At 42.3% G+C, this 53935-nt stretch overlaps 1 protein-coding gene across 6 annotated transcripts; it reads right to left on the reverse strand.

Annotated features, from left to right (window-relative positions):
- Positions 1-5827: 5827 nt before the first annotated feature.
- Positions 5828-46948, reverse strand: Snx19 (sorting nexin 19). Of its 6 annotated transcripts, XM_008852289.3 has the most exons (12): positions 46765-46902; positions 44813-45415; positions 42198-42336; positions 41158-41258; positions 40921-41040; positions 37996-38126; positions 36365-36461; positions 35726-35891; positions 31264-31393; positions 8652-8836; positions 7725-7812; positions 5828-6252 (listed from the first exon to the last, which is right to left on the reverse strand). In XM_008852289.3, exons 2-12 carry the CDS (start codon positions 45332-45334, stop codon positions 6117-6119), a joined length of 1815 nt encoding a protein of 604 aa, XP_008850511.1. In that variant the 5' UTR covers positions 45335-45415; positions 46765-46902; the 3' UTR covers positions 5828-6116. The 6 variants fall into 6 exon arrangements, with proteins under 6 accessions (XP_008850511.1, XP_008850509.1, XP_008850510.1 ...); XM_008852287.3 differs by having other exon boundaries at positions 44813-46944; XM_008852288.3 differs by lacking the exon at positions 8652-8836 and having other exon boundaries at positions 44813-46946.
- Between the last annotated feature and the right edge of the window lie 6987 nt (positions 46949-53935).

Genomic DNA, 53935 nt, shown 5'->3' on the forward strand with positions numbered 1-53935 from the left:
TCCTCTCCAAGAGCAATATGTACTCACAACCACTGAGCCATCTCTCCAGTCTATTGGGTTTCCATCTTTTATTTTCATTTTAAAAGGTAGCCAGCATTGTCTCTGTATGTTGAGAACCACCAGGTGTGGCTCAGGGTGTGGAAATAATGTTTGGGATAGACAAGGGAGTTGACGGCCTGGTACAGGTGACCAAGCCCAATTCTGTAGGCATGTTAGTCTCTATCTGCAGTCAGCCCTTAGGGCTCTCTCCTGAGAAATCCCATTTGTGTACAGCAGCCTCTCTCCTCACAAAGCAGGGATGCAGGCTTGCTAGCTGGACTTCACCCTTCAGTGGTTTCATTCTGTTTTCCACAAGGGCAGTAAGAATGACTGTCCTGTGATTTCTGGCCTTTCCAGTGGAAATGAAACAGAATTGGCCAAGTTATGGAAGAGCTTGGCCAGCTGGGCCTTTGACTACAAAAGCATCACGGTTTCCCTCCTCTGCTATGACCGGCCACTCCCTATTACCCATCCCCTTTCCTATCCAGAACTGATGAAGCCTCCGTTCTTCATGCCGGGGAAAACATCTTGCTGTGGTGCAGAGGACAAATGACTGGTGCTGATGGGACCCGAAGAAACCCTCGCCACCTGCCTCCTCAGAGTCATGGGGTAAAATCAGCATGCTGTCGACATTACATAGCACAGCATTCACACTTTTACTAGTTATCATCCCAAACCACCAAATATAAACTTGCATTTTTACAAGATTTCAGGTGAATGGTGGACACAACAGTTTGGCAAGCACTATTCTAACTCACTGCACTGGCTCTGCAAACTACAACTCATTGATCAAATCTGGCCAGCTGCCTGCATTTTTAACACAAACTTTACTGGAACACAGCCTCGCTTATTTATGGATTGTTGGTGGCTGTTTTCATGCTACCATGGAAGAGCTGGGTGGTCACAGCCAAGAACTTACAGCCGCAATGCCTGCCTGGAACATTTGTTCTCTGATCCTTTACAGAAGTTTGCTGGCTGCTGTATTAGACTGGAGAGTTCTCAAAATCTGGTCTTGCTCTGCTTTGCAAGACAAAAAAGGCAGCTCAGCATAGTGATTATGGATTGTGCTTACAGAAAGATTACAATTTGTATCTAGACTCTGTCACTTCCTCAAAAGTAACTGAGTCAACTTGTATGTCATACTCCCTCATCTACAGAGTAAGACCAGGACAGAACCTACCTCACACTGTTGATGTGCCGGTTAAGTGCTTCAAGTGATACCATCAGAACACATCAGCTCTTAGACTTCCACGGGGGATCTATTGGCAGAATGAATCCCTATAGACACAATGTCTAGCAATATGTATTGTCTGCTGCTTCTTTGATAACCTGTTCTTTCAGCCATCTGACCTTCACTTAGTATTCCTTATCCCCGGGAGTAAGTACAATTGCAGGACAGTGTGATGCCATTTTCAATATTTCGTTATTTTTATTTTGTGTGTATGAGTACATGGCCTGCATATATGTAAGTGCACCTGTGTAAAAAAAGCACTGGCTTCCCCTGGAGTTGGAGTTATGGATGGTTGTTAGCTGCCATGTGGGTGCTGGGAACTGAGCCTAGGTCCTCTGCAAGAAAAGCCAGTGCTCTTAACTGCTAAGCCACCTCTTCAGCCCCCCTCCTTCAAAAATATTTTTATTTATCGTGATGCCATTTTTTAATGAGTTTGAACTGATCGGGGGAGGGAGGCAATGAGTCGTGAGATTCCTGGAGGGCTTCTGGGAAAACGATCCCTCATTCTTTGGAAGAAATCATAAAGGAGGTGCCCCATCCTTTCCCAGACATTAGGCCTGAATGAGATGCCAGGAATTGCAGCAAACATGGAACAGTGGTCTCACGATAGGGTGTCAGAGCAGAGAGACAGAAAATAAGCTGGGCTCTTATGAGGTCCCAGAGTTCTGAATAAGTCAACCTCTGGGACTCGCCTACACATTCACTGATTTCAAATTTTCTTAGTAGCATCATTCCTGTTCAGATCATTCTCATACAACCCCATCCAGGATCTGACAGCTGCCATTGGATGCTGTGAGCAAGGGATGAGTGGCAGCTGGAAATGAATGGGCTGTGAGGGGAAAGGGAGGACTCAAGATTTGGGTCATACAAGTCAAAACCACAATGAAGCAGCACCTCACATGGGTTAGGATGGCATTATTAATGTGGGTGTGCATGTGTATCTATGTATGTGTGCCAGAGAAACTGAATGTCTGTGCACTGCTGGTGGGGGATGGGGAAGGGACGGCAGTCCCTGTGCAAAAGTGTGGAGGTGTTTCAAAGATTGAAAAAAGAATGACTATGTAATCTAGCAGTCTTACTTCTGGGCAATTATTTACTTAAAATCATTGAAAATAGGGTGCTATACAATATTTACACTCCCATTTTCATTCAATTACTCAAAATAACCAGGAAATGAAAGCGACCTAAATGCCCATCAGTGGATGAACAGATGAAGGAAATGCGGCATAGCTATAAAATGGCTATTATTGCGTCTTCAAAAAGAAATTGTCACAAACATGGATGAACCTGGAAGACATAATACGCTAAGTGAAATGAACCGGTCATAGGGTACATGTTGCATGATTCCACTTACTGTGCAATTTAGTTTGCTCTTTGATGCTGTAATGAAAACACTGATCAAACCCAGCGTGGGGGAGGAAAGGGTTTATTTCAGCTTACAGGTTATGTCCATCATCAAGGGAAGCCAGAGCAGGAGCTCAAGCAGGAACCTGGAGGCAGGACCTGAAGTACAGACTATGGAGCAACACTGCTTACTGGCTAGTTAAGCTTTTCTTTTTTTTTCTTTCATTTTTATTTTATGTGTATGAGTGTTATGCCTATGTGTATAAGTGCACCCGTGTCGTGCAGTGCCCACAGGGACAGAAGAGGGTGTTGGATCCCCTGGAACTGGAGTTACACACGGTTGTTAGCCACCCTGTTGTGGCTGGGATTCTAACCTGGATCTTTTGTAAGAACAGCCAGTGCTCTTTTAACTGCTGAGCCATCTCTCCAGCCTCCTCAGCTAGTTTTCTTATACAGCCTAGACCCACCTGCCTAGGGAAGGCACACTCATAGTGGGTTGGGCCCTCCTATATCAATTAACAATTGAGAAAATGCCTCACAGTATAGTCACAGGCCAATCTGATCTGGGAAATTCTTCAGTTGAAGTTCCCTCTTCCTAGGAGACGCTAGTTTGTATTAAGCTGACAGAAACTAACCAACACACATATAAATTCATATAAACAGAAAGTGGAATGGTGATTTCTCCACCACCACCACCCACCAGGGGGAAATGAGAGGCTGTTGTGTACTGGGTACAAAGTTTTAGTTACAGGAGATGAAGCTTTTAGAGCTCTGCGGTACAAGCATTTATAGGCAAAAATGCACTGCACCATTTAAATTTTTAAGAGGGCAGACCTTGTACTTTGTTCCTTTACAACAATAAAAAAAATCATCCTGTATACTGGAAATTAGGGTAACTTCCAGTAATTTTAAAATTTGTACATGTTCCTATGATCAGATTCAGGAATATATGTTCCCCTAGGTTTTATGAAATCTGAGCCACAAGTATGAAAATAAATGTGGGCTATCTTTGATGATTAAACACAGCTTTCTTGAATTCAAGTAATGGCAAGGATCACATTTAGAATTTGACAGAAAGAACTCAGTATCCATCTCTCATCTTTTAAATAAATGTGCTACTAAGAAGAGAAACAGGGTGTTGATCTTAATTCAAATACTAAAATTCTGAGTTGAATGTGTAAACTTAGTCACAAATAAATACCCACCCAAAAATAGAAAGAAAAAATAAAGAAGAAAAGTGGGTCAGCATGGGCCCAAAGCCTCCATTTTTATCCCACTTCCAATTGGAGTGTCATTCCCTGATACCTGTGGCTCTCCCAAATGCTGATCATCTCTTGTTGTCTGAACCTGCTACCCAAATATGGAGGGTCTTTCTCAAAGCCAGATGGGTTTTGATTATTGCCTTGGTGATATTTATTTCCTTCCTGGGTTAAAAGGAGAGTCTGAGGACAGCCTACCTTTTGGGAGCAGATGGAGTAGAGGTGGGGTCTCATATAACATGAAATACAAGGAAGTTCTGTGGGCTGGAAAAGTCAAAAGGTTTCTTAGAATTTATTGCCTCAGGGATTTCATGGTGTGTCAGGTTATCAACTTACCTTCTGTGGCACATGTGAGCCCAAACTGGTTGCAGAGCCAAAGCAATGTAGATGGCTAGGTACACGAGAGTGGCAGGTATGGGAAGCAAAGAGTAGCAGAAATCAGGGCTTCCCACTCAACTTACCTTCTGTGGCACATGTGAGCCCAAACTGGTTGCAGAGCCAAAGCAATGTAGATGGCTAGGTACATGAGAGTGGCAGGTATGGGGAGCAAAGAGTAGCAGAAATCAGGGCTTCCCACCTCCACCTATACAGAATAAAATGGTCCATACCGCAGGAGCCAAAGGATCAGCTCTAAGGTGTCCCTTGAACCCACAACCCCGCAGGCACTCAGAAGACAGTATATTGAGCTACCTATGCCACTGAAGGCTGAAGGTAGGAGATGCTTAAGAACTTTGGAGCCAACAAGTTTTAAGGCCAGAAGAAGCCATGAAACTTTATCTCATTTACCTTCTTGCCTTAGGTGTGCAAGAATAGCACATCTAAGCATTCCAGTTACATCAGAATAGAATTTATGGTTATGAGCCTCTCAGGGCAGTGGGGGTAATATGATTTTGCAACTTTTTTCTATGAACAACTTTGCATGTGCATCCCATACTTCAGAGTCTATGAAAACTTTGATGTTGGCTTTTGAGGCCTCACCCATTCCCACCCATGTGGAAGACCCTTACCCACATGGATGCTGTAGTTCAGTGAAAGTAGGGGATAGTCACATATGATGCTAGAGAGCTCAGGGGTCAGCCATGGTCTTCGTTTGGTACCACATCATGCCAGCCAGTCACACGCATGTATTGGGCCTTGTGAATTTCTGTCTGGCTCCTTTTCTTCTAGCAGTTCCTCTGAACGGCTCCATCTTTCCAGTGGATACTAGTGTCGGTCACAGTGCAGCTGCTTACACTGCTGGCTTCTTAAGAACTAAACCAATCCTTAAGGAACAGGAAGTAAAATCTACATCCTGCAAATCTGCTACATCATGTATTTGGACCAAATGTTTCTAGTCAAAGACTTGTGAACAGAGACCCCCTCATCCCCTGGTTTCTAGTCTTTTTGCATCCTCAGCCACAGAGCAAGTACTTTCCTTCCCTTAGAAACACTGAGGGCAAATACGTAACTTGTCATGCAATTATGTTGAAGATAGAGGGAATGTTATAAATCCAAAAGCTCATTAGCTCTTGGGTAGGGACTGAGAGGAAACTTAACAAAATCTGTGCTGTAATCTCTTTCAGGAAAGGGTGTGAAGGGTGGGGTGGATTTATCAGAAACTTGATCATGTGTTTTGAAGCCTCTGGACAGGAAAAGTATAGCCACCCAAGGAAACAGCCTTTGTGATATCCTCTATAAGGATGCGGTGTTAGAAAATAGCCAATGAGCAAGAAGTCCCTTGAGAAAAACTTTCCTTCCCTCTTCTTCTGGAATTGCTGGGAAACTAGGCAGGATCAAGGAGTGATCACAAATGAACTTTTAGTTTCCAGGTAGGAAAAGGGAACTCTGAAGATTGTTTTCTCCTCCAAGGAAATCTGGCTATAGTTTTTCTCCTGTACTACCCAAAACTTGTGCACTGGTGGATCAGGCACATGTACGCATAGAACCAGGCTGTTGGCAAACCACCTTGGTAGTCAGAAGACAAAGGAGAAATCTTTACTTCATAGCTTCCATTTCCACACAAATAGGACCTACCCACCAGCAGCAGTCCACACACTACAACAGAACTATAGACATTCATGCAATTGGGACGTATTTCCCTATCACCTGTTACTAAGGGAGAATGGTGGGAGAACTGAGTCACTGATACCTAGGATTAGTCATTGATACCTGGCCTAGCTCCAGAGGGCACAGGCATCCTAACTGGTCTCTAGGTGTCTGAATATATATCTTTTCCCAGTCTTTGAAGAATGCATGAATAACTCCTAACTAGGGGGAACACCCGTCCTCTTTGGGTTGCTTGGGGAATCTGAGGCAGAGGTGGTTGTGGCAGACTCCTCAACAGAGGCACTGAGATCCAAGAACTCCAGGATGATGTCTCCAAGGCAGTAAATCAAATGTCTGAAACAAATGGATAGAAGTTAGAAGAGAAATACAAGAAATATAAGATGCTTCAATTATTATCATAAACTTCAACAGTCTATAAAGCAGCTGCTATGAAATAAATATTTATTGCACTACTAAAGGCTACAACCCAACTGTGCTGGGTAGCTTCGGCTGTGAACTTGACACTCCTAGGAAGAGGGAACATCAACTGGGAATTGCTTCCATCAGATTCCCTCTGGCCAATGTGTGGGGCATTTTCTTAATTGTTGAGTGATGTGGGATGGTCCAGCCCACTGTGGATGGTGCCACCCTTGGCAGGTGGTCCTAGGTTCTGTATGAAACAGGCTGATCACAGGCCAGAAGAGCAAGCTAGTAAGTACTGTGGTCTCTGCCTTAGCTCCTGCCTCTAGGTTCCTACCCCGAGCTCCTGCTCTGGCTTTCCTTGATGAAGGACTGTACTGTAAGCTGAAATAAACCCTTTCCTCTCCAAGTTGGCTTTGGCCAGAGTGTTTTATCATAGCAATAGAAAGCAACTAGGACACCAGCAAAGGCAAGAATAGTACTTGAGACCAGATAATAGTGCCACTTCTCTTTACACAGTTACGTCAGCACATTGGTGCTATTCTGTAGAACTTTGAGAAAACCTACTATTATGCCAGATTATAGACAACTACTGCTTCTAATAATGAATCACTATAGAATTACAAGCTACTCTACATGAATTAAGACAAGACCAGGTCCTTGAGGACTGAGACTTAAGAGACATAGTTCAATCTGGGATAGGCTTTGAAAGAGGGGTGCAAGGGTATTTGATACTTTTCCAAAGCCTTTTAGTCTTAGGGATGGAATCTATCTCTTCTGAAATTTTCTAGAAGTCTTTATTCAGCATTTTTCAGTTCCTTTATCTGATTCCAACTTTACATTCTTGTCTATATCCCAATAAGCAATGACAACTTTTAATCCCAGTACTAATCACAGCTTTGCTGTGAAGCTGGGAACCTGTGTTGACAGTCATTATGTGGCCTGAAATACACAGGCCAGGGTATGTTCTTGCAGTGTTAATATAGACTCACAGATGTTGGGAAGAACTGATAGACACGGTTCATCAGTGTAGTGCTAATGAGCTAATATAACTGTGTAAAAAAAGAAGTGAAATCTTATAAAATTTAGTCTCAAGTACCATTCTTGCCTGGAGGTTAACAGTGCATGTTTAGTAGCTGATGTGAAGGCCTACACTGAGTTCTCTCAAATACAAACAGTGGCTGGTGCTATAGCAGCTTATGGTCATGAAGGTACCTGCTCAGAAGCTGCAGCATGGCTTGCACTTAGTGTGTGTAGAACCTGGAGAATGAACTGTGCAGTCAGCGGCCCAGGCAGAGTAGGTCAGACAAATAATCCCATTCTGACTGTGGGCTCCGTATTTACCAACCCTGCCACCTGCAATCACAAATGGATCCACTGTGCTGAGTATGCATGTCCCAGCCTACCTGTTGGTGAGGGGTTGCTGGAATGACTCCAGGACTAGACTCCAGCTCAGCCGGCACCTGTTCACACCCAGGATTTCTACTAAAAAATCTGAAGAAAAAGTCAGATAGGACAGTTGTGACTACCAAAGCCTTAGAATCAAAGAACAAGTCTCTAGGATCTCTGCCATCTCACAGACTGGGTACTTCTAGCATACCTCCAAGTCACATAGCCAAAAGAAAATCCATAAAACAGAGAAAAATGTTATTCTTAAGTTAGGTATGTAACTAAGAATGGGCCTCAAGGGAAAGCTTTGCAATGTGCCACAAAAAGTACAGGTACTACGTTTGAGGTCACAGTTTATGTTGGAATACAGATTAATCAAACTGATTCTCCAGAGCTGAGTTCATTACTCTTCTCTGGTTGCCACAGCCACAGACAACAAACTGCCTTTCCTGCCCTCCAAAAACAACAAAAGAGAAGAGGGGGAAAACCCTTCCCCAGGCTGTGTTTTTACTATTGCTAAGGATTCAGTTTATCAAGTGTGAGCTCTGCAGGACACACCATGTTCTTCCCTGGTTACAAAAGCCATGAGCTGGTAGAGAACTCAACATCATCTTCTGGTGGGGATGGCTCTGAGACCTGCCCCTGCAGGAACAGCTTCCTCAGACATGCCCCAAAGTTTTTAACCAAAGAATCTGCAGGACTGTCTCCTAGTATTTAGGCCACAACAAAGTAATCCCTTTCATTCCCTTGCCATCACTTGAGTTGGGGATAAGAGAATCACAGCCATTATACTGTTTGTAAGCAGGAGAAGTGGCTCAATAGGATTTTGAATCTAGCTACTTTGAGGACCCTTTTAAAAATAGGGATGAGTATGGGGTAGTGATGGCAAAGCAGGATGGAAGAGTATACGTCATCAGTATCATCCATGTCATTGGTTCAGTCACCTGGCAGGACACCCATCAAGCTTTCCAAAGCCTGCTTCTTAGTAGCGACTTTCTGTTCTTGAGTTCTTACTGGCCGTGGAAACTTAGGTAAAACTCCACCAGGCCAGATGGATTCCCGAAGAAGTCGGAGGTACTGCACCCAGTGCCGGGGACATGTTAGATTAGCCACCTGTACCTCTAGCCACCTGTGGTAGATGAGAGAAGAAAGCTTAGAAAATCCAGGAGTTTTCAAGGCATGGGCTGAAAGTTTATGTCTCCCTCCTGACTTACATGTTGAAATCTTAACTTCCAGATGATGATATTAGGCTCTGAGATGATTAGGTCATGGGGAAGGAGCCCTTGTGAATATGATTAGAGTGCTCGCATAAAGGAGACCTAAGACAGATCCCTCACCTTTTACCAAGTAAAGACAGAGAGAGAAGATGGAAGTCTACGTCCCAGGAAGTGGATTACTGAATCTGCTAGTGCCTGGATCCTAGACTTTCCAGCCTTCAGAAGTATGAGAAGTGGATTTCTGTTGTTTATAGTCCACCTACTTTACGGTATTTCCTTACAGTAGAGAGAATGCACTAAGATGGCATGAATTGTGTGAGCAACCAGAACAGGGCAGAGTTGGCCCCAACTCTCACAATGGAAACCAAGCCAACTCAACAGCTGGGATCACAATTTCAGGATAAGCAATTGTAATAATATTCACTAGAATTTGGCAGAGAAGACTGAGGACTCTCGGGGTAAGGCTGCACCTAACTTTTCCAGTACTCCCCCAGTGGGAAGCATTGCAATCTCAGTAACCTGCACACACTGCCTCAGAGTTAAGCCTTTGGTGATTTTACACAATCTCTTCATCCTCCACCCTTCCACTCTGTATGTCCACTGGCCTTCAATCTGTCTTGAAGATTTCCTACACCCGTAATTTTCTTATAATCTTCTCATCCACAAACTCCCCTCCTCTTCTGAAAGGCCCCACTTAAACACGCCTACCTCCGTGAAACCATCCTTGACCAGCCCAGTCAGAAGTGCTCTCCTCCTAGTACCTCCTTTGGCATTCAGTGCTGTAGCACAGACTTGCTACTAACATTTTACAATGGAATACAAATTATTTTCTCATGTGTTTATAGCTCTACTTCTTCAACTAATTTATCAGTACCAGAGGATTCTGTGTCTATACTTCTTAAAAATTCCCCAAAGTACCTTACTGCTCAAGAAATGTTTGCTGACAGACAGCTGTTCTCATGATAACACAGATATTCTCCATTCCCCCCTTTGTCTTGCTTTTGAACACGAGTCAATAACTCTGAGGAGCAGATTTGCCAATTCTGGAACTCAGCTGAAAACCTGGAAGGTATGTCAACAGTCTCTGCAGTTGTCTCTGTATTTTTTCACAGTGACATAGTTCCTGCTGAGGCCTCCTTAGTATGTATGTCCTTAGAGAGCATGGCTAGACTGGTTGTGAGTGGACCATCAAACACTTCAACTCCTGCCCTGAGGGCTGTTTGAGACCACACTACATGGCAGCTCACACCATTGCTCTTATACCCCGAATTAACTGTCTTCCATCCAAGAGCAGAGGGGCTGACAAGGTAAACTTTATTTAACCTCCACTCTGCCAGACAGTCTGCATTCCTCTCAAGCTGGGCATTCCAGCCCTGGGGGCTGCAACCCCCCAAGCCCAGGGCTCACAAATGATTCTAAGAATAGGAAGTCTGAAAGGTAACAGCAGGGCAAGAATGGCAAACATCAATGGAGATCAAGAGTGGCACAAAGCTGCTCTTGCCCAGAATAGCCATCACGATCGTATCTGTTATTATTAGGGCTGCATCTCCTTTTCAGAGGGCTTTTCATTGAGCAGGCCTAAGCCGCCTGACAAGAGGGATCCAGTGGCAAGAAGAATTCCTGTTCCTGTTTATAGAAGAGGGGCACCAGAGGGAGGTGGCTGCATGGCCTGATCAGGTTCTCTGCAAGGGATTAAGTGGCCCCGGGGGTCCCTCCTTCACCTCAAGCCACACACACTTCTACACCTTTTACTAAGGAGAACAATGTATACTAGGCTCTCATCTAAGACTGGAAGGATGGAGCAAAGTCTTACTAACTAGAGTCTTCTAGAATACTGGGAAATCCTAGCATTAAGACACATGTAGCCAGGATGAAGCTCAGCTTCTCATTCACATACACAAATAATAAGCCAGCTGGCCCTTTGGTGCTAATAATGCCTGGGATGCAAACTCTTCAAAGTAATCTCAGTATCCACATGATCTTTCCTTATACAAAAGTGAATCTGATACTTCAGCCATCTTCTGGGCATGTATTATAAGACAGGAGCTGGATTCTTTGGGATTCACATTAATTCATCCAATGAGGAGAGGATCTCACATTGCATTATTGCAAGGATGTGCTCTTTGCTCTCATCCATAGTGACTTAGCATCTCATGCACCAACGTGAGATGTGAAACAACTTTTACTATGTGGCAAAATATGAATTTATACAGTCTCTATGACTACAACTTCTCAAACTCTAAGTGTGACAAAAAAATCAGGACAAAGAATCGAAGCCTGAAATGGCAAAAGTAAACTCCTGATGACAGGACTGAGCCAATGAGCCAAATGGGAGCAAATCAGCAGCACTGTCAACAAGCACTGGAACCTGAGGAAACAAAGCCATGTAAAGCAGGGCCAGGTTGAGGCACAGAGCTGGTCAACAGAAGGCCCTGGAAATCAGCCCTAGGAATGTCTGGCAAATGACAGAAATAGAACAAACTTCAGGGCTACAAATGAGGGGTAGAGAAGGTTCCAGAGTAGCTCCTATGCACAGGAAGCTGCAGTGTGAGCCTTTCTCATGCTTTCTCACACCTTACAGGCCACATGTGACATAAACGCTTCTTTCCAGAAGTCTCCTCATGCCCAGGCTTCTTCTGCAGCTCTGCTTTTTCCTATCCTGACTTCACTTCCCAGTCCTAGGCAGCAAGTGGAGAACACTAGGGAAGAAATCCTTCCTCGAGTGCACACAGCTTGAGGGGTGGTACCTTGCTATGAACAATGAACACTGCAGTCTAGCAGGGAAAACCAGAGTGCAAACCAAGAAAACTGCCACCACAGCTGCCTGCCTAAATGCTGTGTTTCTCATACACCACAGTAGCTAAAACTTGTAAGCCGTTATTTAATCCAGTTTCTATCTAAGATATACTTTAGTATTATATACGATGATTCCAAGGTGGTAAATGGAAGCAAACACCAGATAGTTCTTGGAAACAATGGACAGGAGTGAGCTTTCTCCATTCTCTCTGTTCCGTGTTCCCTTTCTCTTATTCTGTCACTTTTCTCTAAGAAATGTTCCATGCGGCCAACTACTTTTCTCACTTTACTGACTCCCTTGGTCCTACTGGGCTAACTTGGAAACTGATCCACAGCAGAGAAGGCAAAGTGTAGGAGCGTTAAAGAGCATCACCCACGATCCTTTCTCATTTTCTCCCTTCCTCTGTCTATTCCATGTTATTCTATTCTTTCTAAAGTTGTTATTTATTTTTTAAAATGTTTATTTTTATTTTATGAGTGTTTTGCCTACACGTATGTAAGTGCACCCATGTCATACAATGCCCTTGGAGGTCAGAAGTGGGGTTGGATCCTGTGGAGCTGGTGTTACAAATGGCCGTTAGTCTCCATGTGGGTTCTAGGAACTGAACCTGGATCCTCTGTAAGAGTTGCCAGTGCTCTTAACTGCTGATCTAGCCCATAAACAATTTTATTTATTTTTTAAAAAAGTTTATTTATTACTCATTTATATGTATTTCTATGTGCATGTATGTGCATGGGTGCTGTCAAAGGTCAAAAGAGGGTGTCAGATTTTCTGGAGCTATAGTAACAAGTGGTTGTGAACTACCCAATGTGGGTTTTGAGAACCAAACTCTTGTCCTCTGTAAGAGCAGCAAACTCTTAATTGCTGAGACATCTCTCTAGCCCCATGTTTTTCTATTCTTAACACAGGAATGTAAAGGTTAAAAAACAGATCTGTATTGCTACAGCTCCCTTAAAGTAAGGGGATGGAACCACAGTGGAGTTTCAAGGCTCAGTTTCTGGAATCTGTTGGTATCAATGACTGCCCCCTGCCCCACTTTGTGTGTGTGTGTGTGATGGGATCTCACTATGTAGCCCAGAATGACCTTGAAGTTGTAATCTTCCTGCCTTACCTTTTGAGTGCTGGTATCATAGGAGTGTGCCATACAATCAACTTATTTACTCTTAGGCTAACAGAGTTCTAAAATTTCAAGGTGGCTATAAACACACACGTCTCTCACTATTTATTATGTTACTTATACTGCACCATTTACTAACACAAATACTATTGTTTATGTAACACAAGACAGATGAAGTAAACAAGCTAAAATAAATATGGCAGAGAATAGCCTCAAGTAGCACTGGTTTTATTTTCCATCACTGTTCCAGGTCTGATATTTGATTTAGCGAGAGCTCTTTCTGTCACTTTACCTCTATTCCCCCACCAAAAAAGGGGGAAAACACAAATTGAGCTTTAGTCTGTCAAGCCACCTCTGAATGGAAGCCTTATTAGAAGCCCCCCAAATAACAAACAAAACCAATACCCCCTTTCTCTTCCCCCAGAAAAGGCTAAACAATACAACAAATTGCCTTAGGACATCTGGGGCATGTAAGCAGCATCTCCTCTGACAGGTATGGACATGGACGGAGGGTGTGAAGATTAGAGCTTGCCATTAAAGGCAGAGTGCATGCTGTCCCACGTTCAGGAGAACCTGGTCTGAAATAACTACAGATAGAGGAATAGAGCAGGGGCTAAAAAGGAGACAGGGCTTAAGATGGCACTTCAAGGTTAGAAGGTCATGTCCCATCAAAACAGCAGAATCAAGTCTCATGAGTAAGGGGGGAAAACTTTAGAGACCATCTCTAATCCAGTTAAGTTCCCTTCACTTCTTTTCTAAGAAAGCTGCATAGCTAAGAGAGGTAGGGTCCTGAATCACTGTGGCTTAGAGACAAAGAGAACTATGTAATATAAAGTAGAAAATATCTGCAAAAACAATAGCAACATTCAAACGAAAATTCCTGGTGCAATAACAGACCTCTTAATTATGGACTGGCTATCTACTGGGCTATACATCTCAGACAGCCCACAAGGATTATGCTCTAACTCATCCCGAGATACCAAATACAGCTCAAAGAAAAAGAGGGAAAAGATAATCAGGTTACAGCAGATTTTCAATATTCTGTTCTCATGTCTGCAGATAGTTTCTATCATTTGAAAGAGACTTAACAACAGGTTAGAAGTGTTGACTCATCTTATGACCTTTAAAGCATAAAGCAGGGATTTCAGCTTCGATAGCTCCTGATGGTTTGGTGCTAATTCTCTGATGTGAGGGACTGTTCTACACATTATAAAGTGTTGAGCAAACATCCTCAACCCTCTACCTCAACTAGATGCTACCTCTGACTACCAAACTATCTCTAGATATTGCCCCACATCCCCTTAGCATAAAATGGCTCAGTTGAGAATCACTGCCTTAGATCAGCGTCTTGTGGATCCAATGTATCCAGCTACTTTTCTAGTGAGTTTTAAGCCTGGTAGTTTAGCATAGCATATTTCTTACTTTGAACTGGACATCACTGGAGGCGGGACATCATTGGAGGACATGCTTTATTATTTGTAGCAACATTTTAAAACTCTAAGTAGAAATAGATTAGAATAGAAAATGGAGAAGTGCGTTATACTTTAGGATATCTTGTTTTTTATGTACGTATATGTGTGTGTGTGCAGAATTAATGTTTGCATGTATTTGTAGGTATGTGTGTGTCCAAAAGAAGCTGCCATGTAAGATTTATTTCTTACTGTAGACAGACGTTTTCAGAAAAATTTCAAAACAAAGTAGCATAACAGACTAAGAGTTCTGAGAAGAGGAAAAAGTCCAAGCCATGTATTCAGCTAAACCAATACCCATTTCACTGTCCCTGAAATGACAGTAATGTCTTACACCATGAACACTGTGCTGGTCTCAGCACACTGAGCACTGGCTCAGTGCTTGGCAGCACGAATGTATCTATAGGGTGGGAGAGAAACCAGGTCTTAGGGAGACATAGTGTGGACTCAAGGCCTTTTCCCATTAAGTAAGTTGCTTTTGACAATTTCATACTCGAAAAAGCAGCTTCTCTGTACAAACTCTGATTCCTTTCCCAGGCCTCTGTCTTCCTGCTATACACCCTTCTTGTGTTTACACACAGTCCCCACTGTCAGTTTGCAGTTCTAGGCTTCTCAGTCCCATAACTGGCCAGACTACTGAACTGTGTCTGAGAAAGTTCAATATTGTTGCCCTCTGACTGTATGTTCAAGCCATCATCCTTTCCTGTCCTGTATAAGAGAATAATGAGGAGGAAATGAACTTTGAGGTACGAAACGCCATCCTCTTTCTTCCAATGCCTATTGTAAAATCTAAAATGGATTACTGAGTACGTACAAACTTCCCTAGACTTCTGCTGTAATGTTTTAGGTTATGAATCCACATCTTTAAAATAACTCCATCAAGAGAAGACCTACCTACCCCTGCTTATGCTACAACTCAAGAATCTGAGCTCCTTGCTTTTATATCTAGGCACATACAGTTATTTTTTTATTAGTTACATGTAAGTTATAGATGCTAGGCTATTTGCATTGTCTAAAAAAATAAAATAAAAATTAAAAAGGCAAAAAAAAAAAAAGAATTTAAACATTCTTAATCAAGGAACTTTAAAAAATTGCCTGTAGAACCTTAGAAGTAATCTTTATCAAGTTGACCAATTCCACACATGTAAACACTGAGAACCACTAAGGAGCATTTATAGCAAGTGACTTAGAGGAACATACACCTTGAGAACTAGAAGGAAACTTACCCAACCTCCCTTCAAAACAGAACCTCTGTAACATCAAGGCTTTGGTCAGTGAGTCTAGAAATAAGTTTTTTACCTTCTGCAATTTATTAGCAATGTGACCTTGGGGAAGCTTAATTAAAAGTATAATTTTAGCTCACAAGAAATGTTCCTTACATATTGGGAATCTGTCTCCTTGTGAATTTTTTTTGCTTATTCTATCTCTACCCTCTGGGTTAACAGATGTTAGGTCAAATATGTCCTAAAAGATGGCACAATGCACTTTAAAATACAGTTTCTATACCTGCTTTATTCTCTTCCATAGGTTACACATCCATGAATCCTCTAACGTCACAGCTGGGCACCCATCAGCCACTTCATGAATATCTCATGAATGATGGAGAGAAATGTATCTCATGCTAGCTCTATTTTCTAGATGTATGCTGTTTTATGATTCCGCTCTTAAAACAGAGCGCCCAGAACCAAACATACCTGAGATGTATCTGATCAGCAGTGTGCAGGGATTAGAGCCTTCCTTGATCTAGATGCCAAACTTCAATTCTGACAGCCTATGACTATGTTGGCTTTGGGACACACACGCAAAAGCATCAACTGACACCACATTTGCAATCAACTAAAACTGCAAGTCCGCATATATACACTGAAAACACATCCACGGCCTTTAGTTAAGCCTGTATTTGTGAAATTTAAAAAGAAATCTAGTAGTTGGGTGTAGCACCACACACCTGTAATCCTAGCACTGGAAAGGTAGAGGAAGGAGGACTGTAAGTTTCAGGCCAGCCTGGACTACATAGTGAGACTCTATTTCAATGAACCAAAATGTCAAAGAAAAAAAAGCTACATTTTAGATGATAATTTTTATTTCTACCAAATATCACTTTTTGGTCTTGGATAATCATGCCAAACTTCAGAATCTTTTTGAATATTCATTTTGTCATTATGCCAAGACTGAAGCTGCTTACCAAGTTACTCATAAAAAGAACCTGACAGGGTTAAGACCAGGAACAATGTTTCATCACTAGAAATTTCTTCCCAGGATGACATCAGCTTATTCACATTCCTATGCAAAACCATTTCAACTAGCTATAAATTACTTAGAAATGCTATTTTGTCCAGGCCATATATATCCATTTTTATCTATATGCCTATTAAGACAAAAGCCTGTTGAAATCCAAATACAAGGACACTGTCATGGTGTTCCTTTCATAATCCCATCAAAGAAAGAAGCCATCCTAATTAGGCAGGACACATTCCTACAGAACCCATTCTTGGGCTCACTATTTTTCTTTTCTTGGGTGTTTAGAAACATCTATTTCACAATATGCTAACTTCCAGAGATTGAGGTCAGAGTCTATATTCTTTTATCCACTGTTTTTTAAGGTAAGATATTTGCCCCCCTCTAATCCATTTCCAAATAGACATTTTCTTAAGGACCTCGGATTTCTAGTGGTAAACGTAAATTCATTCAGTTTTATGGATTATAATTCATCTATGTTCAGTACATGAATATAAAACTGGTTAAGGCCGAGTGTGGTGGTGCACACCTTTAATCCCAGCACTCAGGAGGCAAAGGCAGGCAGATCTCTGTGAGTTCAAGGCCACCCTGGTATACATAGCAAGTACCAGGCCAGCTGGGGCTACAGGGAGACCCTGTCTCAAAAAAGACAAAAAAGAAAAAAAATCAAAATACAACAAAACAAAAACTGGTTAAGCCAGCTGTGGCTGCACAAGTAGGAAGTAAATTACTGAAAAGGATGAATAAGGAGATCACAAGTTCTAGGCAAGCCTGGGCTATATCTGTGGCCTGGGACACACGTCAGTGGAGAATGCCATATGCAAGGCCATATGCAAAGCCCAGGTTCACTCCCCAGTACAGAACAAAATGAACAAAACACATTAAATGCTCTATTACTCCCATTTCTGGTGTAGTCTTTGATTCTACTTTTATCATGTTTGTTCAGTTCTTATTAGACCATTATCCTTGTCAGTGAAACCAAAAAATGGAAATTAAAAAGTCCAGCAAATAGACTCATTTATTTGCTGTTGAAAAAATAAGTGCTTTCCCAGTGTAACCGGCTAATAGTCCAGCATCTATCGCAAACAGTATACACATTTTTATTGATTGCTGTTTGCTTTTCAAAAGTCTTTCTCTCCTAATATTTACCCACAGTTTTGTTCCTTCTGCGTTTAGGCTTACTGGAGCACACGGTCCTTACTAGTTCCACCACTACTGATCTTCCCTACTCAGTCTCTGCACCACTTCTGTTTTCTAGTACATATTCATCTAGACTCTGATCTCAGTACTGATCCTGGTCTCACTTGATGCCAATTCTTCTTTTTCCCCTCATTAGATGCATGTGCTTAATTTGCTCATGCACTTACTAAACCTATACGCACTGGCTAAGCATTTTGTAAGTGCCAAAAGAGTAAGACGATAAGGCTTGGAAGGTAGTGAGTAGATCAGACTTACTCTTGAGGCTGTGTCCTTGAGCATTTATCACAATAGTGACAACCCCATAATAAGCTGTGAAATATTTACTCAATTCTGTTCCAAAAACTTTAGGGATACTTCTGGTGCAGTATCTGAATTCTGTTTATCATTGTGGTTTATAAAGCAGCATAGTTAAAAATCTCATTCTCTGTTAATGTTTTTCTGTAAATTCTAGTATCTCTTATCCACATCTGTTTTTCTGAGCCAGATGTTTTCCACAATATCTAATTTTTCCTTTAACTGTTTTTCAGCCTCCCCCTGTTCTCTGGGTGATGGGTCTCCTTCAAAGCATACACTTTCTGCTGTCTGTAGTCAGAATTTACCATGCGAGTTATCATAGCCTATGGCACAGAACATCTTAAAACCTTCTCTGGATATAAGCTACACAGGTAAGTAAGTACTCATTCTGCATATTCCTTTCTCTTCCAAAGACACACTTATGCAGTCAAGGATGTAGCTCAGCTTGTTTGCCTAGCATGCACAGAGTCCTTGACTTGATCCCCAGCGCAACATAAAGTAGGAGTGGTGACCTGTATCCCTGCACAGCACTGGTGAGGTGGAAGAAAAGAGGATTAGAAGTTCAAGTTTATTTTCAGCTACATTCTGAGTTTGAAGCCAGCCTGAGATTTTGAGATAAAACCATCTCAAAGCAAAACAAAACCAAGAAAACAAAATAAATGAACAAAAAAATCTACAAAACTGAAAAGTAAAGGTAGACTTACAGATAGAAAAAAGGTACAAATACTATCTGGGTCTTAAGTTTTCTCTCTTAAAGCTAGCATTTTTAGAGACAGAGGACACGCTTCTTCAAGTGTCATCATTTATTTGCACACAAATCAAAGCTGTTGATTTAATAGGCAGTAGCATATTTTCAATCACAATCTGGACAGTGTTCAGAAAGAGATGGTGCCATTCTGTCAGTCGTATTTCTCAACCACAAGGTAGAATCTCTGTACAAATTGTTCTTGATTTCTCCTTTTCCTTGACCTCAATCCAATACCACACACTGTTTATGACTGACCCTACCACCTCAACATCTCGTGAGTGTACCACCTGTACCAACTGATGGCAGTGGCCTCAGCTGTGTTCCTCTTCAAATTCTGTCTCCATCTGTGAAACCCTTTCTTAATCTGTCTCCCTGGCTCCAACTCTGCCTCCATATCCTTAAAGCAATGTTCAAGTAATTTTTCCAAATTGCCAATGTGGTCATGTTAGCACTGTGTTTGCTTGCAAATTGTTTCCCATCAAATGGACAGATGCTATGTTCTTCATATGACTCACAGGGTCCAAATGAGTTAGCTCTCATGTGATTTTTTTTTTTTGTACATGGTACATTCTGAATCATATTCAACCTCTGTGAGTACCACAGAGAGGCTACACTGTTTTACTGCTCTGCCTTGATGCTCCATGCCTTAATGTCTGATGTCAACATCTCTCATTTTTTACATTCTATCTCTGATATCACTTGCTCTGGAAGCCTTTCCAGGGTCCCTCAGAATTGGCTGGCTAGTCCTTTCTCTGAATCATAAAGAGCTCTTTTTGAAAAGCGTCATTTTATACCAGAACTCCTTATTTATAAATTTGTATGTCTAATTAGATTTCTTATAGTAGGTATTCTGGGTTATTCATGTTTATGGAGGAAGACAATGATAGATTTAAAGAACTGTGGACAAGATAGGGTGTGGTGGTGCATATCTATAATCCTAGTACTTTGAGACAAGAGGATCATGAATGAGGCCACCCTGAGCTACTCAGTGATACTTTGTCTTAACACAAACAAACAAATAAACAAGTAAGCACTGGGCATGGTGGCACTCACTTGTAATCCTAGCACTTGGGGGGCTAGACAGCAGGATCTAGGGTTTGAAGCCAGCCTGAGCTACATATTGAGACCCTGTGTGAAAGAAAACAAAAACAGCAGAACAACAACCAAACAAATGAAGCAAAACAAATATTTCCAACAGTTTGTGAATAGTATAGAAGTCCTTCATATTTAGCATTTCATATGTATTTATATAGATATGTAGCTATAAACCTTAGATTCACTTTCCTAGCAACCTAACAAATTAAAATGTGAGCCAATACACCAGCTGCAGGCTGGGTGTTGTAAGGAGTAATAAGTCAGCTGATCTCAAATGAAGAATTTATCATGAATAATCCATGCAATGGGCAATTTACACCTACTTATGCATTCCGATGGAGGGGAAGAGAGGTGGAAGGCAAAGAGTGGGGTCAGATATGGTTTCTTTCTACACACTACAAATCCTAGAGAGGACAGACAGCTCCCAGCTGCCAATGCTTTTGCTGGCTTTCCTGGCAAATAAGCCCAGAGGACAGAAGAGGCCGAAAGTCAAAGGCAAGCAAAGAGGGCTACGATGACTATAAATCACATCTGTGTTTTGGGAAGTGTCTCTGATGACTGGAATAGCACCAAACTGCTTCCAACCCATTATATGAAACCAGTAAGAAGAAAAGAAAGTAGAATGGGGGAAACAAAGACCAAAATCAAAGGCCAGGCTCCCTTTCTCTCGTCCAAGTACTAACCAGGCCTGACCCCACTTAGCTTCTGAGATCAGACTAGATCGGACGTGTTCAGGGTGGTATGGCCGTTCTAACAAATACAGAATGGAAGAGAGCCACTTGCAGATTCTGAGTCCTTGGGATAAATTAGCGTGAGTGCCAAGGATGCTATGCAGACATTTGTTCCAGATTTGCCTATTGCAACACCTTTAAGATTTCACTTTGAAAGTTAATTATACAAATCTAGTATCCTCTGAAGACATTCGAGCCAATTTTTTTCACCCAGCCATGTTGCTATTAAACCACAGATAACTGCAAACACCTCTGTGATGACTTGACCACTAAGAAGTTTAATAAACTGAGTTTTGGCTTCCTTCTCTACAAAATAGGTAAATTCTTTTCGTCACAAAGTTATCATCAAGATCAAATGAGTAAAACGAAAGCATTTTTGAAAATGTTGTATCTGTGCACGTGACAGAGAAAGAGGCTCCTTTAGATCCTCTCAACAAATCCTACCAGGTCCAGGGAATGAGGCAGTAGCAGGAGTGACAGAGCCAGGAGGTTTGCATTGCATGCCTCAGTTTTTCATGCAAAACTTACTCCCTTCCCAGCAGGCTCTGCAAACAATAGTAAACCACTAGTGCTGAATGAGGACCCAGACTGCAGAGGGACCCGATGGGGTTAGGCTAACACTGAAAAACTACTTCAGAATCCTTCCTGAAGGTAAACCTCTCAAGATAAACAATGCCACTTTCATTACAGGACTCCAGGATCCACAGTGTCCCTTGTCCTTTCCCTGGCCCCATGTGAACTGCAAGTCTGGCTCATTCATAGTCCCCAGGTAGTTATTCTGAGCCTGCCTTTCTCAGTGGAAGAGAAGGCAGGGAGGTGGCCAAAGAAGGCGAAGGTAATAAATGGGACCACCCATTCAGAAGAAAATTGAGTCAGCTGAAGGGGAAAGGGCAGGGAGAGGGTGTGAAGTCCTTAGCCCTGGGGCACCAGGAAGAAAGGCAAGGCACAAAGGAAGGAAGAGGGCAGTGATTTAGTGGTTGTCCTGACAACCTGAGCCCCAATTGTTCATGGTGACTTTACCTCACAGGGAGTGCTCCTCTCTTGGCTGAGGGCATAGAACCAGCACTGCAGGGAAGGAGAAAGGAGGTGGAGGGAAAAGAGCTAGGTAATTATGTGCTCTTTACTCAGAAGAGGTCCAGGTCTCCAAACTTCCCCAGATATTAGAGGTACTAGAGTTAAGAGTGTGCTCAGCCAAGATTTGGAAAAGAATTACCTCAGAGCATATTTAAATAAAAAGATATAGCAGGGCTTCAAATTAGGCTGTGATTATGGCTAGAGAAGGCTGGAAAAGACTAGCCTTGAAGACAAAGGATCAACAGGAGAAGCAGATGTCCAAGATAAGAAGCCAGAGAAACACTGGCAGGGTGAGGGGGTAAAAAGAAAGGTAACTGTAACAATTACCTGGTATGGAAGAGTTACCTAAGGGTTCAAGTTTACTGTTGTTAGGCTGATTTTCAAAACCTTCTCAAGTTGAAAGCTATCCTGATATGAAGGTGTATTAGTTACTTTTCTGTTTCCGTGAGGAAATACTATGATCATGACAACTTACAGAAGAAATAGTTTATTGCTTATGGTTGCAGAGGGTAAGAGTCCATCATGGTGGGGAGGCATGGCAGCAGAGGCAGCCAGAGCAGAAAGCTGAGTGCTCACATCTTCAAGCAGCACAGGAAGCAGAGAGAAACTGGAAATGGGGCAAGGCTATGAGCTCTCAAAGCCCACCCCAGTGACTTGTAACCCTCTACAAACAGCACTACCAACTGACCAAGTGTTTAAACACATGAGCTTATGGGGGATGTTCTCATTCAAACAACCACATAAGGATATAAGGACCGAACAGTGGCAACTCCAGAATCTCTGCACAGTGGGAACTCTGGGAACATCATTTGTGGCTAGAAAACATGGGGAAGTAATACACAGAACAGGAAGAGAAAAGAAACCAGAGGAAGAGAGGAGGGGACTGTTGGGGGCTAACTTTGATGTTGCTTTATACAAGGAGTCTCCTTCCCAAGAGGGCTCAATTCTCCCTAAGAAATCCAATCCATTGTTGCTGACATTATATTGCAGCTAGACTAAAGAATGTTTGCTACCAGTGTACCTCTGCTTCTCTCCTGCTCCACTATCAAGGTCTCTTCCTTCACAGGGCACTTAGAGACAATTCTAAGGACAGAGTAAAGAGCCAAACGGCTCTGGAGGGGGTAGCTCAGTGGGAGCACACCTGGTTGGCATGTGAGGGGTCCTGGGTTTAATCCCCAGAACGTGGAGGAGGGAGGGATCAAAACTGAGTGTTAATATGTGGTTGCTTCTCTAAAGCAAGCTAATTGGAAAGAGCCATATGATCTCAATACAGGGCTGAAAGAAATAGGAAATGTCCATGATTATATTACTGACTCACAAAACTAGCATCAGGGCAACCTGGGCCTGTCTCCACCTTAGTGAGATAATCACACATCTCTAAACCTTTGGGCTTCAAAAAGGCTCTGAGTATGGATGGGCAAACTAGCTCATAGAGCCTACTGACAAAATTCTTCCAACTCAGATGTCTGACTGGTTCATTCCATTCTGAATTCTTAACGGATGGAACCTACTCAAAGGGGCATCTCTGGCAGAACACACTGATCAGAGAAGAAAAGTATGCTCAAGACCCATCAGAAGAAAGGGTTCAGGAAGTGTGAAAGATGGCAGAAACTCTGCTTGTTTATGTCACTGACACTATGGAGTAGACTCTTAATCATACAGCAAGCCACAGAATGGCTTGGATAGTATCACCGCCAGGGCAATGGAACTACAATTGCACACTAGGTCTTTAAGAAAGCACATGGACACTGCTGAACCTGCAGCGCCACCTGGTGCCTGCAAGGAAAAATCCTGTACTCATTTAGCAAGCTGCAGGCATGCCCACATGCACTCATTCAGAGTCTGGCTAAAAAATATTAAAAATTAACTTAAAGGCTAATTTTTATTTAAAAGTATAAGTAATGCACCTCTCCTCTGTTTAAAAATCTGTCAACATTTGATGTACTCTTTAGCTTAAATGATACCTGCCTTAAAAGGAATAGCCCCAAATATACACCTTTATCTATAAAAATTTATCCTAAAATTCTCTTTCCTTTAAATAACCTTGTGAGTAAGGCACTGCCATTCCCATTTGGTTAGTAACTGAGGCAAAGGGAGGTTAAGTGACTTTCTTTCTAGATCACACAGATAGTGAGATACTAGGCAGGATTTAAATTCAGATCTGTCAGACTTCAAGGCCTAGAAGATTCATTTTCTCTGCGTAGAACGAGGGAAGTCTAGAAGGTCCGACTGCAGGGCATACTTCTAGAGAGGATAAGCTCAGTGGGTCTCACAGTGGGGCATAAGACAGCCACGTGCATGTGCTCTTTTGGAAAGGAGATTGCCACTGAAATGGCAGATGGCCTGAAAGGAAAGCCTCTTTGTTTAGGCTCAACCATGACTCTGGAATTGGAGCTGCCCAGTTTAAGACCTGGGAATATGCTGTGGGAGAGGCTGAAAGACTTAGTATCCATCTGTGTGTCTTGCTGAGAGCACTGCTGGGGATGCCCTAAAGTTCTCACTAGTGATGACAAAGGGGCTGATTCAAGTTGAGTAACATGTGACCTTATACACTTGCCCATTTGACACAAATTTAATAAGCACCTATGTTTCAGGCTAGGTGTTTAAGATGTAATAGGACATAGTCTTTGCTCCCAAGAGTCTTATACAATCTTAAAGATGTTGTCAAAATGTCAAATTCTCAGGTTCCAATGTGTAGTTACAGGTAGGCAACAGATACCAATAATGAAAGGTTTTGGGTTTAAACGCCTTGATAGTCTGGTTTTTTCCCCTTCACATTTACAATGACTAGTCAGCACCTCTACTTGAGGATATGAGAATTTAAGAGTAAGGAAAGTACACTGAAGTACAAACACATAATTCACAGGCAGAGGTATTCCATTACAACAACCTGTTACAATGCTAAAGACACATTAAGTGGAGATGGTCAGAACATGACAGAAGGCATGTGATGCTTTTAACATTATGGTTTGAGAGTGAGTGACATCCACCTCCCAAATGCCAGGCAGACCACAAAGGAAAAACTGCTGGGGCCTCTCCTGGCCCAGTCCATAAAGGTCAAGAGCTTCCTTTAGCATAGGCTACTGGAAGAGACATAAGACATGCAGCAATCCTTCTTCCCAAGGAGACACAATACAGTTCCAACAAAGCCATCACCACAAATGATGATGATGATGATAATGATGATGATGATGATGATGATGATTCCAGCATTTCTGAAAGCAGCCCAAGTCAATAATACTTTTAGAGTAGAAATAATATAAGAAACCTCAAGATTTATTTGAGGTTTGGATCTGGGACTCCTGAAAAAGTATGTATTTTTTTTCTGGAGAAGCAGTCCAGGAAGAGATCAGGCATATGATACATCACGGCACCAGGGCTGAACTGGAAGAAATGAATGAAGTTAGGAGCAAAGGAACAGATTGCATCTGTTTCCTGACTCTGAATCTTCATCTTGATACTTTTCTCTAATTGAAAGTAGGACACGGAAGAGAAAAACCCAGGGAAGACTATCTCTGGCTTAGGAGTGCTTAAGAATAAAATCAGAAGAAGCTGATGAAATGAATTTATGTTGGACTGTCAGATGCACGTGACCCTGACCAGTCTGACGGAAAACAAAAGAACAGACAGCAATAAGACTCCACATCTTTCATGTGAGGCTGAGTCCAGTGCCACTGCCTTGTGAAGAAGCCTGCACAAAAGAGAGGCAGTGTAAATACAGGAAGTCCTTGGGCATTAAAGTTGGGATCACTACGATTTGGGTTATTTAATCTGAATATAATTTTCCTCATTTGTAAAATATGTCTATTTCACAGAATTGTACACTATCACATGAAGTATGTAGCTGCTTACCTTGTACAGTTAGATGTAAAAAATGCCAGCTCCTTTCCTGTTTAATTGCTTCTGTCCATTTGGTGGCAGGCCTCCAGTCAGGCCTCGTTTCCTTTAAGAAATATCTAATGTCACAAAGGCCCCTTAAGCTGCTGCTTACACCGCCCCACTAAGAAAGAAACCTTGAGTGGGGTTCTACCCAGAGAACACCTATGACGCTGGAGTGGCTCAAGAGAACAGTGGAAGGAAAAGAGTTCATGGTCTGCCACTGTCAGTCAACCTTAGAGGAGATGGGCGTCCCACCAGGTAGCCCAGCACTTTTTAATGGTCTCACACTCTGCCAACACCTTCTGACATTTCCTGGGAGATGGTTTGTTAAGAGGTATCTTTTCTAAGAAAAGGACTTTGTGGCTAAGCATAAGTTCTAGAATTTTCCATTCTATTTCCTCCTTGGTCTACTGCTTGTTGGAGTTCTAAAACCTGCATACTGTTTTCTTCTTGTTCTCTGTATACTTTCTGACTTTTTTTTTTTGCTCCCCTCTACTCCCAGGCCACAAAATCCTTTTTCCCCTATCTGTCAAGTGATTCCATTCCCATGTGCCCCTAATACATAAAACGTACTCACTCACTCTCTTTCACTTACTCTTTAAGAAATCTTGACAAAGATGCCAGGAATGTGTCTGCTGCCCTTTTGACATAGGGTCTGATGCCATCTTCAGGGTCATGGGGAGGGCAGAGCCACGGACATGGCATTCACGTACTCTGGTGCTGGCCTATCTCCTATTTTTATCGTGGCACAGCTCTGGGCATCCAGGCAAGGAGCTGGTCCAGCTTCTTCTCATTCCTTTACTCTACATCAGGACTCAAAAATAATTTCACCCCTTACCTTGGCTGGGTCTTCCTGCCCCAAGCCTTCTACCATCAATGGGGCACAGTACATCTCTCCTCCTTCCCTCTAACCCAGACTATAGCTCTGAGTACTTTTCTAGTTCCCTAAATCTAGTTCTGATGCATGCAGAGACATTACTTTCTTCTGTTTTCAGACACAAGGAGTTTGCACAAGTTGGATTCGTTCCTTGACTTAGACTGCTATCCTAACTCCCCTTCCCCTCCCAAATAAGGAGTTCTCCTTCTTACATAATTGGATGTTCCCAGCACAGAATCTGACATATGAGGTAAGCCACGCATGCGTGCAAGACTTCTCTTTGACTTAGCCATACCTTTTTTGGTCATCTAACTTCTCTTGAGCTTCCCTCCCCTCCTCCCCCTCCACACCATCAACAATCAAGGGAGATTTACAAGGCTGGCACAGATCAGAACTCCAACATTGGCTTAGAAGGAGGGGTCATGAGGTTGAATTTACTCTGTCTCACCGCCCCCTCCCCCTGCTTTGCAGGCTAGAGAGTATGCTTACAATTTGGCAGGAGTCCCTGGAGTCTAAGGCAGTTCTGTATATAGGTCTTTTAAGGGAGCAGGGAGAGTAGAGGAAGTTGGAAGTGGCAGACATAAACTTGTCTGCTTGGGGATGGTAATGCTGGAGGGGCAAAAGTGAGGGCATTTTAAGGAGGCAATGCACCTGCATCTTGGTGGCTGGCACCATCCTTGATGCTCAAACTGCAGAGTGTTCAAGATAAGTACAGCAGCAAGAGCCACCATTATGGCACCAGTGACAACCACCTTGCTCCCCAAAGCCCAAAACATAAAGGACAAGAGCCCAAGTGTCACAAAAGGATATGCCTCAGCTGTCTGTGGTTTCAGACAGAAACTTGGACAACAGTCATGGGGACACTGGGACCTCACACCACACCCCTTGTGGTAGGGTCAGGGTGGGTATACTGGGGAGGGTACTGCAGCTTCAGATGAGATCAAATTCCTAACTTCTTTGCTTACCAAAGAAATAGAGTCAAAGAGCATGGCACTATGCAAACTACTTCTTAAAAATAGAAACTACAGCCTGCTCAGGGGACAGCAGCATCGGCTGACATTAGGAGTTGGCAGTGCTCTTTTTGCTACATGTAAGTGTAGATATGGAAACATGATTTGGATTCTATAGAGTACCTGATAATCTCCTCTTAGGGAATGTTTCCTGCTCTGAGTCAAAGACTTTTGGGTTGGTTCCCTTGAAAGTACAGGAAAAAGGTCTGATTCTGAAAGTTAAAAGAATCACTACAACTGAAAGTAGAAAAACCGGATTTTAAATTCAGTGTGTAATAATATATGAGAGTTATGATTTTAATAACCCGATTCTTTGTAAGCCATTGGTGCCTCATACACAGCGCTTCTTAAGATGACATTGTAAATATGCTCAAAGTCTTACATACTGATGTCTGCATGGAGTAGTGCCTCAGCAGACATCAGCTGGCTAGCAAATACCCTGAAGCTGATAAGAGTAACAATATACAGACTCTGGACCATCTTTTCCATGTCTACCACGCATGTAGGGACTTGCTAATGAAAGACTATCGGCCCCAGGAGTCAGACCCTTGAAGTCTTTACATGGAGGAGACCTGGTTCGTTTTTCAAAGACCATGGCTTTTCCTCCTCCTCCTCCTCTGGAACATTGCAAAGCTAGCAAAAGATTCTGAGAATGGGATCAAAAATCCCACAAAAAGATGGGAACAATGATTTGTAGGGAAAGATAAAAGTATTTACTATAAACAGGAAAGGTAAGATGTTTCCCTTTAATTTTGGTCTATGGAAGGTTATGGTGAGGAGATGCTGACCAACTATAGTTCTTAACAGTGTGGCTAATGGAAACAAAATGGCCAAGGATGAAGTCTGATTAGACGTAAAAACTTTTTGGCAGGAAAGAATATGAAATAACTGAAGACTAAAAATATCACCCAGAAATATCTATGATGAACAAGTATTACCGAGCATAATTATAGATTCTCTGAAGTAGCCACAAAACTCTATTCATGTATAATAGTCATCAAACACATCCAGAATGTTCCCTGCTTTTCCAAACAGTGTTTCTACTACATAAAACAAAAACAAGCAAACAGTAAAACCCAAAGAATGAAAAGTGAGAAGCAAGGAAATCAGAGGGAACTCAGACGTGCTCCCCACTCCCACTCCACGTATGGCTGGAGCTACAGATGGGTTTTCTACTTTTCATTCACCAGACACCTGTCTATCTGGCTAACTGGATCTAAAAGACGTATCCAGGAATGAGGGTAGAAAGGGGAGGAACTTAGCTTTACTCCACAACTCTTCTCACCAGGAATAGATTCCAGAAGCCCTCCCCACCCATGTCTACAGGAACACCCGCAAATTTGGAGAACATACTGAGTACTTGCTGGCCTGTCCTGGACAGGGGCCCATGTACTCTGCTTCCTGATGTGAGTCTGGGGATGTTCTGGGTTGTTGTTTTAACAAAAGAACCCACTGGCACAAAATTCCCTTGAAAGACCCCCCCAAGCCTTCACTGTTCGGAAAGTCAAATCTGTGTGGCTCGAAGTCAGGCACAAAGAGGATGGTGGCAGCTGGCAACAAGAGACTGGCACGGTAGAGATCCCGAAGACAGAAAAAGCAGGGCTAATGTGGAGCCACTAGCTGGAGGTATTAGAAATATAAAATATTTTTTAAGTTTTCCATTTCTGAAGAATACCTAAGGCCTAACATTTATTGGACACTGTGTAATGCATATTTAAAAAGCTACACTATTACTCCCATTTTCCAGATGAGAAAGCAGAGCTCAAACGGTACAGAATAGTAGCTTGTGGTAGCAGAGAAGAAACTGGGCTCTGGAACCTTGGAATGAATGCTGGCTCTACCACTCACTGCCTTTTAACAGAGGGCAAGGCCCTGGGTTTCAGTGTTCACTCCCATTAAATTTTAAAATACAAAAAGCAGGGACTGTGTCTGTTTTCTCTACTACTGAATAGCCTTTAGTAATACTGAAGATAGAAGACAGAAATAAATCCCTGGCTGGACAGTAAGTCAAGTATTGTAGTAAGTATTGCTGTAAGTCAAAATTTCCACCATTGAGGCAAGACTTAGCTCAGTCTTGCACAACCATTGCTTTTTTCTATCCCATTCATTCCCAACCGCTGGCACCTGGCTTAAATCTTGAAAGGAGCCTGGTCTTTTCTGTTTATTTGGTCCCTGGGGGCTTGCTTCCTTTGCATCTAACTTCCCTGGGTTTGCTTCCTATAACTCTCAGGATAAAGTTCTGTTTTTCATCTGGACTGGCCCCCTTTAATATTCTGTTATTCACATTTCAGGTTAACTTCTTCAAATTTCTGAAATATGGATTTCAGTCTTTTGTCGATCTCTCCTGTTGATTCGCTACATTTTTGCTCTTATTGAATAACATCTTGTGTTCTTAAACCAATTCCCTATGTAAATGGCTTCAGGGGAGGGGGTTATCAATTATCATATGATACCTAGTTGGGGATCTTTTAATTTTTTTTGTTTTTGTTGTTTGTTTTTTTGACTGGGTCTCCCTAGCCCTGGCCTGCCTGAAGTCATGATGTGGACCAGGGTGGTCTTGATTTCACAGAGATCCAACTGCCTCTGCACCTCTCAAAGGCTGGGATTAAAGGCTTACAGTGCTATGCCCAGTGTTCTTTTAACTTTTTTAAGCACTTAGAAGATCAGTAAAGGGGAGATCAAAATACAGGGCAAAGAGAAATGAAGGCCTAATTTGCAATTACTCATAGGTGACTGGATAAAACACAAGAAGCCTATACCTTCTATTGTAAAATTATCAGGAAGAAAAATGTTTATTCTTTGATCAAATATTTAAAAAGTCTCTCTACTAGGTCCGGCACCTGGGAAAGTCCTTGTGGCCCTTGAATGAACAGTGAAGGAGCAGTTTCTCAATCTTAGCACTAGAGGCATTTTGGGAAGAATATGGCATCAATGTATGTGTGGGGGAGGGCAGATGTGGGGACATGGAGGACAGGGTAGGGTATGGAGAATGGAGCTCCTATTCTAGACAGCATAGGATAGCAAGCAGCATTCCTGACCTCTACCCACTGGATGCCTGTCATGGGGCGTCCCAACCCTTCTTCCCCACTGTAACAACCAAAAACTTTTCCAATATTGCAAAATGTCTCCTGGGGACAAAAGTACCTCTAATTGAGAACCATTAGTTTGAGAAAGAGGCATAGTTTATATAATATACTGTCAAATGAGGGTAGAAGGTGCCTTAATCCTAGGCGAAAGAGAGGCAGTATGCCACAGAAAGCGTCACAGAACAAATGACATCTAGTACTCAATATCTGAAAAATGCTTATTACCAGGTCAAGTATACAGGAACAAGGCAGGTCAGAACCATGGACAAGAAATCAGCTGCTAAAACTGCCAATCTTTCAAGACATCAAGTTATATGGGGCTACAAAGCCTAGATTAAGTAAAGTAGCAAGTCCAAGTTTCCTTCTACGCTTTATGATCCTGTAAGCACTACGTACTGTTAAGAGAAGTGTCCACTGTGACAAGGTAGAGGACCCAGGGCTTGGGGTTGTAACAATGGATCTCAGTGTGGGCAGAGTTGAGTTAAATCATTCCAAGGTACAGGCAATGTCTGTAATTTAGTGTGCTATGTTAGAAGTCTTACACAACTAGATACAGACAAGGTGGTTTCTGACAGGCTTTTCCTCCCTGCACCTCTATAATAAAGATCTACCTTCTGCTAGGGCCAGTAGTTCCTTAGGCTCCTGTCCAGTACAGAAGTGAGCATCACGTTCAGTTTCTTGGCAATCTGGCAATCTAACGTGAAGACGAGCTCAGCAATCTTACCTCTGAACTAGAGTCCCCAAAACAAGGCGAAGAAATTTTTGCATGTTTTCAGTACAGAGCCATTTCCACTGTTCCATTAACAGCAAGAGGACTAGATCCAAGGCTGTGTCGGCTAACTCTGTCTCTGTTCCTGGGGGACAAAAAAGCACTGAAAGTAACTGAGAAAGAGAGCTCTCCTTGGGGAACATCTTTCCCAAGATGCTCTGGGGGAATCTCCTCTAGCTTCTAGCATTATCTTATACCCTTGTGATTCCTCTGCACTGAAATCAAGGGATGTCGACATCTAGTGATAGACTCTGCTTGTCTTGACAATTCTTTTGTGGTCCTGATGTTCTGTCACCATGGGTTTTTATCTTTTTACAGATTTTGCACACAATTACTTTACCTATCTTGCTTCTGTTTCTCCTTTATTTCTTAAGGACACTGAATTTATTTGACTCCAAATAAGGGCTCACAACTAATGACTAACTGAACTGGAAAGACCTTGTCCCTTCCACTCGCCCCCACAGTGCATGATGGAAATGTGGGCAGATAAGAGGAAATCTGGGCTCCATTCTCCTGCATAATCACCTCCATAACAGAGAACAGTGGGGTTGGGATTCAGGAGGCTTCAGTCTGATTGTGAGATAACATGTGGAGGGTACCACACCTCTGGTAAAATGCCATGACATTTGCTGATTACTTTCCTTTTTGGAAAACTGGAGGGGCCACAAATGAGTTCATATTTACACTTGGCTGAAGTTTCTGTACACACACACACACACAAATACAATTAAGCAGGAAATAAATCTTAAAATACGTGTGTGTGTGTGTGTGTGTGTGTGTGTGTGTGTGTGTAGTGCAAGTGCCCGAGGATGCCAGAAGGTGGCTGGTGCTCTTGGAGCTGGAGTTACAGGCAGTTGTAAGCTGCCCAAAGTGGGTACTGGGAACCAAACTCGGGTCTTCCATAAGAGCAGCAAGTGTTCTTTATCACTGAGCCATCTCTCTAGCCCAAGAACACATATATTTTATGAACAGAAACATTTATTTCAATCTGTGGAGGGAGTGCCATTTCAGCTCTGATTGCTTCCAGAAAAGTATCCCAGAAGTATGTTGCTGTTTCACAATGATTTGCCATATCTAGTTTTTCTACTGTGATTAATGTAACTAGTCATTAACAACACTTATATTCTAGGATCAATGGGGATTCTCTGGCCCAGCTGACCTCTTCCAAGAGTGTTTTAGAACACAAATCACTTGGACTTAGGCAGATCTGTTAGAAATGAATCTCACTTCACTTTAAACTCTGTCTAGAAAATATTTTCTTTTTCTGTGCTGTATTTCAAAGTCTGGGGGTGGCAATGATGAGTTGCTTTCTACTCTGCTCAAAGGTAGGCTATTCCTTCCCTAAGGAAACTGCCTCCTACTAAATGCTATCACTTTCCCAGGTTTACGGTTTGCCTGCAGCTGCCACCCTGTGGTAACATGCAGTCATAGCAGTAAAAAATAAGACAGCAAACAAGGTGCCACAAAAGTTGGGTTGAAGAAAATGATTAATGTTCTAACAAATGAACAGTTTGAGAAAAAGGAAGAATTCTGGCATAAACTATTGTCTTTGGGAAATGATATTCGGAATTTACAGGCTTGATTTTGGCTAGAATGCTGTTTTGCTGTCTTATCTATTGCTTCTTTTCTTAAAAATTTTTAGTGAATTTGTGTATTTCATACAAAACATGTTAATCAACTTTATACCCCCTTCAAGTTAGTGTCCCATATGTCCCCAGTGCAAGTTAATTCACTGAGGTCTAATCAGCCTATCTAGAGTCCCTCCCTTTAAGAAGATCAGATCTTCCTCACCCAGAGGTAATCAGCTGCCAATAATTCCTAAGATTGGGGCCTGTTGTCCATTTCCAAAGTTCTGTGTTGGGTTTTTGTCTGCTTGAGTTTGCATGGGACTCACACATGCTGACACCATTGCTGTAGGTTCATATGAGAAGGGTCCCAGGTACCTGTAGGACTATTTCTATATGGTCATGTACCTCCTCCTTGATTCTTACAGTCTTTCCACCCCCTCTTGTAAAATGATCCCTGGGCTCTGGGTGGGTGGATTTTTAAAATAGGAGTCCTGTCCAAAGAGTCATATTCTGTAGACACTTATTCTCTATGTTTTGGCCATTTGTGACCTTTTATGTTCCTGGCCCTCTGTTGCATAAGGGAGCTTCATTGATGAGAGTTGAAAAGATGCAGTAATGTTATCTTTATCCTTTGTTTTATGTTCTGTGAGCCTTAGGTTGCATTGTAGATCTGCCACTTAGGCTTGGGTAATTCACAATCCTGTGTATGACCAGTTGTGGAACTCTGTAATAATCTCTGTCTGTTGAAAAGGAAGCTTCTTTGATTGGTAGTGACTGGGATACTTGCCTGCAAATTGCAGGATCCATATTTTGCACATAGTAAGAAATTACATTTGTCTAGGGATATGACAGCCTTGGGGTTTTCTCTAAGATCTATGACCTCTCCAGCTATAAGTATTGGGCTAGGTTTACAGTACCACATGAGTTTCTTCCCACTGAGTGGGCTTTTAGTCCAATTAGGTAGCTGTTGATTACCCCCAAGATAAAAATGCCACTACTGCAGGAGTGTCGTTTGCTGTGCCTGTCATTGATGTGGTTATTAGGCCCTGAAGCTGGGGTTGGACCACTGATTGATGTTCTCCCTTAGCAGTTTGTGTAGTGCTCTCCAAAATTACAAGAGCTAGCTTTCAGGGGAGGTGACTTCCAGGTCAGTTCCAGCTCCACTGCTCCAAAACCTGTGTCCGAAGTATGTCCTGTCTTCAGCAATAGGGTCTTACATCCATTGCTTCTTATTTATAATTTCTTAGCATTCTCTGATACTTCTTTGCTGTCTTGTCACTTCACTCACTGAACCAGTGAGATATGTATATAGTTATAGGGAGATGCCTAGTTTGATTTCTATTGTTGTGATAAAACACTAAGACCAAAAGTAACTCAGTCAAGGAATGGGTTTACTTCTGCTTGCAGGTTATAGTCTAAAATTGAGTAAAGTCAGGTCAGAAACTTAATCAGGAACGTGAAGCACAAGCAATGGAGGAAAGATGATTGCTGGCTTGCTTCATAGGTTCATGCTTACTAGCTTTTGTATACAGTTCAGGACCACCTGCCAACGGATGGTGCCCCACCGTGGACTAGGCCCTCCTACATCAACTAGCAAACAAGACAAAGTCCCACAGACATTTCCACAGGTCAATCTGATTCAGGCAAGTTCTAAATCTAGGCTTTCCTCTCAGATGACTCTAGGCTGTGTCAAGTTGACAAATAAAACTAACTAAGGCAGGTGGTAAGTCCCATTTTGTTACATACTTAAACTGAGGTCCATAGGGCAGAAGTCAGGTGATTTGTTCTTGAGCACCTGAGAGAAAAGAGTGGAACTGTTTTTTTTTTTTTTTTTTTGAGATAAGGTCTCACTGTATAGCTCTGGCTGGCCTAGAACTTGCTCTGTAGACCACACTGGCCTTGACCTCACAGAGATTCACCTGCCTCTGTCTCCCACATGCTGGGATTAAAAGGCGTGTACCACCATGCCTGGCAGAAACTGGCTTTGTAAATTTTCCTTTAGATCTTAGGATTTTGTGATTGTCTTTCTTAGCAGAGGTTTTTGCTATACTAAATTGACAAAACTTTCCTCTTTTAATTTCTATTTCACAAACATAATACAAACTAGGCTCTGAATTCACCTCTATAGGAAACATATGACCTTCTCCTGGGAAGCAACTCTGCCCTAGCTCAAACATTTGTAAGTGGACAGTAGAGTTTCCACCTTTTCTTCTTTGTCCCTGCTTTGCCCTGGGGAAGAAGGTAGTACCATCTCCCACAGCAGTGAAAAAAAGCAAAAGGACCAGGTCTGGAAGAAGGTGAATTCTATTCTGACCATGTTGTATTTCAGTTACTCTATGATCGATTCATGTGGAAATGTATGATATTCCATATTTATGCATCACTGGTACAAATGCAAAGGCAGCCACTGACAGTCAGAATGGGATTACCCAGGTAGAGTGCAGACTAAGAGAAGAATGCAAACTAAAGTTCCCCAAAATGATGATAAGAAAACCAAAACAGCAACCAAAAAGGGACCAAAGGGTATAGAGAGAAAACCAGGAATGTGGTACCACAGACACTTGGGGAAAGAAGCATCTAGAAAGACAGTAGCCCTGATGCCAAAAATAACATGTTGATATTACACATACAGGTCTTTTCCTGCTGTTGGACTAGCTCTGAGAATCACTTCCTTCCTACTCACCTCTGGGCCCCAGCATATTCAACTCTTCAGCAGTATAACACATGGTTCTCTCAACTGAATACAAGAGAAATCAGAACTACAAAGTCCACCTACCCCCCACCCCCACCCCATCCCAATGGGCTTCACCCTGGCTCTTCTCTGTGGAAGCCAAGATTTTGCCACCCACCTGGGTCTTGGACTACCACAGATGTATCTGACAAGCAACCGTCCACATGGTCCTTGGGGATTTGGACAGGATCTTTTGCTGGGGCTTCTGCTGGCTGCATTTCCAGTAACTTCGTCTGTTTTTCAATAAATGATTCCATCCCAGACATGGATAGGATCGCCGATTCCTGAGAAACGGCCAGTGGAACAGGTCACCATGAATGCAGAAGGTAGAAAATGTAGCCCTCTAGATTTCTCCACCTGTCCTCTGCAAAAGTACCATGGACAGAGTCCACTAACCCCCATGGCTGCTTCAGGAAAACTTCCACTCTTTACCCAAGTTGAAGTAAAACTAGCCTGCTCTGAGATCATCAGTCACTTTCATATATACTCTTGGGTCATTTGTTCTTCTAGAAACTGGTTTTGCTTCTCATCCTGTCATTATTACCCCAAACCAGTTACCTTAAGAACAACTTGCCAACTGGGAACTGGCAGAATTATATAGCACTCAGAGGAAACACTTTATCATAAAATTTTAAGACCCAGATGTTAGTTAATGGGACACCTATATCTTTTTGACTTTACATATACTCTAAACATAGTATAATTGCAGATCAAGACCACAGACTGTGACTGAAGTTCTCTGGGCTTTGGTTCTTACCGCACTGCCTTCCTGGAGACAGTAGAGGATCCTGTCTTGTGTCTCAGGCACATTCAACGCAGGAGCAATTTTACTAGATGAAAACCTCAGTCTGGACCTGATACAGAAATAAAGTGTAGAATGTAATGCAATTCATGGTCTTGAGCCCCACAAAGAGGCTGGAAAGCCATGACAACACACTAAAAACAGAAACAGCCATGCTTATTCTAGGGGGCTTACTATGCTCAGAGTTGCCTGGAAGTGGCCCTGAAATCCTCCAAACTATGTATATTGTGCCAAGTCTTCATAAATAGTGCCATTTTTATAGTGTGTCTGTAGGATGTTTATGAAAGGGCTTTTGTCAAGTAAAATAGTGCCCAGTCTGTCATGGTTATACTCCCAGAGGCTAGATGACAGGCCAGTACATACTATGTGCTCAGTGAAATGTTTTGAAGATTAAATAGATAAATAACATAGACTAAGGGTTTCGTTAGTGTTGTTGGTATATTTTTTGGACAATCATTTGTCCCCCTTGTATTCCAAATAAAATCAGAAAAGCAACTGCAAGTGATAACCTCAGAAATAGATCCCCGCCCCCCTCTCCTCTTTTTTCCTGAGACAGGGTCTCACTTTGGAGCACTAGCTTGGAACTCAGTATGTAGACCAGGGTGGCCTTCAACTCACAGAGATCCACTTGCCTCTGCCTCCCGAGTGCTGGCATTAAAGGTGTGCGCCACCACCCCTGGCCTAAATAGAGGACTCTTAAACACAGGCATCATGGTTATTGTTTAACATACGGGTACAGTTAAAAGGCTAAGTAAATACTAGGACTGAAGAGACGGATCAGCAGTTGAGAGCATTTGCTGCTCTTTCAGAAAACCAGAGTTTGGTTCCTGGCACCCATGTCAAGCTGCTCACAATTGTCAGTAACTCCAGCTCTAGGGAATCCAATGCCTTCTTCTGAACTCTGCAGACACTAACATACATGCATACACACATGCACATAGACATACACATAAAAATAAATCTTGAAAAAAAGGGCCAAGTACTGTGAAGATAGAATTGCTACCTCCTCTTTACATGACCACTGAGAGAACCAGTCAGGTGAATATTCATTTAAATGCTCAGTCTCTGTCTCTCTATCTCTCTGTCTCTGTCTCTCTCTTTCCACATGTTGGTATGGAGTGCTGCCAGGGACCAGATGGGACTCTAGTATTAGAGAACAGCAGCATCAGTCAACCAGCTAATAAAATACACCCTACAGTTTTCCATTCTAGCCCTTTCCTGTTTATTGCTAGTATATGTACTTTCTGAGCCAAGATTTCCAGAAATAATGGCAAACAGAGATCAATTTTGAGCATTAATTTTAGTAGGAAAGAAAGATCTCAATTCCTACAAAAAGGAGACAATCCATTCTCTAGAATTTTCCTTCTAGTCAAAAATTTCCAGTCAGCTGGGCCCAGGGTTCCAAAGACAGGATCAAACTCTCAGACTCCTCTGGTGGAGCATCAGAGAACCCAGCATTTGCCTTTGCTGTGAAGCTGGTGTGCACCACCCACCTCTTCTCTTCTAGGAGAATGGAAGAGGACTTTGGCTGAGGACTGGGGATCAACCTGAGGAATGGGTCCCTGGGCCACTGAAGGGCTTCTCACTTGCTAGCCTTCTTGCCTTCTGTCTGGGGCTTGCTTTCATTCTCGGCTTCACTCAGCTCCTCTGTGGGGCTCTGGGGTTCAGAACGAGGAAATGCTGTCTTCAAGGTATCCACGATAGCACTCACCACCATCTGCAGGGGTTGAAGGCACACGGTCATAAGGCTACTCATATCCCTGATGGGAAGTGACAGAGAACAGTCATCTTCTTGAGCTTTATGCCACATGATGACAGAGTAAGACAAGCAATGCCATTGGACAGGAAGCCAGAGCAAACACAGGGATCGACGGAAAAACCTGGGAGAGTTCTTCAGGCTACTGAGGACTTTTTTTTTCTCCCCGCTTTTTTGCATACAAGGTGATTCCTGGTATCCAAACTAATGATACCTTCACCAAAGTATGAATTAATGGAAGTAACATAAGGAGGAACATAGTGAAAAAGAGCGAGGATAAAAACATTTAAAAATTCAGTTTAGAAGCATAAATATAAACATGCTTAATGTAGTTAACAAAGAGCAAAAAAGTTGGATTTTGCAATCAAGTCAAACAATTCTCCTCTTTAGGAAAGGAGCAAATAAAAAATCACTCAGACCCAAATTAAGCTAGCTGGAATCTTTGTAAATTTCTCTGCCCATAAACACAAAACCACAGTGCTGAGTAAGAATGATGTTTATTTTTCAGAATGGGAAAATGACATACATATATTTGCTATAAAAGGAAATGTACAAAGTCAAAAATTCTCAAGGAAATGAAAGAAAATATTCTTTTTAAATCACAGAAATCCGCCTACCTCTGCCTCCCAAGTGCTAGGACTACAGGCGTGCACCACCAAGTCCAGCTTGTTGCAATTTTTTTAACCTCATATATTAAAATATTTTTTAATTTATTTTTATTTTATGTGTATGAGTGTATTGCCTGCATGTATCTAAGTGTACTTCTGTCATGCAATGCCCAAGGAGGTCAGAAGAGGGAGTCGGATCTTCTGGAACTGGAGTTATGGATGGCTGTTAGCCACATGTGGGTGCTGGGAATCGAAACCGGGTCCTCTGCAAGAGCAGCCAGCGCTCTCAACTGCTGAGCCATCTCTCCAGCCCAACTTCTTTAAAAAAAATTTTTTTTAAGTAAATATTTCTTAATGTATAATAAAAAAATTTTAAAGTAATATTTCTTAATGCTCTACTGGTTCAGAGCAACACCAGGCTTCTCAAAGTCATGCCTGTGGTCAGCCTTTACCAGGACACAGCTAGTACAGCCAGGCACAGCTGAATAATCAACATGGCCACAGCAGACACTTGGAAGTACAAACCGGGAAAGGAACACAGGGAACAGCATGAGCATAAATAATGCAGCTTAGCAAGTTGAATAACTTCCTGGCTGGGGACATGGTATAATGGTAAAGATCCTGCTACACAAGCATGAGGCCCCAAGTTCGGATCTCCAGCACCTATGTAAAAGCTGGGTGCAGTGGTACACACCTGTAACCCCAGTGCTGGTGGGCTGGGAGCAGATCCTTGGGGCTTGTTGGCCAGTTAGTCTAGCCAAAACCAGCAAGCCCCAGGTACAGTATGAGACCTCATCTCAAAAAATAAGAGGAACGCAGGGAGATACTCCAAGTGGCCCTCTGGCCTCCACATGCACCCACATGGGTGAGGGCATCTGTGTGCATGTGCACACATATTCAAGAATTGTAAGTGATGGGAAGGTGCTCTTCTGTGCCCTCCACTTTGTCTCACTAGAAATTAGTACATAGAGTACCTTGCTCAAAATCATCACCCTTGCTACAATGTGATGATATCGGCCTGGAATCCCAGCATTTGAGAGGCAGGGGGTGATGATTAGCTTGAGAGTAGTTGGACTATATAGGTAGTTCCAGGCCAGCCCAAGTTACATAGTAAAACCATGTCTCAAAAAGCCCAAAGCAAATAAACAAACATGTACCCGATAAGGCAGATGTTGAAAGAATCAATGAAGACATCTGCACAGAATTCTGGAGGCTTTACTTTACCTAGCTGATCTCTTTCTAGTTTGTTCTTTTTCCCTCATAACAACAGATGTTTCCAAAATATCTATCACATGAAATTCCATTTTATTTTGTTCCCCCAAACCTAGATGAGAAGAAGATCCATCTCCTAACAAGTCAGTGTTTCCCAACCTTATAAAATTGCTGATGGTATCAGCTGAGGTTCAATGTATTCCACAAACACCTTTTTCCCACCATCTCTCCAAGTGGAGAAGCATTCTCCTAAAGAAATTACAATTCTGTATACTCTGTTCTCTAGCACAGAAGGACTGCACCAATCTACATCCAGGTTAGCATCCCATCTTAGGGCTGTTTCCTGAGTACCCAATAATGAAAATGACTTATCCCTCCAGAAGAGGGCCCTCAGCCATCTATGAAGTTCAAATCTATCCTTACATGCCTCCACTAAAATAATATCATAGTAATTCCTGGAAGTGTGTGTATACTTATACAAACAGGGCTACTGTCTTCTAATAACTGCTCCCTGTGATTCAACAAGTTGATGACCCTGCCAATACTTAGCAACAGGTCTAGAAAATTTTAGCCTATGTTCTATTGACCCATCTATGCTTCCTCTACCTAGGCCCTTCTTATTGCCAAGTACTGCCTCCTTTTAAAAAATTTTTTAGATTTTATGTGTATGAGTGCATTGCCTACATGTATGTAAGTGTACCCGTGTTGTGTGATGCTCGTGGTGGTCAGAAGAGGGCATCAGATCCCTGGAACTGGAGCTACAGACAGTTGTTACTGTCGTGTGGGTGTTGGGAATTGAACCCGGGTCCTCTGCAAGAGCAGCCAGTGCTCTTAACTGCTGAGCTGTCTCTCCAGCCCTGCACTGCCTCCATTCTAATGAACATCTCAAATTTAGAGACAGCAACAGATGCTGAGCGTAGTGGCACTGCTGTTACCTTGTCTATTCTGGAGACCATGAAGGGCTTCTTGACAAAGGCAATGCGAGCATCTGTGTTCAGAGCAAGGAATTCCTGTACCTCCTCACTGTTAGCGATCTCAGGAATGGCGCAGAGTTGCTGCAAAAGTGAAACACAGATTTTTAAAAGAAATCCTAGTTCCCAGTTCTTTCTACTTTGGGTTGGATGGATGTGTGGGATCAGAATGAGAGCAAAGCCAGAACAGAAGATGCTGACCTTTAGGAAGGACTCCAGGAGGCTTTTACGAGCTTCTACTTTGTCGCTGTCCATATTTCCAAACGGAAGGTCTGGGAAGAGCTTTTTAGGACCCTTCACATCTTCAAAACAAGACAAAACAAATTCATTCATTTAGTACTCAACACACAGGTATTCTCCAAAACATAAGAAAACAGATTGTTGAATATATTTCACTAGGATTTTTTTCTTTTTTAATCTTAGGAGTTCCAAGTGTGCCCTCCAGGGCTATGATGCAATAAATCTATTCTCATTATTACTCTGAAGAAATCATATAATGCAGTGGCTGTGCGGGCTCTGAAGACCAATGACCAGAGTTTGTTTTGGCTCCAATCCTTAATAATGTCCTTAAGCAAGTTGCACAGTATTTCTGTGACTTTGCTGCTTGTCTGTAAAAAGGGATAACAAAGTATCTATCTCATTGACTGTCAGGAGGATTGAAGGAACAGCACATGTACTTAGCAGGGAATCAGGCACTTTAAAGACTTCCAGTATTTATGTTACTAAGAAAGAAAATGCATAATTTATGCTCAAACATCATTTATTTAGGTGACTCTAAATAAAAGCTAAGTAACCATTTCCTACCTAATTTGCAGTTAAATTTCATTACATTTTTCTTATCTTACTTCTGCCTTGGAAGTGTCAAGAGCACATAAAAGGCTTGGTTTTTAAAGAAAAGAAGGTGGCAAGGATTTCTGGATTTTTAAAACTGATCACTCACAGATCTGGAAACACTAACTTAACTCCTCACACAATCTTCGAGGCATAGGTAGGAATGAATGCTTTCCTAAGTTTAAACTATACAAGACACTAGAGAAAAGCATGTAGTAGCCAAAGATAACCACTGAAAGGATGTGATTAGAGCTGTCCAGCTCTAAACCTCACAGCTTCTCAAACAAACTTGGGGAAGAGAGATCCTCAGGGCTATCTTCTCCCCATAAACCCACAGGCCACCAAACATTCAGATCAGAGTGGCTAGATGTGAAAAGCAAGCTGGCATTTGGGGTGGGGGAACTTCTGACTTTTGATGAATTTTCGTAGATCTGGTTTCTCCTCCAGACGGGTCTGCAGATTCAAGAACTCCCGGTAGCGGCGGTTCACGGTGTGGTAGGCCAGCTGCTGCAGGCCGCTGTTGTTTTCACCATTAAGGGCTGTCTCATACTGTTGAAGGAACAGTTATTGATGGAATCAGTAAGGTATAAGGAATGTACTCTGGCTTTAAGGACTACTTGTTCAGGGGCCACAAGAAGAATATGGCTAAAGGGAGGGAGCTGCTCATTTATGTTGCAGAACCTACTGCGTCAGATTGTTGTTGCCCTTGGTTGTCATGAACAACTCAAACTCCAAGGTGGCCAAATGAGATGTATTTCTTGATATCCCTGGCTCAGAAAGTCAGAAGTAAATTTCACTGTTCCTCCCTATTACTTCTATCCAAATCTCCCTGCCCCAGATGTTTATTTTATAAAAGTAGCTATATAACTTTCGCAAATCCTAAAAACGTAAAACAGAGGGGTGAATGGTAAGTGATCACTGCTGAATTATAAATGAGAATTTCAAAGAAAATCCAATACGCTCAACCATTAATGATCTATACTAGTTTGGGGAAGAGCAAATAACCATAAATAATGTCTTCGCTTGAAATGGTATTAAAAGGACATAGATTTTCTCTTTCTTTTTTTATGCCTTTTCTGTTTGCTTGGGCAAATTAATCTTTCTAAGAATTATTCTTAAAATTGAACTGAAATTCTTTGTCCTAAATATACATCAGCTGTATCATTAGAAGTCACATCATGATTGGAAATGTTGACTGGGGTCAATCTGCTGCCTTCTGTGCTCAAAGGGCCAGTGTGGGGGAAGATGACTCACACTGCACACTGCTGGAAGAGTAAGTGCCCTGAACAGCGTGGAAGCCGTGACCGCACAGGGAAGACACTGGCAAGGCCGCTAAGATGCAGTGAAATGCTGCTGCAGAACTCTGTATGTGCTTGCACCTATCGGAAGTAGGCTATTATTTGGTTGAAATATTATAGTGAGCTAACTGATTAAAAAAAAAACCTGTCTTTTTGCTGGAAAAACTTGAAGCTGGTGTTTGAGACTCTTACAGAGCTAGAGAGAGCAAGAGGGAGAGCGAGAGCGAGTGAGTGAGAAATATTCACTATGAGCTGCAGTGAGCAAAGTCCCTCTGACTAGTACTGAGAAGGAGAGAGACTGGAGGAGTTCAGGGCAGGACTTTCAAGTCTAGGGCACCTGTGAGTTAGGATGCTGTCTGTGGAATATTCTGCTCCTTGAGAGGCAGGCTTAATACTGATGTCTTCACTCCCACTAAACCATTTTACTCTCAGAAAGTGTAATAATAGATCCTTTAGAGTCATTGTTATAATAGGGCCACATGAACTTTAAACCTAATCTCAAACCACACACAGTTGGCTATATTTTGTTGCTCATTTTTCACTTTACTCTTTCCTAAAGACTACTTGAATTAGGTAGTAGCTGTTACCAAAATTTAAAGAATAAATACTGTGAGAAAGATTATGGTCTTAAAAATTCTTTCTATCAACTTAATTTTTCTGGTAATAAGGAAAAATTGTTGTTTAATATCAATTCTAGTATATGTCATAAATAGAAGATGAAGTAACCAGAATCTAAGTTATATATGAGAACAGGGCATGTCAGAGGGACACAGATTAGCAGAACAAAAAGGCAAGCAAAATGATCAAGCTGTGCTCCTCTTTTGAAGGTTGCCCAAGTTATTCATGATCAGACATATGCATTTCTAATATGTGCCTATTTTATACTGACTGCATAAATAAGTGCGCTTTTAATTACTCCCGCTGTCTTAATTTGAAAATGCGGTGTTACTTTTACAATGCTAGTTCACCCTGCAGCTACACTGGACAGGCTCCTTCCCTCTTTGTAGGATGGGGATTTCACTGGGAGGAGTCGAGTGTCTGGGCTTGTACTGGGGCAGTGCTGGGACTCAGAATTGGAGAAATTCAAGAAGGCAAGTTAAGTTTGATAGGGAACTGCCAAGTAATGTCCTTTCTAATCTTCCCTCTTAATTTCTTTCATTTTTTCCTAACTACTATATTTTGGCTTGGGAAGGTAGAATATTTGTATTTACATCAGAAGGTTGCATGCCTCCTTATTCCTGGAGGTATTTAAGCACAGACTTGGGAACCACTATGAAGAAATGATATGAAGAGATTTGGTTAGAGTAGCAGATTCCCCAAAATGGCCCTAGGCCATGCTGACTCCTTGTTAATGTGAAAGTTCCATTTAAAAAACAAATGTGGAAATCTAGGGACTCATTCCTAGAAATTCTCATTCAGAATCTGTGAGGGTCTAACAGAATCATATTTAAAAAGCAATTCAAGTGATTCTGAGGTGCAACCAGATTTGAGAACCAATGAAAAACTTGATCCCCAGTATTCTAATGACCCTGAGCCTCTAGGATGGCTTGCATGGTTATAGGATAAGAACCTATTCTGCCTTACAAATCAGCTGCACGCCATTCACATACAGCTGCTTGTTGAGTTAAACACAACAAATCGTTCTCTCCCTCTGCAACATCACCTTCACTGACTCTTTCCAAACCCATTCCCAGCTGAGTGTGACCACAGCTATGTAATCCTGTTACCTTCACGGTGTACAGTGTGTATGGGTGGAATCCAGTGCCACTGTGCTCTCGGGCCGTAATGGTGCCAGTGATACGAAGGTTCTGGATGACAACTGGGCCATCTGGACTGCTCAGGGGCTCGAAGCTGAAGGTGGCTGAGCTGAGAGGGCCAGGCGGAGAGGAGGAAAGTGGAACTGGTGGCAGAGCAGGATCGAGGGAACTCACACCACTGGTGACATCCTTCTCTAAGCATGAAGGTCGTGGAGGACAGGGCTTTTCTGGTTCCTCCAATAAAGCTGTAAGAGAGGTGACATCTTGTTCTGCCTCTTTGTCTGCTGTGTCAATCTGGATCTCTGGGCAGGAGTTCAGCATGGAGACCAGCAGGCCTGACTCTGTTTCTGTCCCTGGTCCCTCCTCAGCTTCTGCTCCTTCAGTGCCTTCAGATCCCTCACCATCTTTAGGCTCCAGAGCCTGGGAATCCTCAAGGGCACACAGGGCATCCTGGATCCTGTCAGACAGGAAGTTGCCTGGGGTCATAAGCATGATGGTTTCTTTGCCGAGTTCAGACAGTGGAGACTCCAGCTCCGAGTCTTCACATAAGAACAGGGGGCCTCGAATATCCCGCTGTAGAAAATGAGATGAATTATTTCCAACTTTTCTTTCTTCAAGCACCCCAGCCAAATCTCCCTCTAAGGCTTCGTGGCCTTCTTCAACCTCTGGGGAGAAGGCTGGCTCACTGCAGGTTAGGAGCACTGTGGCTGCTGCTGGAGAAGATGCTTTTCCTAATGGCTGACTCTCTACTTCAGCAGTCAGTGGCAGAGATGTGGGCACCGAGGGCTGCTCCACAACACTGGCAGAGCAGAGTGGTTTAGTCCCTTGTGCTGCATCATTTCTGGTCTTGGAAAAGATACTCACAAGTACAAGGTGGATCCAGTCAGGATCAGACAGCTTGTTAATTAGTGGTAAGATTACATTGCAAGTAATGAGTTCAACTACTACATGGCGGCCAGTCCTAGTCTCTAAGTGGGGCTTGGGTACTAGCTCTTGAAGTAACAAATTCACAACACCACGTGTATAGGTGACCTCAGCACTTGGGCTGTGCACTGCAGGATGGGGAGTAGTAGTCTTACAGTAAGCATCCCATAGCTGGGAGGGCTGAACTGGACAGCTCTGTTTCCCTGCAGTGGCCTCCTTTGCCTGAATGTAGCTCTGCAGGTGACAACCACAGAGAGTCAGAACCTTCTGGGCAAGAGCATGTCTGTCCACTATGCTCAGCCTCCTCTGAAGCTCCTGAACCAACCCTTTCATGGCTGCCTCCATCTCTTCCTGGAAGGCTGGCTCCTGGCTCACTGAACGATACCAGGATAACACAAAATCTCGAATAATCATCTGGATGGTACGGTTGATCTCCTGTTCCAGCTGTCTTTCTGCATCGGGACACGGAGGACAGGTGGCGACTGTGATGAAGCGTTCCAGATGCAACTGACCTGAAGTCCCTACAATGGCACTGGAGCCCAGCCATGCTCCCAGCACCACCAACAGTGCAGACAGAAAGCACAGAAGCCATACGTTGACCAGGAGGTGGATGACCAGGAGCCAGCCAAGCAAGACCCCCAGAACCATCAGCTTCCGGCTACTCCACAGATGACTGAAGATACAGCTGGACACAGGGGTATTTTCCTGGGTAGGGGTCACTGATTCTGCCTTCATGACTGAAAGAACGGGTGGCTTCCTCTACAGATAACAGCCCTTTCTTTCACTTTGGTGTCAGGAGAGAGGGCATGAACTGTCCCAGTTAAGAAACAAGAACTCTGAGCCCTACAGGCACTGCAAGGTGATAGCGACAGCTCGGCTTCGCCCGCTCGCTACAGTCAACAGAGCCCTCCAACTCGCTGCTTCCAGCGGAGATGAGACCTGGACCGCCTTCATCGTGGCCAGGTGGAGCGGCTCTGAGCAGCCCCGCGGACACTTACGAACGCCGAAGCAGAGCCGGCAGATGAGGATCACACGTCGCCGGGGTCCGCGTGCCCCGACTGTGCCCCAGTCCGGAGCCGACTCATAGGGGTTCCTTCCGATCGCTTCGGCTTGTTGCCACAGCGGGCGCAGGCAGCCGTACCGACTGCGCTCCGCAACTCCAACGCTGTCAGAGCTGCCGCCCGGCAGCCCACAAGCGACAGCTTCCGGGTCGCGGCCAGCGCAAGCGAGGCATGCTGGGAGAGCGGCCGCAGGCTGGAAGGGTCGGGCCGACTGGCGCCCCCTGGTGGTGAGGAGCCGTATCGACAGCAGGAACGCACAACCCTGCCAGCCAAGAAGCCCTGAGTTTGAGCTCCAGAAACTTGCTCCAAGCGTGACAGACTTTCTATTCCACCATCTTCAAAACGCGTCCAGATCCTATGAAGTGTTGTGTGTAAACACCCCTCTCTGCTTAGGCAATTATCAGTAATCCCGTTTGTTTTAATCATGTGGGGGGCGTGCTTTCAGTGGCATGATGGATTTTTTTGAAGTTAATAATATTATGTTTAATTAATATATAAAACCTAGAAATTTCATTTGATATTAACAAATATATAATGAACATACTTATATAGTTATATATTTACTTTATAAATTAAAAGTAACACATACTTCTTTGAGATACATATAAGCATTCAAAATTTCATTGTATATATCTCATTTGCTGGAAATCCAAATACTGGAGTTTTATTTTCCTCTGTTTCCAACTCAGTTAAACATTGGGCAGGTCACCAAATCCCTCTGGAGCTCTGTACTTTCATCTGTGAAGCAACTTTCTCTCTTCATAGTTGATGGTCCATTTCATCTGTAACATTTTATGAGTCCTATGAGGCCACCTAGTCCATTTTTCTCATTTAAAAAGTGAAAAAAACTAAAATACAGAGTTCAAGTGATTTGCTTGTTGTGTAAGAAAAGCCAGAGAGCAAGCCAGTAAGCAGCTTTCCTTCATGATTCCTGCTTGACTTCCTGTCATGACTTCCCTCAATGATGGATTGTGGCCTGCAAGCCAAACAAATCCTTCCCTCCCCAAGTTGCTTTTGGTCATAGTGTTTTATCACAGCAACAGAAAAGCAAATTAGAACAGTGGCTGTGCTTTCTACTTTGGCACAGGATGAATATCATTTGTATAGAACTGCCCAGTAGTTGCCCATCTTCAGCATCTGTACTCTGTTGACAGCCTTTTGTCATCACAGCATTTACTCTAAGGATGCTTGAAGGAAGCATTGGGCAAATTCTAACAAAAACTGTATCACCAAGGATATCACAGCCTTGTTTCTCATCTCCATCTCTACTATTGGTGCAAAAATTTCTTTTTAATGCAAAAGAAACCATCACTTACATGTGGTGTGTGGTTAATCACTAATCACTTCTAAAGCAAACAGCATAATTTAGGATCAAAGTGTCATCTAGGTACGTCTCTGAAACCCAAGAATGCTAGTCCATGTTTCCATGATAAACTCCGCTTCACAGTCACCCTCCTTCCCGTGGAAAAAGAAGTGAATGCTGCCGCTTTTGCCCTAGCAACCATTCTGTTCCTCTCAGGAACAGTTAGGAGCCAATGAGACTCTGATGCTCTGCTGCCTAGTTGAGAACTAAAGCAGAAAAGTGAATGGTGGCAGAACTAATGATGTTGCTTAAGGAGTTGCCTGGCAGATCAGAGAGAAGTTACTCTGCAGCATAAAGTACAATGTAGGGCAGTAAGGAACTGACCTTGTAAGTGGGCACTATGCCACATGACCAGATGGTCTGGAGCACTGAGGTAGCCAAGAGTGTCTTCCTGATTCTGAAGCAGATTTGATGGACATGCCAATGCACTTGTCATTTAGACAGGTATGAGCTTCTGCCCGGGGGTTTGGGATAGGTCTTGTCTCCAAGCAGATTAATCACTGGGAGGAGGGGAGAGTCATGACTGATATATAGTAGTGTGTGCATGTGGTAGGGGAAGCTGGCTGGTCAGCAGCACCACTAACCTCTTCAGAGGCTCTTCCTTCTTTTCTACTTAGCATTTCTCAAAACATTAAAGGCATAGAGTGTTAGAGATAAGAAGACAAACGAAATGTTAACTCACCTCAAGGGATTTTCAGTTTAGTTAAAGGCAAGACATACAAAAAGTGAAATGGAATTAAAGATGACCTCATGTTTAATGTGATGTGGTAGGATAGTTGCAACAGAAGTATGCACACACAAAGGACTGGTAGTCAACTGGGGAATAGGGTGACTCATAGAAATTTACTCTTAAGTTTGGAAACAGAAAAGAAGTGAGTGTATTTGGGGAAATAGAAAGCAGAGAACAGAGGCGTAGTGAAGGAACATCTTTTAGGTAGCAGCATGTGCATGAGACTGCACAGGGATTATGAGTGCAAAGGACACTGTGACAAGAAGCAAGGCTGGACAGTCCATACCATCCCTTAAATTTCTCTTAAAAATAGAAGCCAAACCAAGCTTGGTGTTAAAGGCCTGCAATCCCCACTACTTGGGAGCCTGAGGCAGGAGGATTAAAAGATCTGCTTGGGCCGAAGGGTGAGTTCAAGACCAGCCTGAACAACTTAGAGACACCCTGCTCAAAATTTAAAAAATATAAAAGTCTAGGACTGTAGTCAGTGGTGGAGTGCTTGCTGAGCTTATTCAAGGTCTTGGGTTTAATCCCCGGTACTGCAAACAAAAATAAAACCAGAAGACAAGGTAACTTACTTAAGAGAAATTCAATGATGCTCCAGGTGAGAGGTGGTGGGTAGAATTACTGGCATGAGAAATCAGAGGCAATGGAGGTCACACAAAAGAAATAGAGGGGCAGAGGAGCTAGTTGAGATCACTAGGCACAAATCTGTCATCACATCAATATATATTGCAGAGTTATTTTCTCTTGCAATGGTTAATATCCTCAATGTAGGAGAGAAACAAATTTGTTGCTATATTGAAATTTTTAGAGTAGATAAAGAGAAATAATAAGTGGTTAGGACCCTGACATCTTGAGAAGTAAGGTGTTAAAAAAATCATACTGTCTGGGTACCTGGAAAATGAAATGAAGGCAGGAGAGAGACAATCAGTTGCGAGAACAGGATTGGGTGTAGTGGGAAAACAGTATATGTGAACCAGAAAAAGGCTTATGGATAGCAATTGGTCTATTCCTATTGCTGATCTGTCAAGTTGCCACTAACCTAATGGCTCGCAGCAGCACAAGTTCATTCTCTTACAGTTTTGGAAGTTAGCAGTCTCAAGTGGTTTGGCAGAGCTGTGATCTTCCTGGAGACCAGAAGAGAGAATCTGTTATCCAGTCCTTTCCAGCTTCAGAGGCCACCTGCGTTCTTTGGCTTCTGACCCTATATTCCTGTTACCTCTGCTCCTCTGTGTCTGTTGTCACATCTCTTTCTCCAACTCTGACTCTCCATCCTTCATTACGAGGACCTCATGATTATGCTAGGCCCTTCTCTAAAATTCAGAGCCATCATCCCATCTCAAGATCCCTAACCATATCTATGAAGTTTCTTTGGCAAAGGAAAGGTACATATTCACAGGAGGTATGGGTAGGAGGGAGACATCTCTTGGAAGACAGTGTTTGGCCTACTACAAAGCAAGAATATCTGCAGATAAAAATGTTTTTTGGTGACTAAGTGTGAATGTGATCAAATAACGAGTCTCTGAAGTAAGATATGAGAGATATGAATAAATTATTAAAATTGAGCAAGGCATTTTGAGAGAGTGTGTGTGTGTGAGTGTGTGTGTGTGTGTGTGCGTGCGTGCATGTGTGTGTGTGTGTGTGTATGTGTGTATGTGTGTGTTTAAATAGAGTCTCAAACCCACTATCTAGTCAACAAGCTTGTGATCCTGGTGCCTCTACCTTCCAAACACTGAGATTACCGTTGTGCACCATAATGCCTGGGTGAGTCTAGGTCTATGAGGTGCATAATCTAGGTAGGCTTAGAAGTCATCAGTGTTAGGAGAGAGAGACTGTAAACATTGGTACAGAAGTTACTAATAAAACAGAATGATCAGGAGGTTGGAAGACAGGAGAAGAGGATGCTAACATCAATGGAGGAGGAAGCAGCTACTCATACATTGGAAAATAAGTTGTTTAAAAGGGCTGTGAAAACCCTACATATTACCAAAAGCATCTCTACCTCCTGCCTTAGAAGATGCATTGGCTAATAAGCAGCCACCAGAGGGCAGGGAGGAGCTTCACATCTTAAAGGGAAATGGTATCTCATTTGTTTATCCATTCATCCACTCCTGTATCTGTCCACTCATCCTACTAGGTCTAAGAAAGGTTTGAGAATTCCAAGACAGTCTATATAAAGACTGAATTGTGTGTGGATTCTCCAAGAATTCACGACCTAATATAAGGGAGAGATATTGATGCAATGTAAAAGCACTCTAATGGAAATATGTCAAAATATGAAAGTGCAGTGAATTAGGGAAATTTACACAAAATCGATGATCTTTGAGTTGACCTTGAAAGATGGGTAACATTTCCCAGAAGATCAGAGCAACAGGCCATTCTAAGAATGAGGAAACCATCTGAATGCTGTGTAAGCTCCTTTTTGTGGTTTCTTGGGACTCACGAGAAAATGTTACAGATCAAGTTTTTTAAAACTGAAATTTGTTTCTTACAGTTCTACATATTAGAGTTCCAAGATCAAGATGTTGCCATGTTTGGTTATTCTAAAGATCTCTTCTTGGCTTGAAGGTAGCCATGTTTTCACTATACCTACAGTTTTTCTTCTGTGCCTGGCGATTCCTTTTCATAAACTTGTACAGCCCCACTATTATGACCTTGCTCAACTTAATTGTCACTTTAAATTCATAATCTCCAAACACAGTCTCATTCTTAGGTATACTGAACATTAGGGCTTTTCCTTATGCGTATTTTAAGGATACAATTTTACTCATCACAGATTCTTTCTGTGTGTAAGTTATGTGAATAATCATGATTCAATAATCAGAATACTGAAAAGCAAGGCGATAACTCAGATGGTTTCTAATTTCTTTTCCCTGCATACAGACGTGGTACCAGGATTAACTTCCACTTCTGGTTACGTGGAGTACTACGTGCTCTGGTAGACCCTCCCACTGCAGAACAAACTAGACAAAGGTGAAGCACTGTGATGCATTAATGGTTCATAAGAGAATGTAGAGTAGGCAAGGATTCCAGGTGCAGTGTCTCATCCAGTTTTGAAACAAAAAAAAACAGGGAAACAAACTTTTAAAAGATATTTTACATATTATTTTTATTTTATGTATATATGGGTATTGCCTGCATGTATGTAAATGCACCTGCATCATGCAATGCCCATGGAGGTCAGAAGAGGGCATTGGATTCCTGGAACTGAAGTTCCAGAAGGTTGTTAGCCACCATGTAGTTGCTGGGAATCAAACCTGGGTCCTCTGCAAGAGCAGCCAGTGCTTTTAATCACTGAGCCATCTCTCCAGCCCCAGGGAAACAAATTTTGATATGAAAGTGAAACTGAGAGTAATGGGCGGTGGGCAGATGTAAAGGGACTGGCAGTGCAGCTACAGAGACAGTGGCCTTTAGAAGCACTGCAGTTCAGATTCAGAGTTTTGTTGTAGCTGTAAGAAAGTAGAGCCGAGTTCCTAAATTCTACTTTGAGACACAATCTTTGAGGGAAATTTGAAGAGACTCTAGGTTAGTGGAAACTCCTGGAAGATAGATACAAATCTTTTTCTGGACAAAATGTTCTTTTAAATCTGTAAAATCAGTATAACCTTAAGATAGGAAAAGAAAGCTACTAGGACCAGGAATCAGAAGAAATAATGAGTAACAAATTTAGAGCACAGAACTGCGGATACAGATGTTATTATGTAAGATCTATGGAAATACTCCAAAGAAACAAAACACAAATAAAGACCTACTATAAAAGATTTTCAAGATGGCCAAACACAGCCAAGTGGGACTTCTTTATGTGTGTGACTATGGAAATTAAAAAAAAAAATTTGATATACTAAATAAATTTTTTAAAAATAGCCAATTGTATATAGCTGTAGAGAAAATTATTGGATCTGGTGCATTTGTTGAAATATATTATTTAAGCCATAGCATACAGAACCAGAGGATAGATAAATGATAGACAAATTAAGATAAATGTAGAATACAATAAAAATTCTAATATACTCCAGAGTCCAGTGTCTGGAAATACAAAGAACAGAAAAGAAGGAAACATTTAAGAAGTTTTTGGCAGATAGTTTTCTATACTTGTGAAGAAAACATAAAACCATAACTTTAAGAAGCATTAGTAATTTAAAGTAGATCAATAAACCCCCAAATTGATTGTCATAAAAATCAAGAAAAATCGATTTGGGAAGAAAAAGTACAATAAACAATATTAAGTCTAAAAAGGATACATACATGATTATAGATATGGGAGAGATTAATTATAAAACATCATGGTAGAAAATTTAAACTCTAAGTTGAAGGGGAAAATACTGAAAAGTATAAATTACAAAATAATCCTAAGAATCATTAGAATGTATGGATATATCTACATCTGTTGTGAAATTAAGTAATATTTTGAAAGTTAAGTAGAAAACAATACTAGACCATCTTACCAGTCAACCTTCCCAGACTAATTTCAAATAGGTTATTTTAAATTTGTTCAATCCTATATAAACCGTCTAAGAGGATAAAAAACACATATTTTACAATTCAGGATCATGTTATAAACTCAAAATCAAAACTAGACAACACAGAAAGGGAAAATATACAGACATTGCATTGTTTTTGCATCAACTTAGATGCAGAAACATTTTAAAGTCCTTTAAAGTATTAACTGACCAAATCCAATGATGTATGCATGAAACAAAAACTGCATGAGGGTGTTTTAAAATTAAAAATTGCATGATGATCAGATGTGGTAAAAACATTTGAAGACTATTCAATATCCATTCATGATTTCAAGTAAAAACAAAGAAACTGAATAAGAAATTCGTTTGAGAACTGGAGAGATGACTCAGTGGTTAAGAGCACTGACTGCTCTTGCAGAGGACCTGGGTTCGATTCCCAGCACCCATATGGTGGCTACGAACCGTCCTTAACTTCAGTTCCAGGGGAATCCAAAGCCCTCTTCTGACCTCCACAGCATTGCACAACATGGGTGCGCTCACATACATGCAGGCAAT

Source organism: Nannospalax galili, unplaced genomic scaffold (genome assembly GCF_000622305.1).
Source record: "Nannospalax galili isolate Female #2095 unplaced genomic scaffold, S.galili_v1.0 scaffold2406, whole genome shotgun sequence".
Classification (NCBI taxonomy): domain Eukaryota; kingdom Metazoa; phylum Chordata; class Mammalia; order Rodentia; family Spalacidae; genus Nannospalax; species Nannospalax galili.

What these genes read in the sequence shown, in the direction of transcription:
- Snx19 (XM_008852287.3), bottom strand. Translation starts at nt 46,501, where the DNA reads ATGAAGGCAGAATCAGTGACCCCTACCCAGGAAAATACCCCTGTGTCC. An exon ending in TCTACGAAAATTCATCAAAA is followed by an intron (nt 41,259 to 42,197) that starts GTCAGAAGTTCC and finishes CTTGTTTTGAAG; the next exon opens with ATGTGAAGGGTCCTAAAAAG. An exon ending in TCCTGGAGTCCTTCCTAAAG is followed by an intron (nt 41,041 to 41,157) that starts GTCAGCATCTTC and finishes TCACTTTTGCAG; the next exon opens with CAACTCTGCGCCATTCCTGA.